Below are 72,089 nucleotides of genomic sequence, written 5' to 3'. Positions count from 1 at the left end.
GTTAGGTGTTTATTGTATCAGTGTGTGACTGGGAAGGCCAGGCTAGCTGCAGGTTATCACAGGCCCCTTGCAGTACTTCACTGGACCCCATGAGTCCTTTCCAGTGGATCATCTCCTGCCCATCTTCACTACTCCGGAGTGGTCTTGCCATCTTTACTGGGAGTCCCAGAACGTGTCTGTTCAGAGCGATGAGACCCAGGGCAGAAAGATTCCGGTTACCCTTTCCCGGTCTCCTCATCCTAACTCCTTGGATCTTATCACAGTAAATGATCAGAAGTGGAAATTCTCATGTTAGCTGAAATTCTCGTCATGTTTTTTTCTTGTGTTTAGACCCCGTTATCTTTAGGCATCCCTGTTACTGATGATAACCACTCTGAACTCAGTGATATGATTCCCTCGTTTGTAAGACGCTGCACCCCCTCCATATTTAAAAGTTATTTGTCATTGGAGGTATCATCAAAGACTTCTCTCCCTTTCTAAAATCTTGGTGTTAGCAGCTAGAAGAGAGACTGCCAGTCTTCCCCGCCAGCCCTACTTTATGACTTAATGAATGGCACCACTTGTGCAGCTGACGCCTGGTCGGGCCACACTTTCCATTATGAACACGCTCTTTCCTGACTTCCCTCACATTCATTGAAGTCCAGTCCCGGCTCAGTTGCTGGCCGCGGCTGCTTCTATTGTAGAAAGTGGAATGAATAGAAAAGAAGGGCTTCTGACACTGGGGTGAAACTTTGTCACTGAAGAGTTCTTTTCAATCCAAGAAGAGGAACCCAGCCAGCTTCGCCGAAGCTGGAAAAAGCTGCAACCTTCTTTTGCCCCTGTTGAGATATTGGAACCCCCACTGGTTGGCTTCCCTCTGCCCTACAGCTGCCCACCTGAGATTTCTCACCTGGGCGGAGCCACAGCACAGCACAGAGAAACTCAGTTTCCGGGGACTTTGGCAGGGATCTCAGTGCCGTGGGAGGATTCAAATCCCATCTCAGCTACTTGCTAGCTCTGTACATCTGGTCATATTACCCCACTTCTCTCAATCTGTTCTTGCATCTGTAAAATGGGGTAGTGTTACCACCTTGGTGGGCTTTTAATGAAGATTATATGAATTAAATGACCACTGTATTGCCAGCAAAGAATCCAGCATGGTGCTCAGTGAGGAATACTGTGCATGGCTACAGTTTAACTCCTGTGAAATAAATAGATAGATGCTGGAGGCAGGGAGGTGCTTCCTCCGCCCCCCCCGTGATGTTTCTGTGGTTTCACCTTCCCATGCTGGGCACTGCCCTCCCTAGACAAGACCTGTCTGTGGACTCTTTCCAGTACAGCTGTTTAGCCAGACGCTGGCCCCGTCTGCAGCCATCACAGGCCCTCTGTCTCTCTGCTGGTCATGTCATGCTCTCCTCAAGGTGCCGTCCTGCTGTTCATACTGTTTCATTCTTTCCCACCAGGAAGCATCTGGACGAACAGTCCTGCCACACTCTTTGAAGTTCCCGACACATGGTAACCAAGACCTGAGGGCAGCAAACCGCTGGTGCTGTCGCTGTGAGCAAGAGCCGGGTGGCACATTTGGAAGCCATACTGTATTTAACTTAATCAAATGTGGTATCGGAGGGGTTGGAAAGCAAGTTGTCTCCTGGGGGGAAAAAAGACAGGTTTTATTTTTGTGGCTGTGTTTTTTTCCCTTTTTAATCTAACTGCCTGTTGATGTTAACACTCATCAGGGTTGTAGGCTGTTAGGAATGTGTACGTGCTTAACCAGTGAATTCCATGTTGCTCGTGTGAGGCCTTTCCCGTCATGACCCAGGGTGCTTAAGAACCTGCCTGATGGGGAGTGTCGGCTGTGAAATCTGCAAAAAGAGCTGACGTTCCGGCTGCCGTGATCATGAATTTGGGGGTGTACTCTCCTGCCTGTGCATCTTCTCGCGCTGAGATTTTGAGGCGGTTGCAGCCCTCGGGTTAGTCTCCCAGTGGAGAAATCGGTTGTGCCTCCCTGCTTCCCACCATAGCTGCCTGAAAACATGACGCTCTCACGCTTGTCCTTCCATCAGGAAGGTGTCCACTCACGCCCACCCATGAGGGGGCTTGCCGTATGCCCTGGCCTTTGGGCATATTTATGTAGAGTTCCTTTCTCCTAAGACGTGAGTTTCTGATGGGGGATGTACAAATAAAAAGGTTAACTTCTGTTCTTATGCATGGCGCTGTGTTCACTTTCCAGAGTCTGTTTGGATGGCGGTCTTGGGGTACGGCAGCGTGTGTGCGTGCGTGTGTGCGTATGTGTGTTTGTGTGTGTGTGTGTGTGAAATCGTGCAAATCTACATGTCCCAGCCCATTCTCTGTTGAAACAGATCACAGCAACGACAAACGCTCATGGCGCCGCTTCACTCCACCCGCTTCAGATAGATCATTGTTAGATATTTCACATTTTTGTATGGTGGAAATAAAAATGAAAAATGTATTTCCAAAAGATGAAAATTAAAGACAGTTTCATAGGACTCTGGTTTTCTCCTCTCTTTTTTTTAATAAGTGAATGATGTTTTCACTCTCTAATAATACACAGATAAATTTCACACTGTTAAAAAATCTGCTAAGCCACTAAGGCTGATGTTCATGGATTTTTTTCTTTTTCTTTTTACCCCTAACTGCTGTACCTGCCACGATGGGTCAGCTCCTCAGTGCCGAGCTGAGCCCTGGTGGTAAGTGGCCTTGTAGGAGGGTGGGAGGAATGAGGACCCTTAGCACTCACGCTGGAATCCCAGGGCGTTATGCAGATTCTGATTTGTAAGACAATTTCCCCAATCAAGAGCCTCTGTCACACCTGTAAGCTGAGATGGGAGGATCACTTGAGCCCAGAAGTTCAAGACCAGCATGGACAACACAGTGAGACCCTGTCTCTTTAAAAAAAAAGAAAAAGAAAAAAAATTTCTTTTTTTTTTAAAGCATGTTAACTTCTCTTTAAGCATGTTAAAAAAAAAAAAAACTTCTCTTTTTTTAAGCATGTTAACTTCTGGAGTTTTGTAGCCACAAAGTTAGAAACCCAGGCTTGGCTGGAAGGACTGCCCACCCCTCCTAGAGTAGTCAGCACCCACGGCTCAGTGGAAAGTGTGAAGGTGGGATGGAGACAGACAGTAAAGGAGGGTGTATGCAGGAGTGTGTAGAGAGGGCTGCCGGACTGCCGAGTCAGCAGCACTCACAGGGAGAAATGAGGAGAGTCTGACCCTTCTTTTTGAAAGAAAAAGAGGGGGCCCAGCACAGTGTCTCAGGTCTATAATCCCAACACATTGGGAGGCCAAGACAGGAGGATCACATGAACCCAGGAGTTCGAGACCAGCCTGGGCAACATATGGAGGTCCCATGTCTACAAAAAATACAAAAATTAGCTGGGCATGGTGGTGCATGCCTGTGGTCCCAGCTACTCGGGACCACAGGAGAATCGCTTGAACCTGGGAGGTGGAGGTTGCAGTGAGCTGAGATTGTGCTGCTGCACTCCAGCCTGGGCGACAGAGCAAGAATCTGTCTCAAAAATAAAAGGAAAATAAACAACTTCACAGGGTAGTTGTGAGGATTTAATGAAATTACATACAATGCCCAGGACGCGCAAATACATAGTAAATTGTAGTTATATTTAAAAATCATGGTTTTGATCTGAAACCCTTACTGCATTTGCTTCTATCAGTGGGAGCAGACATAGTCACTGGAATGTGGCTTAGAATTAAACACCCAGAGGAGCTTTCATACATGCCCAGAACTTTATTTTCTCTGCTGCATCAAATGACTTAAAACAAGTGAGCTGTGGGTCACGCCTGCAATCCTGCCACTTTGGGAGGTGGAGGCAGATGGATCCCTTGAGCCAGGAGTTCAAGACCAGCCTGGGCAACATGACAAAACCCTGTCTCTACAGAAAATTTAAAAATTGGCCGGGTGTGGTGGTGTTCGTCTGTTGTCCCAGCTACTCAGGAGGCTGAAGCAGGAGGATTGCTTGAGCCTAGGAGGTTGAAGCTGCAGTGAGCTGTGATTGCACCACTGTGCTTCCAGCCTGGGTGTCAGAGCAAGACCCTGTCAAAAACAAAACAGGTGAGCTGGGCTAACCCACTTCCTCCTCCACACACACACACCGGGCTTTCTTGACATATCTTTTGGGCATAAAATCCTAGGATGGTACTTCTGGCCTTTTGATACCGAGGCCCAGGGGCATATTATGACAACAAGGCTATGGTCTGGGGGCTTCTTGAATATGGTAGCCAGATCTGGAGGCAGGCGTCAGAGTGGGAACTTCCGTGTTTCCCTGCAAATAGTTCTGTAGTCCTTTGATTTTGGAGCTGGGCTGGAGACCAAGCGCTGTGGCTCTGTCCATTTTCATAACTGTATTTCTCCAGTTTTCCCCTTGAGATTTTATTATGAAGATTTTCAAGCATACACCACCTAGATCATCATTACCATTTTGTTATACAGTCATGCCTTGCCGTCAACAATGGAGGTCCCATTAGATGATCTTAGAGCTGGGAAATTCCTATCAGCTCCAGTGTATCTGTGTTTTAAGCTAAGTGTTGTTACAAAGGGGTCAAATAGTTGAAAAAAATTTAGAAGTTTATTAAGTAAAGAAGTTACAGTAAGCTAAGGTCATTTTCTTCTTGAAAGGAAAATTTTTTCTAAATTCAGGGTAACCGTGAGTCCCAGGCCTTCACATTGACTCTCTATCACTCACCAGAACGCCTTCCAGCCCTGCAAGCTCCATTCATGGTAAGTGCTCTACACAAATGTATTATTTTTATTTTTTATACTGTATTTTTATTATAGTTTTTCTATGTTTAGATACACAAATACCATTGGGTTACAGTTGCCTACAGTATTCCATACAGTAACATGTTGTAAAGGTTTGTAGCCCAGGAGCAATAGGCTATACTATCTAGGTTTGGGTAAGGACACTATGATGTTCATACAATGGTAACATTGCAGGCTGGGCATGGTGGCTCACACCTGTGATCCCGGTGTTTTGGGAGGCCAATGCAGGAGGACTGAGTTCAAGTCTGCAGTGAGCTATGATCACACCACTGCACTCCAGCCTGGGGACAGAGCGAGATCCTGTCTCTAAAAGTAATAAAATAAAAATCCTTCTATCCACGTTTGGGAATATTAAATTTTTTTAAATCACCTAATGACACATTTCTCAGAAAGTACCCCCATCATTAAGTGACATGTGACTGTATTTGCTTTATTACATATCCTTCCATTCCTCAATTTATCTTTTCTTTCTTTTTTTTTTTTTTGTTTAGAGACAGTCTCACTCTGTTGCCCAGGCTGGAGTGCAGTGGCGTGACCATAGCTCACTGCAGCCTCGAACTCCTGGCCTTGAGCAGTCCTCCCACATCAGCCTCCCAAAGTGCTGGGATGACAGGTGTGAGCCACAGTGCCCAGCCTACATAACGTTTTTGAGATTCATCAATGTTTTGTAGGTATCAGTAGTTCCTTCCTCTCTATTTCTGAGTATGGCTCTACCGCTGCTTATTTATTCAACTGATGAACACCTAGGCTATTTCCAGTTTGGGGCCATTATGAATAAAGCTGCTGTGAACAGTCTTGTACAAGTCTTTGAGAACAAAATCTTTAATTTGGGGGAGTAAATGCCAAGGAGTGGAACTGTTGGGTCATGGGATAGGTGGTCTATTTAGAAACTGCCAGATCTTTTTCCAAAGTGATCATGTAATTTATACTGTCACCAACAATGTATGAGAGTTCTAGTATCTCCCTTCCTTAGCAACATTTGGTGGTGTCAGACTTTAACTGAGCCATTTTGATGGGCGTATAGTATATCTCTTTGCAGTTTTCATTGTCATTTATCTGATGACTCCTAATGATGTACTTACTGGCCACAGGTATATCTTCCTTTGTGAGTTAGCTGTTCAATTATCTTGCCCATATTTCATCAGATTGTTGGTTGCTTCATTAAGTTGTAGAAGTTGGCCAGGCATGGTGGGTCACGCCTGTAATCCCAGCACTTTGGGAGGCTGAGGTGGGAGGATCACTTGAGGTCAGGAGTTCGAGACTAGCCTGGGCAACACGATGAAAACCCGTTTCTACTAAAAATACAAAAATTAGCTAGGCATGGTGGCAGGCACCTGCGCCTGTAATCCCAGCTACTTGGGAGGCTGAGGCAGGAAAATCACTTGAACCTGGGAGGCGGAGGTTGCAGTGAGCTAAGATCACGCCACTGCACTCCAGCCAGAGCAAGACTCTGTCTCAAAATCAAACCAAAAAAAAAGTTGTAGCAGTAAGTTGATTACATATTTTGGACATCAGTCCTTTGTCAGATAGTTGTTTTGCAAATATTTAGTCCCAATGTATGGCTTGCTTATTTTCTTTTTTTGAGACGGAGTCTTACACTGTCGCCCTAAGGTGGAGTGCAGTGACGCGATCTCGGCTCACTGCAAGCTCTCCCTCCTGGGTTCACGCCATTCTTCTGCCTCAGCCTCATGAGTAGCTGGGACTACAGGCGCCCGCCATCACGCCTGGCTAATTTTTTGTATCTTTAGTAGAGACAGGGTTTCACCGTGTTAGCCAGGATGGTCTCGATCTCCTGACCTCATGATCCACCCACCTCGGCCTCTCAAAGTGCTGGGATTACAGGCTTGAGCCACTGTGCCCAGCTGGCTTGCTTATTTTCTTAACAGTATCTTTTACTGGGCAGAAGTTTTTAATTAGGATGAAGTCTGTTTTATAGACTTTTTCTATGTCCTGCCTAAGAAACCCCCAAGTTATATTCATCCATGTTTCCTTTGAGCTTTCTAGTTTTAGCATTTATGTTTAAATCTATGATCTATCTTGAATTAACTTTTTATGGATGGTACGACACTAGAGTTGAGATTCCTTCATTCCATATGGATGTCTAGATATTCCAGAACCATCTGTGGAGAAGACCTTTTTGTTTAATTGTTGTGCTGCTTTGGTCAAAATCCTGTTTACCTAATTATAAGCATGGACCTTGAGGGGGTGTGTGTGTTTCATTTTATTTATTTTCATTGACAAATAATAATTGTACATGCTCGTGGAGTACATAGTAATGTTTCTTTTCTTTTTTTTGGACAGAGTTTCACTCTGTCACCCAGGCTGGCGTGCAGCACCCCAATCTTAGCTCACTGCAACCTCTAGCTCCCGGGTTCAAGCAATTCTCCTGCCTCAGCCTCCTGAATAGCTGGGATTACAGGCATGCATGACCATGCCCAGCTAGTTTTTTGAATTTTTAGTAGAGACGGGGTTTCGCCATGTTAGCCAGGCTGGTCTCGAACTCCTGGGCTCAAGTGATCCTCCCACCTCAGCCTCCCAAAATGCTGGGATTGCAGGAGTGACCCACTGCCCTTAGCCAATAGTAATAGTGATTTTTTGTTTGTTTGTTTTTTGAGACAGGGTCTCACTTTGTTGCCCAGGCTGGAGTGCAGTGGTGTGATCTAAGTTCACTGCAGCCTTGACCTCCAAGGCTAAAGCAAACTTCCAACCTCAGCTTCCAGAGTAGCTGGGACCACAGGCATATGTCACCACACCTGGCTAGTTTCTTGTGTTTTGTTTTTGTAGAGGTGGGGTTTCACCATGTTGCTCAGGCTGGTCTCGAACTCCTGGGCTCAAGTGATCTGCCCACCTCAGCCTCCCTCCAGAAGTGCTGGGATTATAGGCGTGAGCCACCACGCCTGGCCTGGATCATATGATGTGCTATTTGTAGTGTTTTGAGGAGCCTCCATGCTGTTCTCCATAGCGGCTATACTAGTTTACACTCATGAATGTGAGTTTTTTATTTATTTATTTATTTATTTTGAGACAGAGTCATATTGTAATTACATATATAATGTAATGAGGTCATGGATATGCTAATTACCCTTATGTAATCATTATACATTATATGTATGGAAACATTATATCCATGGTTCACCCAGGCTGGAGTGTAGTGGCACAATCTCAGCTCACTGCAGCCTCTGCCTCCCAGGCTCAAGTGATCCTTCCACTTCATCCTCTCAAGTAGCTGGAGTTATAGTCCAGCTACTTGGACTATAACTCCAGTTATAGTCCTGGAGTTATAGTCATGTGCCACTACACCCAGCTAATTTTTGTTTTGTTTTGTTTTGTTTTTTGAGATGCAGTCTCGCTCTGTTCCCTAGGCTGGAGTGCAGTGGCATGATCTCAGCCCACTGCAACCTCCACTTCCCGAGTTCAAGCAATTCTCCTGCCTCAACCTCCCAAGGAGCCGGGATTACAGGTGTCCGCCACCATGCCCAGCTAATTTTTGTACTTTTTCGTAAAGACGGGGTTTTGCTGTGTTGGCCAGGCTGGTCTCGAACTCCTGACCTCAAGTGATCCACCCACCTTGGCCTCCCAAAGTGCTGGGATTACAGGCATGAACCACCGCGCCCAGCCCCTGAGTGTGTGTGTGTGGTTTTGTTTTGTTGTTTTTTGTTTGTTTGTTTGTTTTTGAGACAGAGTCTCGCTCTGTCACCCAGGCTGGAGTGCAGTGGCACAATCTCAGCTCACTGCAACCTCCACCTCCCAGGTTCAAGTGATCGCCTGCCTTAGACTCCCGAGTAGCTGGGATTACAGGCATGCGCCACCATGCCTGGCTAATTTTTGTATTTTCAGTAGAGACAGGGTTTCACCATATTGGCCAGGCTGGTCTCGAACTCCTGACCTCACGATCCACCAGCCTTGGCCTCCCAAAGTGCTGGGATTACAGGCGTGAGCCACCACGCCTGGCCGAGTGTGTGTGTTTTTAAAGCGTGCATCATTATTACTGAACAGCAGCACCGAGAGAGTCTCACGGTTCCTGTGTGTTCCCACTTGGACTATTTTGCAACACTCCTCTTGACGTTGAAAAGAAAATGCTATGACACTTGGTTACTGCTGAGGCGAGGCCAAGCCACCCTCTCCAGACCTGGGAAACCAGTGAGTATTAAAAATAGTTCAATCTTTTTCGCTACTTTTTTAAAAATCTCATGAGTTCAGCTGAAATCTTTTTCCCCAAAATGATTCATGGAGTAAATCAATGCATCTGATTTTTGCCAAGGAGGGGAAATAGGACACCTGAAGGCCAGTTCATGTTTCCCCTGGTTGTGAGCCATCCTCTCCTCCAAGTTGCCTGATCCCTACAAACAGCAGTTCTGTTTGTCCTCAGCTGCCTGCTTTTTCTAGTCGTGCTGTGAACTTGAACTTGAGAAAGCTTGATGCTGACTGGGCCTGGTGAAAACGCTACACGTTCAAGTTGAGGGTCTTTTTAAATGGAAATCTTTTAGACTGGCTCATGTCTGTAATCTCAGCACTTTGGGAGGCCGAGGCGGGCAGATCTCTTAAGGTCAGGAGTTCGAGACCATCCTGGCCAACATAGCAAATCCCCGTCTCTACTAAAAACACAAAAATTAGCCAGGCGTGGTGGCACATGCCTGTAATCCCAGCTACTTGGGAGGCTGAGGCAGGAGAATCACTTGAACCCGGGAGGCAGAGGTTGCAGTGAGCCAAGATCGTACCACTGCATTCCAGACTGGGTGACCAAAAAAAAAAAAAAAAAAAAAAAAAAAAATTTCCAAAAAAAAAAAAAGGTTTAGAAAGATGATTCTTGTCAAAAAAGGACAACAAAGAAGCACCTTTTTTTTTTCTGTTTTGGGGGTGAGGTGGGGAACTTAAGTATGTTTCATAAGAAAAGAGTGAACCCTCACGGTGATATTTTTTAAGCTTGAAAACATAGGAAAATGCTAAATCAGAAACTTGAAGCCAGGGAGCCTTGCCTGTGTGTGCAAGCGTGGACTCGAGCAAAGCGAAGCCTTAGGCACCTGTGCCAGGCCCCTGCAACTTTTCCGTGGACACGTCTTCCCATATTTCCAACAACAACCAGAGAACCAGTTACCCGCCTTTTGATGCCGTCCTCTTCCTGCAGGAGGAAGGGTGGGGGGTCAGGATTCTTCCACCCAAGTGCCCTTGCAGGTGTCTAAACCTGGGCGGTGGATTCTTGGTTCCTGGCAGGCCTTGGTGGGCAGGCAACAGCCAGAATGCCAAAAACACCCAGTTAGATTGAATGTGGTTCCCTAGTTGCGGCTGTCGGTAGGGAGGAAACTTAAGTCTCCTTACACATCTCCTCTCTGCGCGCTGTGGTCTAGTTTGCGCAGCCTCTTCTTATTCCTAATAACCCAAAATCTGAGAATTTAGAGTCCTTCTTGTTACTTAGGAAAGACTAATCTTCCCCGGCAGGTTGTCCTGCATTTGTTGAATGGGGTAAAAATTGCATAGCATCTCGAGTGCTGTGCCTACAAATTACCTTGATAAATGATTGTGACTCAGCAAAGCTTAGGCTTTTGCCCTAGTTTTGGAGGCTGGGGCTAACTAGGAAAAAATGGAGGGTCTGTCGGGTGTTTCTGCTGTTTTTACAAGGCTTCAGAATTCCCCATTGTCTGCGTGTGTGTGAATCAGCAAAGTGCTTCGCATCCTGATTGGGTGGTGTGATGGGAGCACCCACCTCGCAGAGCCTCAGAACCCTCATTGTCTCCCTTTTCCATTTGCTCATTCCTACTTTGGCTAGTGGCACCCTGAAAGAGTTTTCATCAGTAACAGTGTTGAGGAAACCACGCATTAGAGGCAGCGGGGCCACACTGATCAGCATCTGGGCTGGGTGATTGCTCAGATCTGAGCTCGGAGCTTGCTGTGCTGCTCACCAGCTGTGTGAGCCCGAGGATGCTGTCCCAGCTCCCAGCCTCGGTTTCCTCAGCTGTGGGACTAGATGGGACTAAACCAGGGGGAGAACAGAAAGCACCCACAGGTAGTAAGTGCTCACCGAGGCATTTTCCCGGATTCCTGCCATTGTTTACTGACACTGGGAAGCACCCACAGCCTCCTCCTGGAAAACACACACCCCCTGCTCTCAAGAACTTTCCATTTTAAAACAGACTTGCCCTCTGGTGTGTCATCCTTGCTTTCTGAAAGTGAGTTTTCTTCTCTACGCCACTGTATGTTTTTTTCTGATAGCAGTAGGGAACCGTGTATTGGAGCTCACTCTATGGGAAGCGTTTTGTACTCGACGTTTAGGCATGATTATCCCCATTTGAAGGTAAACTGAGGCTCAGGCGGGTTCAGTAACCTGCACTGGAGGTCAGGGTCAGTGGCAGAGCTGGAATTCAAGCCCCAGGATGTCTGACTGCAAAGCCCATGTGCCTAACCACGATTTGATACCGTCATCCAGATGAAGGACATCACAGGGTAGGGAGATAAAGATAGAAGGAGGTGGAGGTGCCCAGCAACTGAGGGTGGCTGGGATCCCTTCATAAACCCGGCTTATCTATGCAGAGCATGGATCCTTCTGGAGTCAGTGCACCTGGATGGGGCCAGAATCCCCCCTCTTCCCACTCTCTCTGTCTGTAGCTCTAGAAATAGAGTTACACACATACCTGCAACTTCCCCTTTCTGCATGCCACAGGCAGACATCACACTTTGTCCATCTCTTAGATTATTCTTAAGAGATAGCTTCCAGGAAGGGGGATTACAGCACCAGGAAGCAGAAACATTTCAAAGGCTCTTGATACATGTGGCCAAACTGTTTTCCAATTTACTCATCAGCCAGAGGACTACAGATCCTGCAATGCAGCATTTAAAACACCCACCTCCCAAGCCAGCCAATCATTTCTTTTTTCTTCTTTTTTTTGAGATGGATTCTCGCTCTTGTCACCCAGGCTGGAGTGCAATGGCGCAATCTTGGCTCACTGCAACCTCCGCCTCCCAGGCTCAAGCGATTCTCCTGCCTCAGCCTCCCTAGTAGCTGGGATTACAGTCGCATGCCACCACACCCAGTTAATTTTTGTATCTTTAGTAGAGACAGGATGTTGGCCAGGCTAGTCTCAAACTTGTGACCTCAGGTGATCCACCCGCCTCAGCCTCCTGAAGTACTGGGATTACAGGCGTGAGCCACTGTGCCCGGCCTTTTTTTTTTTTTTTTAAGAGATGAGATCTCGCTCTGTTACCCAGGCTGCAGTGTAGTGGCACAATCATAGCTCACTGCAGCCTCGAACTACCAGGCTCCAGCAATCCTCCCTTCTCAACCTCCCAAATATCTGGGACCACAGGTGCATGCCACCACGCCCAGCTAATTTTTTATTTTTTATTTTTATTTTTATTTTTTATTTTTGTTTTTTTTGAGACAGAGTCTCGCTCTGTCCCCCAGGCTGGAGGGCAGTGGCATGATCTTGGCTCATTGCAAGCTCCGCCTCCCAGATTCAAGCCATTCTCCTGCCTGAGCCTCCCGAGTGGCTAGGATTACAGGTGCCCACCACCACGCCTGCTAATTTTTTGTTATTTTTAGTAGAGACGGGGTTTCACCATCTTGGCCAGGCTAGTCTTGAACTCCTGACCTGTGATCCACCCGCCTCGGCCTCCCAAAGTGCTGGGATTACAGGTATGAGCCACCGCACCCGGCCTAATTTCTTAAATTTTCATAGAGACAGGGTCACGCCATATTGCCCAGGCTGGTCTTGAACTCCTGGCCCTGAGCGATCCTCCCACCTTGGCCTCCCAAAGTGTTGAGATTACAGGTGTGAGCCACTGTGCATGGTGAAATATGTTTTTATATATTGGGACAACTGAGAATATTAGAATGTGGGCAGGCTATTAGATGATACTGAAATTTGTTAGTTGTGCTTAGGAGTGACATGTCTAATGTCTAACTTATCTTTAACCTCACAGAGTGAGATGAAACAAATACAGAAAATAATAATTACCAAATCTAGGTAGTGGATAGATAGGTGGGCTTATGGTACACCTGGGATGACAGGTGTGAGTCACCGCGCACGGCCTTAAACATTTCAATTACAAGGGGGATATGGGGGCCCACAGCAACAAGGGGTTTCACCTCCAGGAAGAAACAGACATGGAACCTGCTGGCTGGGCTTTGAAACTACTTGTTCTCAGCATGTGGCCCCAGTGGAGCAGCATCAGCCTCACCTGAGACCTTGCTAGAAATGCACGTTCTTGGGCCCCACTTCAGTCCTACTGAGTCAGGAACTCCAGGGCCAGGGCCCGGCTGTCTGGAAACAAACCCTCCAGGTGATTCTAGTGCCTGTGCAAGTTTGGGAGCTGCTGGTCTGCAGAAAGCTAGGTCAACTGAAAGAGGAAATGTACCACACTTGTTTATAACCAAATGTGTGCCAGCTGGGAGCAAGTCCAAGGGAAATGTCACTTCCATCTCTCATTCACATGATGAGTTGGCACCTCTTAACTCAATAGTGTCTTTAGTTTGGATGATTTGACCACATGGAAAATGTCCCTCTGTCCGTCATGTTAAGGAGCCTAGCCCTCACAAACCGTTGTTCTTCATACCGAGGCCTATGATGGCCTAGGCACGTTATTATTAATATCCCTGTTGTTCCCTCGGGAGGGGAAATGAAGGCTTAGAGCAGTTTATTTATTTTTTTTAATTTTTTTTCCAAGACGGAGTCTTGCTCTGTTGCCCAGGCTGGAGTGCAGTGGTGCAATCTTGGCTCACTGCCATCTCTGCCTCCTGGGTTCAAGCAACTCTCCTGCCTCAGCCTCCCAAGTAGCTGGGATTACAGGTGCCCACCACCACCCCTGGCTAAATTTTGTATTTTTAGTAGAGACAGGGTTTCACAATGTTAGCCAGGCTGGTCTCAAACTCCTGACCTTGTGATCTGCCCACCTCAGCCTCCAAAAGTGCTGGGATTACAGGCGTGAGCCGCCACACCCAGCCCTCAGAGCAGTTTAGAAACAACCCAATGTCCCACAGCTATTAAGTGGCAGAACTGAAACTCAAACCCAGTCCATCTGCCAGAGACGGAGCTTTAACGGCCACACAAGCTGAGAGAGAGAAAGAGAGTTGAGACACTTACATAAAGTGGGAGCCCTGCAAATGATTGGGTGTGGTGGTGTTCTGGAATCTTCTGAAGCTCTGTATTGAGTGCTGTGAGGCATGGCTTTCCCCTGCCCCTTCTAAACTTGGACCCTGACACATCAAAGCCAGTCTTGGGCACATGTGGCTCTTGCCTGGTTGACAGTCCCCATCAAGCTGGTGAGGTGGTCTTGTCTTTTTTCCCCAACCTGTTGTAATTTGACTCTTAGGAATTGTGCCGTGAGCACTGAGACTTGTAGACATCCCATTGTAGGGGTCTTGGTTGTGTATCACTGTGCCCATGGCTCTTAGGGTGACACACACCCAACTCCCAAATCCTGTCCCGAATGACAGGTGGGGTCCAGAGGCACTTAAAAGCCCAGGGAGTCTGAGGGACAGGGATGCTGACAGTGGGCACTGGTTTGTCTGTTTCACTGTTTCAGGGGGATGAGCCCACCATGTGGAATTCAGACGGGCCTTCTGGCTACCCCAGGGGCCTCCGGCTCAGCTTCCTGGGCATGTCGGAGAGGCGTGCCAGGGGCCAGAGCTGAGGAATGAGGCTCGGCTTACTGCCCACCCAGGAGGAGTCCCTCTGGAGAGCCTCAGAAAGTACCTGCAATGGCAATACAACAGAAGAGCCTCTAAATATTTCCTTTTGGGGATACGGCAGGAAAGCCAAAGGAAATGTGAAGAGGTGTCTGAACGCCCAGAGGAAACCAGTGGGCCCTTCCAGAAGTTCTATTTGTGGTAAGAAACCTTGGCATGGGGCCCCCAGCTCTCCTGCAAAAATAGACCAATGTGCTGAGAAGCAGCTCAATTCTGGGAGCAATTCCCCTCCATGGGGAAGAGAGCTTGCACTGAGACTTAGAAGGATCTGCCCCCTCTCTTCTGCTTGCCCCTGGACTCCAGAACCAAAAACAGGGAGAAAAAAAGGTAAACATTTTTTTAGAAAGAAACTCTTGGCCAGGTGGAGTGGCTCACACCTGTAGTCCCAACACTTTGGGAGGCTGAGGCAGGAGGATCACTTGAGGCCAGGAGTTTGGGAGCAGCCTGGACAACATGGCAAGACCCTGTCTGTATCAAAAAAATACAAAAATTATCTGGGTGTGGTGGCACATGCCTGTAGTCTCAGCTACTTGGGAGGCTGAGGCAGGAGGATTGCTTGAGCCTGGGAGGTCGAGGCTGCAGTGAGCTATGATTGTGCCAGTGTACTCCAGCCTGAGTGACAGAGTGAGAACCCCATCTCTTAAGAAAACAAAAAAACAGAACTTATGAATGTATCCATGACTTAACTCAAAAATGGGCCAGTGGAAACACAGGGCAAAGGAAGGTTTCAAATAAGCACCTGGACACAAACAGACCCAGGGGTGACACATGGCATTGAGGACCCACTCCCCATCACTAGGTCCTTTGGCCCCAAATGAGTGAGATGACTAAGAAAATAGGGTACCATGTGCAGCAGAAGGGAGGGTGGCTAGACAGAAAATGATGGCCTTGACTGTGATGGTCATCACAGACAGGACCCAAGAAAGGTGGCCAAGGGGGTCTGGGGACCCATCTTTAGACTACCAGGCTGACAGCATAACAGGGGTTTGGGACACCACCATGAAAGAAGACAATGAAGCCAGGTGCAGTGGCTCACGCCTATAATCCCAGCACTTTGGGAAGCCAAGAGGGGAAGATTGCTTGAGCCCAGGAGTTTGAGACCAGCCTGAGTGATATAGCAAGACCCCCATCTCTACTAAAAATTTAAAAATTAGCCAAGCATGGCTGGGCACGGTGGCTCACACCTGTAATCCCAACACTTTGGGAAGCCGAGGCGTGTGGATTACGAGGTCAGGAATTTGAGACCAGCCTGACCAACACGGTGAAACCCCGTCTCTACTAAAAATACAAAAATTAGCCAGGTGTGGTGGCAGGCACCTGTAACCCCAGCTACTCAGTAGGCTGAGGCAGGAAAATCGCTTGAACCCAGGAGGTTCAGTAAGCCAAGGTCATGCCATTGCACTCCAGCCTGGGTGACAGAGTGAGATTCCGTCTCAAAAAAAAAAAAAAATTAGCCAAGCACAGTGGCATGTGCCTGTAGTACCAGCTACTTGGGAGGCTGAGTGAGGAGGGAGGATTGCTTGAAGGCAGGAGTTGGAGACCAGCCTGGGCAACGTAGCGAGACCTTGGCTTGGAAGTAAGGAAGGAAAGAAGGGAGGGAAGGAAGGATGAAGGTAGAAAGAAATGGGACAAGATGGACTCCTGAGGCCATCCTAATTCTGGAACACAATACAATGGCCTCTGTATGTTAGGAGGGCTCATTTGGCTTCTCTCTAAGCCAGCGGTCCACATCTTTTTGGCACCAAGGACCAGTTTTGTAGAAGACAATTTTCCATGGATGGGATGGTGGGGGTGGGTGTGGGAGGGGATGGGTTCAGGATGAAACTGTTCCACCTCAGATCATCAGGTGTTAGATTCTCATAAGAGGTGCCCAACCTACATCCGTCGCACCTGCAGTCCACAATAGGGTTTGTGCTCCTATGGGAATGTAATGCCACACTGATCTGACAGGAGGCGGGGCTCAGGTAGTAATGCTCACTCACCTGCCGCTCACCTCCTGCTATGGGGCCGGTTCCCAACAGGCCATGGAATGCATACTGGTCCACAGCCCTGGACTTGGGCACCCCCCTTCTAAGACACAAACTTCTACTGTCTTAGGAGCAGCACCCTGGCCTCCACAGCAGGGAGAGAGCAGGAATACCCAGCCACAGATATTGATCAAGATATTGATCAACTTCCTACCGTCATGGTGGAGCCAAGCCTGGAGGCCTCTGGATGGTCATCAGGTAACCCCAGCACATTTTCCTGTCCCAGACTCCTGGCCACGCTGAGGTTGCTGTGAACAGACACGATGTGCAGGGTCATGGATGTGAAGCTAGAACTCCTTGACAAGCAGGAGTTTTATTTTATGGCCCAAGCAGTTTGGAAACAAAATCATAAAGTGCTTACCCATCCAATGTCTCCCCAGCCTGCACTGGGAGGTGTCAAACTGACCAGATCCAACTGCCCCTTCCGCCCGCAGAAGATGGGTCTGCATTTCTCTGTCTTTCCCTCTTGGTGGCCAAGAACTGTCAACATCCAGCTGTGGCTCTGCACTCAGCCGCCACTCAGCCTGCTCAGGTTGAAAGGTCAAATGTTGTCTGGAATTGGCAGCCCAGCTTACTAGCAGCTCTTCTGTCTTCAGAGTGCAGTGAGGGGAGCTGTCAGAGGGCTGAGGCAAGGACCAGAGAGGCAACTCCTGCAACAGAGAAAGCTCACACCTGGGTATGTTCTGGAGGGAGAATAGCAGGGTCTGTCCCAGGAACTTTATTAGCTAGCGGTTAAGATCCTCATCCCCAGAAAAGCCGATAGGAATTAGCCGGGTGATGTGTGCCTATGGTCCCAGCTACTCAGGAGGGTGAGGAGGGAGAATTGCTTGAGCCCAGGAGGTTGAGGCTGCAGCTAGCTATGATTGTGTCACTGTGCTCCAGCCTGGGTGACAAAGCAAGATCCTGACTCAAAAAAAAAAAAAAAGGAAGAAAGAAGAAAGAGAGAACAAAGAAAGAAAGGAAAGAAGGAGAAAGAGAGAAGGAAGGAAGGAGAAAGGAAAGAAGGAAGGAAGGAAAGGAAGAAAGAATGACAAAAGGAAGGAAAGAAAGATGAAAAGAAAAGGAAAGGAAAAGAAAAGAAAAAAGAAAGGAAAAAAGAAAAGCAGATAGGAAAGTGAGGGGAGAGGGCCAGGAAGACAGAAGACAGGATGGGCAAGAAGGATGGGAAGGATTCCCACACCAGATTCAGGAGTGGCTCTGCATTGGGAAATCCTTCTACAACTGCTGGGGACTTGGTTTTGCAAACATGCACAGAGAAACCTTCATCCACCTCTGTGTAATGTTGGACTGAAGTAGAAATGAGCTGCTGTTTTCTGGAAGCACCCCATTTCTTTGAGCTGATCTTCTCTAATAATGAATTCTGGTGAAGCCTGCCATTCACAGCACCCCGCCCTCCCGTCTGTAGGAGGTGGGCACAGGACCCAGGCCAGTTGATCAGAGAGCTCCCTTGCCCTGGGATGAGCACGTGACCCAGATGGCTCAATCATGGGGAAGATCCTCTTGCCTGTTGTAGCCACTATGCTGGAAGAACAGGATTTGGGCTTGTTGGCCACCATCTTCCAGTCCACACTGGGAACCCATTTGCAGGAGGAGGGAAGGAGGGCAACCCAGTTTCAGGGAGCATATGGACAGCAGCTGTCGAAGGCTCCATATGTGCCCAATGCTAGATCCACCCCATCCCTTCCTGTTCCATAAATCCATACATCTTCTCCCACTTTTGCTTACCCTAGTTTGAGTTACATTTCTGACACCTGCCACCATAAAAGCCCAAATGATTACAGGGAATATTTGGCTACAGAAAAGACCCTGCAGTCTGTGAAAAAAGAGGCTGCTGGTGCATAGTCATCATAGACCAGTGCAAAGAGTGAAACAGAAACATCCAGCTTAATCTGCAAAAGCCTTTTTGGATCTTTGAGAGGCGTTCATTAACTTACAGCAAATTGATGAGCTGATATTCTTCTTTCATCCAGGTGAGTGCATTAACTAGGTTAATTTTCCTGTCTCAAGGGACTGCTGTAGGTTAGGGTGAATGAATGAAAGAAGCAAGTTTTTAAACAGGAAAAAAGCTGCAGAGAAGTTGAGGTGACAAGCATCGCTTCACCCCCAATGGAAGGTGAGCTTGTCTGTTAGGTCCCAGGGACTGAATTGGAGTTCCGTGGTTAGGGGATGACCCATCTCAACAAGAAACTTCCATCATCCTCCCGTGGGGATCTGATTAAGATCTTCTCCAGAAGGAGATGGCCTCATGAGTTGGGGCTTTTTAATCTCCCTGTCCCTCCTCTAGAAGGGCATTGCTACTGGCCTTGCCCTGCCAAGTCTTCAGTCTACAACAGCACCGCCCCGCTTCAGACACAGCCCAGATCCTTCCCAGACACGCTGTTATTTCGACTTTTTGCCCTTTCGGTCTAGCCTTCCCTATCACTTATGCTGAAATTGGGAACATTTCCCAAACCAACAATTTCCCAGTCCACAATGTTCCCTTGCTGAGTGTCCCCACAGGACAGGCAGGCAGCCTGAAAAATAAAACCAGTCATAAAACCTCCCTGCCTTAGCAAAGGGACTGCTTTGCCAGGCTGCTGTCACATAGCACTCCTGTCTCCCGTTTGACTTCACATAGTGAAAATTGTCTAAAAGATAAGGCAGGAGCTCTGGTTGACACCACCACCCCCAAAGATCTCTCTCTAGAAGCATTGGAAGAGGCTGTCTCAAAAAAGAAAAAAAAAATAGAAGCATTGCAGGAAAGACGTGGTTTGTAGTGAAACAAATTGGAAGTCAAGCTCAGCCTCAACCACTTACTTGCTTCTGACCTTGGGTAAGTCCTATGTACCTAGGAACCTCGGTTTTCTTTTCTTTCTTTTCTTTTCCTTTTTTTTTGAGATGGAGTCTTGCTCTGTCGCCCAGTCTGGAGTGCAATGGTGCAATCTCAGCTCATTGCAACCTCTGCCTCCTGGATTCAAGCAATTCTCGTGCCTCAGCCTCTAGAGTAGCTGGGACTACAGGCGTGTACCACCATGCCCAGCTAATTTTTGTATTTTTAGTAGAAACAGGGTTTTGCCATGTTGGTCAGGCTGGTCTCGAACTCCTGATCTCAAATGATCCACCCGCCTCAGCCTCTCAAAGTGCTAGGATTACAGGCACAAGCCACCGCACCTGGCTGGAACTTCGACTTTCTTCTGTACAATGGAGGGGGGACAGTAATACTGCAATGTTTACAATTAGGTTCAACTGAGAGTAACAGAGGTCTGAATACAGTAGCTGAAATGGGGTGGGCAGATCACTTGAGGCCACAAGTTCAAGACCAGCCTGGGCAACATAGTGGCATACTATCTACAAAAAAATAAAAATTATCCGGGCGTGGTGGCACAGACCTGTAATTCCAGCTACTTGGGAGGCTGAGGTGGGAGGAACACTTGAGCCCAGAAGGTTGAGGCTGCAGTGAGCTGTGATTGCACCACTACACTCCAGCCTCGGTGACAGAGTGAGACCCCGTCTCTAAAAAAATAAAAAAATAAAAACATTTGGCCATGCCTATCTGCAAGAACATCTGGGAAAGGTAGCTGTGGTAGGTAGCCTCAAAAATGCCTCCAATATCACTGGGTGCAGTGGCTCACACTTTGGGAGGCCAAGGCAGGAGGATTACTTGAGCCCAGGAGTTCCAGACAAGCCTGGGCAACATAGTGAGACCCTGTCACTACAAAAAATTTCAAAATTAGCTGAGCATGGTGGTGCATACCTGTAGTCCCAGATACTTGGGAGGCTGAGGTGGGAGGATCACTTGAGTCCAGGAGTTCAAGGCTACAGTAAGCTATGATCACGCCACCGCATGCCAGCCTGGGTGACAGAGTGAGATTCTGTCTCAAGGGGAAAATAAAGCCCCTTCTCCACTCCCCAAAAGTCCCCATTAATTCCTTTATTCCAGCATTTTCCCCCTTGTGAGGAAGAGGGGAAATTTGTATTTGTATTTGTATTCCCACTTGCTTTGAGTGTGGCTGGACCCAGTAACTTTCTTCTAACCAATAGACTATGGCTAGAAGAATAGAATTCAGTCACATAACCATGTCTAGCTGCACTAACATCTGCATTAGTCTATTTTCATGCGGCTGATAAAGACATACCCGAGACTGGGAAGAAAAAGGGATTTTATTGGACTTACAGTTCCATATGGCTGGAGAGGCCTCAGAATCACGGCGGGAGGCGAAAGGCGCTTCTTTCATGGTGGCCCCAAGAGAAAAATGAGGAAGAAGCAAAAGCAGAAACCCCTGATAAACCCATCAGATCTCATGAGACTTATTCACTATCACAAGAATAACATGGGAAAGACCGGCCCCCATGATTCAGTTACCTCCCCCCAGGTCCCTCCCACAACATGGGGGAATTCTGAGAGATATCATTCAAGTTGAGATTTGGGTGGGGACACAGCCAAACCGTATCAACATCTATGGTAAAAGTGATGGGATGTCCCTTCTGAGATTAGGTTTCAAAGAGATGGCAGTTCTGTCTTGGGCATCCTGTCTTGCTCTGAGGAAAACCAGCCACCAGGTAGTGAGGTGCTCTCTGGAAAGGCCCACATGGCAAGAAACTGATGCCTCTGCCAGGCAAAGTGACTCATGCCTGTAATCCCAGCACTTTGGGAGGCTGAGGTGGGTGGATCACTTGAGGTTAGGAGTTTGAGACCAGCCTGGCCAACATGATGAAACCCCGTCTCTACTAAAAATACAAAAATTAGCCAGTGTCGTGGTGTGACAGAGAAGGAATCTGTCTCAAAAAAAAAAAAAAAAAAAGAAAAAGAAAAAAAAGAGAAACTGATGCCTCTGGTCAACAGCTAGCAAGGATCTGAGGCCCTCAGTGCAACAGTCTTATCATGAGTGAGCTTGGGAAGAAGATCCTTCCCCAGATTAACCTTCAGATGATGGCAGCCCTTGCAGAAATCTCAGTGCAAGCTCACAAGAGACCTGAGCCAGAGGACTCACTGAAAACATGAGATGCCAAACTTTTTTGTTTTGATTTCAGGAGCTAAGTGTTGTGCTCATTTGTTACACAGCAATAGCTAACTAATACAATAGTTTTCCAGCTAGACACATTTCTAGGATTCTGTTACTAAGAAGGAAGGGAAGGCTGGAGATAGGGAAGAAGTGAATAGTCACTGTCACCAAAACTGAGGGGTTAATTTGATCAGGTCTGGCTGCCCCGCTTGCTTTGGTCACTTGCTTGTTTTGTTAATTTTTCTTTTTTCTCCTTTTTTCTTTATCTTCTTTCTCTTGCTTTCTCTCTTTCTCCTTCCTTCCTCCCTTCCTTCTCCTTCCTTCTTTCCTTCCTTCCTTCCTTCCCCCTTCCCTCCCTCCCTTCCCTCCCTCCTTCCTTCCTTGCCTGCTGTGTCAATTTTTTTTATTATAATAGAGACAAGGTCTCACTATGTTACCCAGGCTGGTCTTAAACTGGGCTAAAGCAATCCTCCCACCTTGGCCTCCCAAAAACCTGGGATTACAGGCACGAGCCACCATGCCTGTCCTTTTTCTTCTTTTCCTATGAAGCTGAAGACAGTCATAGCTGAAGGCTGTGGTAGCTGAATACCGTGGCGTTAAATGCTGAAATGTACCCTTCACTAGCTTCTTTAGAGGTCACATTCACAGGTCACTATGGTAATGTTTGCTTCCGTTGTTTTTCAGGAACTTAGGCCAGCTCCCATCCAGTTCAATCAGGTTGGGACCACCAATTCTTCAATGGGCCTGCCCAAATGCCCAAGAAGTGGACTTTTGATGTCAGAGGGCCAAAGATCCCACCCTCAGATCATGCTAATGCCACCACTTTCTGTACACATGTCCTATGAAATGCCACAAACCCTGGCTACTACGCTTGTGCGGAACAAACCTATCAATTAATTTTTCCCTACTGCCAATCACCTTTCCCCATGCCTTACACCACCATGTTTCCCTAACCCATAAATATCCCTAAGCCTTATCTTCAGGAAGCAGGAGTGAGAGCTGTTCTACCACCTTGCTTGGTGGCCTTGCAAATAAATCCTTCCTCTTTTGCAAAACCCACGTCATAGTCACAGTGACTGATTTACTGCACGCGGGCAGGACAGACCTGCACCCGGCCAATAACACCACTCATACCTACTCCAAAGGGCTGTTGTGAGGATGGAATGAGGTAAATCTGTAATGTACCCATATCCAATTTGCCAGCACCCAGGAAGTGACTAAGGAGACATGGTCTTTTAATTATTATTTTATTATTATTATTATTATTGTATTTTTAGTAGAGACGGGGTTTCCCCATGTTGGTCAGGCTGGTCTCGAACTCCCAACCCCAGGTGATTCGCCTGCCTCGGCCTCCCAAAGTGCTGGGATTACAGGCGTGAGCCACCACTCCTGGCCGGAGATGTGGTTTTTAGTGAAGGGCCACTATCTAGTGTCTGCTTCCCAAGCTTTTCGCCAAGCTCCTCTAGGAGACAAGGTGGGCTGTGTCTACCATTCAATTTTCCTGACTTCTCCCCTTTGACAGTTCAGATTCCCCATGCCCTCCAGGCAATTAGTACAATTACTACTTCTTTTTCTTCTTTTTTTCTTTTTCTTTTTTTTTTCTTTTGAGACGGAGTCTTGCTCTGTTGCCCAGGCAAGAATGCAGTGGCACGATCTCGGCTCACTACAACCGGATTCAAGTGATTCTTCTGCCTCAGCCTCCTGAGTAGCTGGGGTTACAGGTGCCTGCCACCATGCCTGGCTAATTTTCGTGTTTGTAGGAGAGACGGGGTTTCACCATGTTGGCCAGGCTGATCTCAAACTCCTGACCTCACGTGATCCGCCCACCTCGGCCCCCCAAAGTGCTGGGATTACAGGCGTGAGCCACCGCACCCGGCGTTACAGTTACTACTTCTTCAAAAATAAAGATCCCCAAGCCCAGCTGGAGGGTTCACAGAATGGTAAGATTTCAGAGGGAAAAGGGCTAGAGCCCTTCTAATTCAGTTCCCCCACTCACCATTGTGAAGCCAGACACTTGCACAAAGTCACAAAGCAACGAGCAGGGGTGGGACTTGGCCCCTCTGGAGAGATGACGTAGCTCTGTGTTCCACCCTCTCTCCAAACTGCTAATGCTCAGGCAGAGGCTGGTGTATGCAGAATTTTACAAAGTTTCCTATACAAGCACTTTGGGAGGCTGAGGCGGGTGGATCGCTTGAGGTTAGGAGTTCAAGACCAGCCTGGCCAACATGGTGAAACCCTGTCTACTGAAAATATAAAAAAATTAGCCGGGCATGGTGGCACGCACCTGTAATCCCAGCTACTCCCAGCTGAGGTGGGAGAATGGCTTGCACCTGGGAGGCAGAGGCTGCAGCGAGCTGAGATTGGGCCACTGCACTCCAGCCTGGACTGCAGAGAGAGACCCCGTCTCAAAAAAAAAAAAAAAAAAAAAAAAAGCTATAAAGTTTCCTATAGAAAAAAATAAATGTGCACTAGTTCAACCTAGTTTTTTCTCCCTGAGAGAAGTTGAAGTCAGGTTTATGGGACATGCGGTGCTTTTTGAGTGAATGAGCGTCATAAAGGGAAACCTTCTGGTTTCCCTTTAGGCTTTAGGGGGCCCCTGCTCTTGTGTCTTTGGCTTGGCAGGGAGCTGAAGTCCTTGCAGTCACGAGCCTGTCCCTCGTGGATATAACTGGGAGAAAAGTCTAGAAGGTGCTCCCTGGGGTCCCAGGATAATGTGTCCACCTACCTAAGGCAAGAATGCAATCTATATTATCGCCCTTCCCCAAGGGTGCAGGATTTATGTCACCCTGGAAGAATGCGAACTCCCGAATCAGTTCACATACAAAGAAACCCCAGTTTTTCAGAATAGATTGAGACCAAAGCCTTTCAGTGAAAATGAATGTTTTGGGCAGAAAAAAAATTAATGAAAGTCCTAAGATTTTTTTAAAGTATTAATCTAATAATGGGAGATATAATGTGCCAGTCTCCCTGCTGCTTATTTCCGCTAGTGAACTGGGCTATATGGGAACTTAATAAAATATTCACAGAAGGCGGCCGGGCACAGTGGTTCACTCCTGTCATCCCAACACTTTGAGAGGCCAAGGTGGGTGGATTGCCTGAGGTCGGGAGTTCAAGACCAGCCTGGCCAGCATGGTGAAACCCCATCTCTACTAAAACTACAAAAATTAGCCGGGCATGGTGGCAGGCTCCTGTAATCCCAGCTACTCAGGAAGCTGAGGCAGGAGAATCACTTGAACCCGGGAGGCGGAGGTTGCAGTGAGCTGAGATCATGCCATTGCACTTCAGCCTGGGCAACAGAGAGAGACTCTGTCTCAAAAAAAAAAAAAAAAAAAAGAAAAGAAAAGGAAAAGAAAAGAAAAGAAAACAAAACAAAAACATTCACAGAAGCCTCAACTGCAATATTTAAAATCTTTACCAGTGGCCGGGTGCAGTGGCTCACACCTGTAATCCCAGCACTTTGGGAGGCCAAGGCGGGTGGATCACCTGAGGTCAGAAGTTCGAGACCAGCCTGGCCAACGTGGAGAAACCCCGTCTCTACCAAACATTAGCCGGGTGTGGTGGTGCATGCCTGTAATCTCAGCTACTCGGGAGGCTGAGAGGGGAGGATGACTTGAACCCGGGAGATGGAGGTTACAGTAAACTGAGATGGTGCCACTGCACTCCAGCCTGGGCAACAGAGCAAGACGCTGTCTCAAAAAAAAAAAAAAAAAATTTTACCAGTCATGTGTATTTCATAAACAGCAGCAATTTCATTAAAATCAGTGCGTATGGGGAACAGGGATGCGTAGGTGCTGTCCTATCTTCTTGTTTAATGCTGTTAACATATTTTTGCACATTTAAAAAATTGACATTGATAAATTTTTAGCATGAAGTTGCAGAAGTTGACCTGGGTCCTAACTGTAAAATGCAGAGGAACTCTACCCATGAGGAAGCTTTGTGAAGTTGATTCACTGCTAATGTCCCTGTGAGTACCTAACTTAAAAAGTCCATTGTAGCCAGGCATGGTGGCACACACCTGTAATCCCAGTTGCTCGGGAGGCTGAGGCAGGAGGATCACTTGAGGCCAGTAGTTCGAGGCTGTAGAGCATGGTGATTGTGCTTGTGAATGGCCACTGTACTTCAACCCGGGCAACACAGGGAGATCCTGTCTCTATTTAAAAAAAAAAAAGTTCAGCAAGAACTGGAGGGCTGTGGAGGACTGAGCAGAGTTTAGAAAATTGTCACTACAGGGCGGGCATGGTCACTCATGCCTGTAATCCCAGCACTTTGGGAGGCTGAGGTGGGGTGATCGTTTGAGCCTAGGAGTTTGAGACCAGCCTGGGCGACATGGCAAGACCTCATCTCTACTAAAAATTTTAAAAATTAGCCAGGCACGTGGGCATGTGCCTGTAGTTCCAGCTACTTGGGAGGCCCAGGTGGGAAGATTAGTTGAGCCCAGGGGTTCGAGGTTGCAGTGATCTGAGATCACTCCACTGAATTCCAGCCTGGACCACAGAATGAGACCCTGCCTCCAAATAAAAAAATAAAAAGTAAAAGAAAGTTGTCACAGCAAAATGAGGCACACGGAGTTTGAACACCTCTCTTTTTGGGAGAACACACTGAGCAGACAACACCGTGTGTGTGCGTGTGTGCGTGAGTTCATCTGTGAGTGTGTGGGGGGTGCTTTGGATGTGGAAGAGTGTGAAGGAGGCCATGAATCTTTTTATTCGGATAAAGAGCAGGACCAGGCACGTGGCTAACACCTGTAATCCCAGCACTTTGGGAGGCCAAGGCAGGTGGATCATTTGAGGTCAGGAGTTTGAGACCAGCCTGGCCAATGTGGCAAAACCCTGTCTCTACTAAAATTACAAACAAAAAAAAATTAGCCAGGTGTGGTGGTGCACACCTGTAATCCCAGCTATTTGGGAGGTTGAGGCAGGAGAATTGCTTGAACCCAGGAGGCAGAGGTTGCGGTGAGCCGAGATCGTGCCACTGCACTCCAGCCTGGGCGACAGAGCATGACTCCGTCTCAAAAAAAAAAAAAAAAGCAGGAGTATTTTTGAAGCAGCCAGGAGCTGGATATGTGTCCAGCTTGCATCTTTGTGATAAGCATTTAATAACCATTGAGCTTAGCAGTAGAGTTACGGAACTGGTACTTAGATGTTTTTCTTTTTCTTTTTTTTTTTTTTGAGATAGTGTCCTGCTCTGTCACCCAGGATAGAGTGCCATGGTGCGATCATGGCTTACTGCAGCTTCAACCTTCTGGACTCAAGCTATCCTCCTGCCTCAGCCTCCCAAGTAGCTGGGACCACAGGTGCACACCATCACACCTAGCTAATTTTTAAATTTTTGTAGAGATGGGGGTCTTGCTATGTTGCCCAGGCTGGTCTCAAACTTCTGGCCTCAAGCGCTTCTCCCACCTCGGCCTCCCAAAGGGTGGGGATTACAGGTGTGAGCCACCGCACCTGGCCTGTGATTGCTTTTCTTAACATGGTACTCTGCCATTATATTCTCTATTAGGAATTTGATATGCTCAGAAGATATAGTGAGTTGCCTGTTTACTAACATCAAGGTCCTTTCAGGTAGTGTCCACCACAGGAAACATTACTATTTGGGTATTGTGACCCATGGAAAAGACCCAGCACTCACCTTTCCAGACCTCATCTGGTGGCCTTGTAACCCTGGAGCTGAAGCTGCATGCGCACAAGCAATCAGTCGCAGTGTATCCACACAGGGTCCCAACCCACTCCAGGATTCATTTCGGGATGGCTTCCCCTCCCTCAGCCGGGTCTCCAGCCCCATTGCTCTCCAGGCATGCCCATCTCCGTCTCCACGGCGATCATGTGTTTGCAGGGAGACATCAATATCCTCTTCTCTTGCGCTTTCTGAACGGGAGAGTCAATCTCAACCGGAAGCTAGCAGGGACTTGGGTGGACAGGTGTCTCACGCTGGATGGGGGAATCCAGGTGGGAGGGGAGGGTGGGCTTGCTCTCATTTGTGGGTGGGTAATGGGATTTGCTATGAAGCTGGAGGGAAAATATGGACCCCTAAAAAGGGGTCCCTTCCCTTCTTAAGGGAAGGCCTCAGCTTCGAGACTGCAGGAGGAGCTGGGTAGCCATTGGATATGGCTAAAGCACATGAATCATGACCGTGGTGCACTGTTTGGACAGCAAGTCAGTGGCCCAAGGAGAGGGAGGTTAGTGATGGGAAGCATCCTGGGACTCACCGATGCATCTTTATATTTTTGTCTTTAAACATTAGGAGGAGGCCAGGTGACGTGGCTCACACCTGTAGTGCCAGTGCTTTGGAAGGCTAAGATGGGCAGACTGCTTGAACTCAGGAGTTTGAGACCAGCCTGGGCAACATGTCGAGACCTCATCTCTACAAGACATTTTAAAATTAGCCAGGCATAGTGGTAGGTGTCTGTGGTTCCAGCTACTCAGGAGGCTGAAGCAGGAGGATTGCTTGAGCCTGAAAAGTTGAGGCTACAGGGAGCTGTGATCTTACCACTGCACTCCAGCCTGGGCAACAGAGTGAGACCCTGTCTCAATCAATCAATCAATCAAAAAATATTAGGAGAATAATTTGTTGATGTCTCTTTTCTGTCATAAGCTCGGCTCTCCAAGAGCCTTTTCTTCCAGGAGGACATGCTGGTGTTTCATGAATCTAGGACCTCTTGCCTGAAGCTTGTAAAGTGCTAGATGGAATGAAAACAGCAGCAGTAAGAGCAGGCTCTTATGCAACCTTGCTACACACAAGGCATTGCTCTAAGTGCTTTGCAGGGGTTAAGAGATGCACTTGAATAGCTGAGGACAGTCTAGGGGTGGGGTTTCCAGAGGCTGTCAGGGGAGTGGCCCCCAGCCTTCCTGGTGGAATCCCTGAGCATTAATCACACACATAAGTTTCACTCCACAAACATGGGTTGTGAAAACATTACAATCCAGCCAGGCGCAGTGGCTCATGCCTATAATACCAGTACTTTGGAAGGCCAAGGCAGGAGGGTTGCTTGAGGAGCCCCTGACCAGCCTGGGCAACACAGAAAGACCCCATCTCTACCAAAAAAAAAAAAAATGGCAGGGTGTGTTGGTGTGCACATATAGTCCCAGCTACTTGGGAGGCTGAGGCAGGAAGATTGCTTGAGCCTAGAAGTTCAAGGCTGTGGTGAGCTATGATTACACTACTGCACTCCAGCCTGAGCAACAGAACAAGACTCTGTTTTTTTTTTAAAGCCATAATCCATTATTTTTTTCTAAATTAAATGGAATGTGTTGTGAACCACAATCATTTATTTTATTTACTTATTTATTTATTTTTGAGACGGAGTCTTGTTCTGGCTTCCAGGCTGGAGTGCAGTGGCGTGATCTCGGCTCACTGCAACCTCTGCCTCCTGGGTTCAAGCAATTCTCCTATCTCAGCCTCCCGAGTAGCTGGGATTACAGCTGTGCACCACCACACCTAATTTTTGTATTTTTAGTAGAGATGGAGTTTCATCACGTTGTCCAGGCTGGTCTTGAACTCCTGGCCTCAAGCGATCCACCTGCCTCAGCCTCCCAAAGTGCTAGGATTACAGGCATGAGCCACCATGCTTGGACCTAGCCACAATTATTTAATACCAGGGCTCCCTGCCGTCGCTCCCCAGAGCTGGGAGAAGGTCTCAGGAGCATATTGGGTCAGGTATGTGTGGAAAGCCCTCCAGGCTCAAATTCACACTGGGCCTGCTCTGTGCCCTGACTCCAAGCTCCAGGAGCCCTCAAAGGTGGCAGCTCCATTGCTCATGAGCCAAGCTTAGGGACCGGGGCCCTTCCTAGCAGCCAGAAAGAGCCTTATTCTTAGCATTTTTTTTTTTTTATAGAGACAGAGTCTGGCTGTGTTGCTCAGGCCAGAGTGCAGTGGTTCAATCTCATAGCTCACTGCAACCTCAAACTCGTGGGCACAAGCAATCCTCCCACCTCAGCCTCCTGAGTAGCTGGGACTACAAGCGTGCACCATCACACCTGGCTAATTTTTAAATTTTTAAATTTTTAATTTTCTGTAAAGACAGGGTCTTGCTATGTTGCCCAGGCTGGTCTCAAACTCCTGGCCTCAAGCGATTCTTCTGCCTCAGCCTCCCAAAGTGCTGGGATTACAGGCATGAGCCACCTTGCCTGGCTCTGTTCTTAGTACCAAGGGCCCTCACACCCCCTGTCTTTTCTTGGGACTCTGCCAAGTCCCAGGCTCCTTCTCAGGCTTGGGGACGGTACCCAAATCAGCACATCCACTTCCATCTCCCCACCTCACCCCAAACCCTTCTCTCCGACATCTAGAGCCATGCCGAAGTTTCTCTTCTTGAGTCTAGCCCTCCTGGGTATGCTTGTGGACTGAAATGCTCAAATTGGCCTCACCTCTTGATACTGTAATTGTTCCTTATCTCCTATTAAACAGGAACCCTGCTTTGTGTAGTTCAGTGCCTGCTGCCAAGTCAGAGCTGTGACCTCAATGAAAGTGGCCCATCCACACCAAACCTCAGTTTCTGTAACAGTCCTGGGATCCAATGTGGTTTTCACATTCCATATCACTTCACTCTGTTATCTCCGATGGAAAACCAACTTAAACTGGCTTAAGCAAAAAGGGTACTCACTGGGCCATGTAACCAAAAAGTGTAAGCATAGGTGTGGCTTCAGGAACGGCTGGATCAAGGCACCCACATGTGGCATCGGGAGTCCCTCTCCTGGCTGTTGGTTTCAGTTTTCTCTGCAGGGGTTACATTCGAGCATTGGTTCCCTCCTCATAGTGGCAAGGTGGCTGCCCAGGACAAGAGGCATATAGCCAAGGGCTCAGCTACTTAAGGATAAGTTCCATCAGAAGCCCAAGTTGAGGCTGGCCTTGGTGGCTCACACTTGTAATCCTAGCAGTTTGGGTGGCTGAGGTGGGTGGATCACTTGAGGTCAGGAGTTCGAGACCAGCCTGGCCAACACAGTGAAACCCTGTCTCTACTAAAAAAAAAAAAAAAAAGAAAACCATGAAAATTAGCTGGGCATGGTGGCACATGCCTGTAATCCCAGCTACTTGCAAGGCTGAGGCAGAAGAATCACTGAACCTGGCAGGCAGAAGTTGCAGTGAGCCGAGATCAAACCACTGCACTCCTGCCTGGGCAACAGAATGAGACTCCGTTGGCAATGACTGGGTCATCTGTCCAGTCCTGAACTGGTCACTGTGTCAGGTAGAAGCATTGTTTGATTGGCCAGGCCTGGGACACACGGCCATCTCCAGACCTAGGAATGGCATCATCTCTACCCAAACCCTGTGAACCAGGAGGTGGGGAGGAGCAAAGCTTCAGAAGAAACTCCGGGCCCTGCCATCAAGCAGAGGAGGAAAGGAAGCCACACAGACTGAGCCATCAAGTACCCACTGTGCCCTCACCACCAGCTCCTGCCCTGGTCAGTGCACTCCTGGACCATTTCTCCTCCCCGTCTTGTTCACAGTCACCCTCTCACCCCAGCAGAGATCAGGCCAGGGGACTGGTGGCAAGTGAGTGAAGGGTTTCAGCAATGAAGTGAAGGGTTTCACCCTACCTTCCAGGCACAGTGTAAGCGGACCCCCCCCACACGGGGGCTCTCCTGGGTTGCACAGTGTCCTCCCAGAATTCACATCCACCTGGAACCTGCAAATATGACCTTATTTGGAAATGGAGTCTTTGCAGATGTTGTCAAGATAAGATGAAGTCATACTGTTTTAGGATGGGCCCCATATGTGGTACGACTGGGGTTCTTACACGAAGAGGGACCCTGGCACACGGATGCATACAGGGAGAGCGCTGTGTGATGAGAAAGGCAGAGATTGCAGTGATGCTGCCACCAGCCAAGGAGCCACCATCAACCAGGAGACGGGCATGGATCCGATTCTCCCCGCGAACCTCCAGAAGGAGCCAACCCTGCCAACACCTTGGTTTTGGACTTCTGTTCCCCACAACTGTGAGACAATACATTCTGTGGTTTTAAGCTTTATGATAATTTGTTACTGTAGCCCTGGGAAAGGAATACAAGGGTAGACAGACACTGATCAAGTAAGCAAACAAATGTGAAATTGCCCTGTGACAAGGGAGGTGCAGGGTACCTGTGTTGGGGAAGAATTCTCTGAGACTTGAAGTCAGAGAAAGAGTTAGCTACTGGGGCCGACAGGGGTCTGCACATGCAGCTCACGGCCCAGATCTCGTTGGCCGAGTGGTTTTGCAGGGATTAGGAACTAAGAATGGTTTTGCAAGAAGAACATCCCAGGCCGAAGGGACGGCATGAGCAAAGGCCATGAAGAGGGAGGCGCCCTCTGTGAAACCAACAAGCTTTCAGCCACGTGGGTCTCTCTGATGCGTTGTCTCCGCCACAGAGGGCTTTAAAAAGCCCCGAAACTGGACAGGTGTCACTGCCTGTGGCAGTAGCGGCCATTTGGCGCCTGTGGTTTCAACTCCACCCGTTTCACATGTCTATGTTACCAGACTGGCCCCTGAAGGGGATCTGCGTGCCAGGCCCTGACCTGCCGGGCTTTGGAAACATCCTCGCCAGTGTCCCCTGACCTGCGCTCCGCCCTGTGGAGTGAGGCCTGGTTGCCCAAGCTGGCTGGGCCGGGCTGTTTGCTGCTTCCAACAAACATAGGAGAGAACGTATTGCTGCTTTTTATTGCCAGTGAGAGCTCCGCGAGGCCTGGCCCGAGATGTGGCTGGCGTGAGGGGTCCCGGACCTGCTGTGCTGGGGACGCACCCAGTTCTGTGGCGCTTGGTCCAGCGAGGACTCGAGCCCACTGGGGACGGGGCCTCGGGCTGCAGGGGCGGGGCCCCAGCCGCCTGGGGGTGGGGCCTCAGGTTGTTTGGGGGCGGGGCCTCAAGCTGTCTGGGGACGGGGCCTCGGGCCGGCTGGGGGCGGGGCCTCATGCTTCAGGGGCGGGGCCTCGGACTGCCTGGGGGTGGGGTCTCCAGCTTCAGGGTCGGGGAGCCTCGAGCCGCCTGGGGACCGGGGGATCTGTTGGGGAGGAGGTTCTCGAACTGCTGAGGAGGATCACAGTGCTTTTGCTTCCTCTAGGAGACCAGCTGCACAGGCTGGAACATGCCATCTCTATGCCTGTTTTCCCGTCGATAAATGCAGAGACATTACTCTCATCATTTCTTCCTCTGTAACACAATATTCATATATGTAACCCCTTGGTAAAGCAGTTGTAAGAATTAAACAAGAGGAATTGCGCTTTCATTCAGCAAATATTTTTTGAGCAGCTACTAGATGCCAGGCACTGTTTTAGACGCAAGTGATACTTCAGGAAACATAATCAGACAGACAGGCAGACATGCCCTCCTGGAACTGGCATTGTAGAACAAGGGTCTGCATCCTGTGGCTCACAGGCCAGATCTGGTTGACCGTCTATTTTTGCATGGACGTTAAACTAACAATGATTTTTGCATTTTTATTTTTATTTTATGGAAAAAAAAATTGGGGGTTGGGCGCGGTGGCTCACGCCTGTAATCCCAGCACTTTGGGAGGCCAAGGTGGGTGGATCACCTGACGTCAGGAGTTCAAAACCGCCCTGGCCAACATGGGGAAACCCTGTCTCTACTAAAAATACAAAAATTAGCCGTCATGGTTGTGGGCATCTGTAATCCCAGCTACTTGGGAGGCTGAGGCAGGAGAATCGCTTGAACCCGGGAGGTGGAGGTTGCAGTAAGCCGAGATCGCGCCACTGCACTCCAGCCTGGGCAACAAGAGTGAAACTCTGTCTCAAAAATAATAAAATTAAAATAAAATAAAAAAGAGTGGTCTCTGGACCAATAGCTCAGTATCACCTGGACATTTGTTAGAAATCCAGACCTACTGAACCAGAATCTGTATTTTAGCAAGACCCCCAGGTGATCTGTGTGTACATTAAAGTGTGAGATGTTTTTGTAGCAACATGCACGGAACTGGAGGTCATTATCTTAAGTGAAATAAGCCAGATACAGAAAGACAAATATTGCATGTTCTCACTCCCAAGTGGGTGCTAAAAAATGCATACACATGGCTCCACAGAGAGTGGAATAATAAACAATGGAGATTCAGGAGAGTGAATGTAAATTCTGGCGGTTCATCCACCACTGTGAACCATGAGAAATAGTTTAATGGCTGCCAGGTGAGGTGGCTCACACCTGTAATCTTAGCACTTTGGGAGGCCAAAGCAGGAGGATCACTTGAGCCTAGGAGTTCAAGACCAGCCTGGGCAACATGGCAAGACCCCATCTCTACAAAAAATGCAAAATATTAGCTGGGCATGGTGGCACGCACCTGTATCCCTGCTACTCAGGAAGCTGAGATGGGAGGATCGTTTGAGCCTGGGAGATAGAGACTGCAGTGAGCCATGATTGCACCACTGTACTTCATCCTAGATGACAAAATGAGAACCTGTTTAAAAAAACAAAAATAGGCTGGGCATGGTGGCCCAGGCCTGTAATCCCAGCACTTCGGGAGGCTAAGGCAGGTGGATCACCTGAGGTCAGGAGTTCGAGACCAGCCTGGCCAACATGGCAAAACCCCGTCTCTACTAAAAGTACAAAAATTAGCCCGGCGTGGTGGCGGGCACCTGTAATCCCAACTACGCAGGAGGCTGAGGCAGGAGAATAGCTTGAACCCGGGAGGTGGAGGTTGCAGTCAGCCGAGATTGAGCCTGCACTCCAGCCTGGTGACAGAGCGAGACTCTGTCTCAAAAAAACACAGCAGCAACAACTAAAAGAAATCACTGAATGGGTACAATGTATGTTATTGGGATGATGGAGATCCTAAAAGCCCTGACCTGACTATTACACAATCTATGCATGTAATGAAATTGTATTTGTACCCCATAAATTTATGTAAATAAAACATTTTAAAAAGTGTGAGATGTGCAGGTGTAAAATGATGCAGAATGCTCAGCACAGGGCCTGACACTTAGCAAGAGCTCCATGAATATTAGCTAATGTGGTGGATGGACTCGTGGTCCCCCAAAGAGGTCCACATCCTAATCCCCAGAACCTGTGAAAGTGCTAATTTACATTGTAAAAGGGGCTTTGCAGGTGTGATCAAATTAAGTCTCCTGAGATGAAGGAATTCACCTGGATTATCCCCGAGGGGCCCAATGATGCAATCACAAGGGTTTTTTTTTTTTTTTTTGAGATAGCATCTCACTCTGTTGCCCAGACTGGAGTGCAGGCTCGATCTCGGCTCACTGCAACCTCTGCCTCCTGGGTTCAAGCGATTCTCCTGCCTCAGCCTCCTGAGTAGCTGGAATTACAGGTGTGCACCACCATGCCCAGCTACTTTTTGTATTTTTAGTAGAGATGGGGGTTTCACCATGTTGCCCAGGCTGGTCTCGAACTTCTGACCTCAGGTGGCCTTGGCCTCTCAAAGTGCTGGGATTACAGGCATGAGTCACCACACCTGGCCCACAATGGTCCTTATAAGAGATGGTGGGCGGGGCAAGAAGAAATGTGAGATGTGAGGCTGGAAGCAGAGGGTGGAATGCATGCTTTGAAGGTGGAGGCAGCTGCTTTGCAGCGGGCCTGTAGAATCGGGAAAAGACAAGGACTCAGATTCTCCCTCAGAACGCCCTGGAGGAACCAAGCTCTGCTGACACCTTGATTTTAGACGTCGGACCTCCAGAACGGTAAGAGAATAAATGTATCTTATTTTAAGTCACTAAGTTCGTGGAAGCTTGTTGGAGCAGCAATACAGAATGAATATAGCTGCCATTCTTATTGTTATCCTGTTTGTCGTAGGCTGGCTCTGCCATCTTCCCATTCAGTTGTTTCAGGCAAGTTATTGAGTCTCTCTGAACTTGAGTTTTCTGCTCTGTAAAAATGGAGACAAGAAGTTTTCCTATTTCTGGTCAAATGAGATAATACATGTAAAGTGACTCCAGCTGTCATGATTGTTGTTGCTCTTGTTTAAGTAGAGGCAGTGGCCATGGCTGGTTCTGTGTAACCTTGGGCAAGTTATGAGACTTCTCTGAACTTTAGTTTCCCCACCTACAAAGTGGGGGTCATGACAGCATCTACCTCCTGAGACTGTCGTGAAGCTGGAAGGAGACCCTAAGCATAATTTCTGGGCCCATGCCTCGCTTGAGGAGGACGTAGGTGTAATTCTGGCCGAATTGGAGAACGTGATCTCTAAACTGGGTGGGCCCCTCTAAGCTGTCCTGACTCCGGTCGTCTGTGCTGGATCACAGCCTCAGCCTGGCTGGCAGGGGAGTAGATCATTCCTATTCCCTTTGCTTCCCCAGCTCTTCCCAAGTGGACACCCCAACCCCATTGCTTTTTTTAGAGACAGAGTCTCCCTCTCTCACCCAGGCTGGAGTGCAGTGGTGTGATCTCGGTTCACTGCAACCTCTGCCTCCCGGGTCCAGGTGATTCTCCTGCCTCTGAGTAGCTGGGATTACAGGTGCATGACACCACTGCCGGCTAATTTTTGTACTTTTAGTAGAGATGGGGTTTCACCATGTTGGCTAGGCTGGTCTCAAACTCCTGACCTCAAGTGATATGCCCACCTCAACCTCTAAGTGCTGGGATTACAGGCGTGAACCACCGCGCCTGGCCCCCATTACCTTTTGTTGTGACTGCAGCAGACTCACTGGGGGGCTTCTGTCCCCAGAGGGCGGGGAGCTCTAGTTCATTGAGGAGGGGCGGGGCCACAGGGCTGGGGCGGGGCCTGGACATCCCAACACGAGGGTCCTTCCTGTGCTGAGGTTCCGGACTGAGGCGGGAGTCAGTCTGAGGCCTGGCCGTGGGGCTTGGCGTCTATCCAGGCTGGAATTTGCAGGATTTGTGCTGTGGTGCTGGAATCGGCTCCCTCGGAGTGTGTGTCTCACTGGATTGGATCTGTCTGTGTCTTGGGGGTGTTCTTTAAAGGGAAGAACCTGACAGACTTCACACTGCAGTGCCCCGTGCAGGGCCTGGCACACAGAAAATATCTATTGGACCAGTGAATGGATCATCCAAGGGACTGAACGTCCCCATTGCAAACAGGAAGGGAGTTTGTGTCAGTGGGGAGTCTCCCAGGCCCCAGTAAGACTGGTTGACCAGGTCCTCCCTAAGTTCTGGGTGTTGCTGAAGTGGCCTTGCTGCTCTGAAAACAACTGTGTGCATCTCAGCCTCGCCTCTCCCGGAGGAGGGCCTCTCACCTCCTATGAGACCAGGACTGCAGCCTCAGAGAGGTTTGAGGGTGCGCCCAGGGCTACACACTTAGAGTGAGTTTGGGGCGTGAGGCAAGGATTGGTGGGGTGGCTGCCCAGCTAAGCACCTGGACACTGTTCTGTAGGAAAAGAGAGCCGTTAAATAATTTGTTTCTACCTCTTTTCCTTCTTGGTTTTGTTACTTTCCCCCAACATTTTATTATGAAAATTTTGAAACAGCAACATCAACTCACTAACATTTTACTAAATTCGAGTGATCGCACATCCATCCCTCTATCCTTCCATCCGTCAAAATTTTGGGTGCATTGTCTCTTTACTTTTACTTTTTCTTTTCTTTTCTTTCTTTTCTTTTTTTTTTTTTTTTGAGACAGAGTCTCACTCTGTCACCCAGGCTGGAGTGCAGTGGCACGGTCTCAGCTCACTGCAACCTCCACCTCCCGGGTTCAAGCGATCCTCCCACCTTGGCCTCCCCAGTAGCTGAGACTACAGGTGCCCACCACCATGCCTGGCTAATTTTTGTATCTTTTAGTAGAGATGGGGTTTTGCCATGTTGGCCAGGCTGGTCTCAAACTCCTGACCTCAGGTGATCCGCCCACCTCGGCCTCCCAAAGTGCTGGGATTACAGGCGTGAGCCACCACGCCTGGCCCACCCCAGTTATTTCTTTATCCAAGCACCCTGTTCTTATCCTTCATAGGATGATTACAATTAGATACACACTATTTATTTCCTTTTGGGTGGGGCTAGGTCTGTCTTGTTCCCTCCTGTGTTCCCCAGTCTGTCGCAGGTTGCATGTTCTGTGTGTATCTGCTGAATGAACAGATGAATGAGGGAGATGTTACTGGTCTTTGCTCCTCCAATGCTGCCCCCCACCCCCCATGTCATGTCTCGACATGTCTGATTTCCTGAGAGTGGCTTACGTGCCTGGCATGGTACTGAGCCTTCTTTGAAGCAGCCCTCTGAGCGAGGGACCCCTAGATCGTACATTCACAGATGCGGCAGCTGAGGCTCAGAGAAGTGAAGTGACAGGCCCTGGGTCACACAGCATCGAGGGGGCAAGTCAGGATGTGATTGCAGTTGCTCCGACCCCAGGCCCATGCCCTGAGTCTCTGCACAGCCAGACTCAGAGATCCCGAAGTGGGTCCCCATCATGTCCTGGCTCTCCCCACTTCAGAAGCAGGACCTCAAAAATTTCAAGGGGCCCCAGATACCCCACCTGGACGGCATCCTGGCTCAGGGCAGACCTGCTTCCCAGGCTCTACCTTATGTTCTGCTCCTTCTCATTGCCTCCCAAATTAGTTCCATGTTCAGCCTGGGGCCTGTGGATTCCACTTGTTTTCTGTAACTGGAGTTCCCCCAGTGCTTGGCACCAAGCTCGGTGACTCGGCGTCGGCTCATGTTCCTGATTTCCTTGGACAATTTCAGATGATTTCACTGGCAGAGAAAGGCCCAGCCAGGGGTCAGTGAGCAGATCACTCCCCTTTCCTGTAATCAGGTAGAAAAGGATCACAGATGATGAGCAGTGCCTCCCAAGACACACATGCTGTAGGAACAGGCCTCCTTTTCTACTTTCACCCTGGAAACCACCTTGCAGGATGGGCCTTGTGATCCCCACTTCACAGATGGGGAAGCCAGGGCTCAGAGAGGTTGGGTGCTTTGCTGAGAGTTGCACAGCAAATGAGTGGCAGGGCAGAATCTGTTCCCTAGTCTGCTGGCCCCAACACACAACCTCTTCCTCCCAGATTCCCTTCTGGCTCCAGGCTGCAGCAGGAACCTGGCCCTGGGGACTCAGAGTGGCGAAAACCCAGACCTTGCCCACAAAGACCTCAAAGTCAAGCAGAAAAAGACTAGATTGAGTGCAAACAGTGATCAAAGCAGCACCCGCCAACATGAGACAATATGTATTTTTAGACAGTGAGTCAGTCCTGATGATTCACAGGCCTGGCTAGGCTTGCAGGGCAGCCCCAGGACACCAAGGGCAGGGTAGGAGATGAGCTACCCGGGGGGGGGCCAGGAGACCAGAAGGGGGTCCAGGGCTGCGCCTCCTTATTCTCCATTGTGTTGTCAAGGGCTGGAGGTGGGGCTGGACGCCTTCCTACTTGATCGGAAGATGCATTTTCCAATAAGTACTTAACTAGCTCATGGTCACAGAATTAGAATGTGACACAAGCAGCCTCCCATCACTTTATAAGCATCTGCTCTGGACTGGGCACTGTGACGGGTGCTCAGGAGATGGCAGACCATGAAACTGACAAAGTTCTAACCTCATGCAACTGACCTTCCAGAACAGGTGTGGGCACACTTTCTCCATAAAGGGCCACATAGTAAATATTTTAAGCCTCGTGGGCCATGACAACTCTTAAGGCTGCAGTTGTAGCTGGAAGGCAACCATATGCAATACGTAAATGAGGGGGTATGGCTGTGTGCCAATAAAACTTTATTTACAAAATCAGGCCAGCCGCGGTGGCTCACGCCTGTAATCCCAGCACTTTGGGAGGCCGAGGTGGGTGGATCAGGAGATCAGGAAATCAAGACCATCCTGGCTAACACAGTGAAACCCCACCTCTACTAAAAATACAAAAAATTAGCCAGGCATGGTGGTGGGTGCCTGTAGTCCCAGCTACTTGGGAGGCTGAGGCAGGAGAATGGCATGAACCCAGGAGGCGGAGCTTGCAGTGAGTGGAGATTGCGCCACTGCATTCCAGCCTGGGTGACAGAGGGAGACTCTGTCTCAAAAAGAAAAAAAATCAAGGAGCAGCTAGATTTGGCCTGTGGGCTATAATTTGCTGACCCCTCTTCTAGAAGATGCCTTCCTCCACACCCGGGTTCCCCTCATTTGCCCTCTACTGTGTGACTTTGGGACCCCTGATGGCCCTTTGGACTGTGGCCTCCAAGGCAATGTGCTGGTTCTGCAGGTGAAACAGCAACAGTGCTCTGTGTTCCTTGAAGATGTGTTCGCATTTGGCCTCACAAGCCCCCACATATGGCTCTTTCTGAGTCATGTTGTACTGTGACCTTTTGGGCACCAGCATCCGTGTGTCACTTGGTTCAACCTAGTGCTTGGTCCATAGCGAGTGATGGATGAATGTTTGTAGAATCTGCAGAATGAACAGACCCAAGGCTGTGCCTAGTCCTGTGTATCTTCACTTTAGTGAGAAACTGGCAATAGGGGGGGGTTGTGACAGAGACCAGGGCCCCCTCTGGTCTTCCTCCTTGTCCTCCAGGGGTCTGGGTACTGCACTGTCTCACCCCCACCCTGTGCTCACATGACAGTCCAGGAGGAAGGTGCAGGGCAGTGGTGAGGGCCTGGCTCATTGTGGGCACCAGTGCTGAGCCCCGGCTTCCTGATCTGTGAAATGGACGGGGGCGATGAGGCTCACGTCTCTCACAGAGGTTGCTCATGGGCTCAGGTAAATCCCTGTGCCTGCTCAACCACCAAAATTCAAGATGAACTGTCTCAGGTGTGCCTCTGAGCTCTTCTAAGAGGTGGAGTTAGGCTGGGCGCGGTGGCTCACGCCTGTAATCCCAGCACTTTGGGAGGCCAAGGCGGGTGGATCACGAGGTCAAGAGATCAAGACCATCCTGGCCAACATGGTGAAACCCTGTCACTACTAAAAATACAAAAATTAGCTGGGCATGGTGGCGGGCACCTGTAATCCCAGCTACTCGGGAGGCTGAGGCAGGAGAATCACTTGAATCCCGGAAGCAGAGGTTGCAGTGAGCCAAGATTGCGCCACTGCACTCCACCCTGGGCGACAGAGTGAGACTCCATCTCAAAAAAAAAAAAAAAAAAAAGAGTTGGAGTTAGCACCAGTCTCACAGATAAGTTAACAGAGACTGGGGCATCCAGGGACTTGCTTGAGGTCACAGCTTGCAGGTGCAGGGTAGGGTTCAGACCCAGCCTCTCTGTGCCTCCCTTGACCATGGGTCACCCTCTGTAATCAGCAACAGGGTGGCCGGAAACCTGCTGGGCTCTTTTCTGCCCCTGTATCTCTAGCAGATGGTCTTGGATAAGGTGGTTTTATCTCATGGCTGCCTGCCCCTCTACCCATGTCCCTGCCTTCTGCCTGCACCTGTTCAGTGGCCAGGTCAGGGGACGGACGAGGCTCCTTACAGCTGCGCGGGTGTCTGGAGAGTGGGGCAGGCAGCCGGGCAGAGCTGTTAAGCAGCAACCCCATCACCAGTGCTTCCGGATGCCTGGACTCTGGGGCAGGAGCTGTGGAACTATCATTCTCAGTTTCGGGCTCAAGTCCTGTGTCAGAGGACAGCTAGCCCTGTGACCTTGGAAAGCCATGGAAGTCTTCCAAGCCTGTTTCTCACCTGAGTAATGGGAATGGTAGATGACATGCATTACACATAGTGGATGCTTATTAGTGGTAAACTCCCTGCAAACACTGAATTAGCAGATCTGGAGCCATTGCTTCTAGGGAGAAATACAGGTTAAGTTCTTACAAGCCTCTGGTCACATTTTCATCAACCAATCAATACCTAACCCGGTTTTATGTGTTTCTCTGTAGACACTTTATTTAATATATAAGTGATTCATTAACATCGAACATGTTGGCTGGGTGCAGTGGCTCATGCCTGTAATCCTAGTATTTTGGGAGGCTGAGGTGGGCAGATGGCTTGAGCTCAGGAGTTTGAGACCAGCCTGGCCAACACAGTGAAACCTCATCTCTACTAAAAATACAAAAATTAGCTGGGAGTGGTGGCACGTGCCTGTAATCCCAGCTACTTGGGAGGCTGAGGCATGATAATCGCTTGAACCCGGGAGGCAGAGGTTGCAGTGAGCCGAGATTGTGCTGCTGCATTCCAGCCTGGTGACAGAGTGAGACTCTGTCATAAAGAAAAATAGGCAAGGCGCGGTGGCTCACGCCTGTAATCCCAGCACTTTGGGAGGCCAAGGCGGGCAGATCACAAGGTCAGGAGATCGAGACCATCCTGACTAACACAGTGAAACCCCGTCTCTACTAAAAATACAAAAAATTAGCCGGGCATGGTGGCAGGTGCCTGTTGTCCCAGCTACTCAGGGAGGCTGAGGCAGGAGAATGGTGTGAACCCGGGAAGTGGAGCTTGCAGTGAGCCGAGATCGCGCCACTGCACTCCAGCCTGGGCAACAGAGCGAGACTCTGTCTTGAAAAAAAAAAAAAAAGAAAAGAAAAATAATTAAACACATACATGTCCATAGGCAACAGCACTAACGCATGCCTGAACAAATCCTCTCTAACACGTGTGTTTTCTCTGTAACGTAGTCACTCCTGCCTTCCTCTCACTGCACATGGGGGTCATTCTAAACATTGACGCGACCGCAGAAAGCACAAAAATGGGAAAAATTTGGCACTAAGCAGACCATGAAAAGGATACTTGTTTACGATGTGAGAGCTGAGATCGGAAGGCAGTGTGAGATCTTCTGGAACCTCAGCTGGGAACATGCCCCTCAGACCCTGGAAATTTTTTGCCACTTGCACATGTCTGTGAATGACCTTGAAAGCACCTCGAGTGTTGATTTTTTGAGGTTACAAATACATTCTAATAAGTAGGTGAACTTGCAAATACAGAATCCACAAATAATGGGGATTGAGTCTGTGTCTGTAAAAATTTGTGCCCAGTCATTAGCTGAAAGCAGGCTGTGGAAAGGTGATTTGGATTTTTTCTACATATAAGAAAAATCTTTTTTTTTTTTTTTTGAGATGGAGTTTTGTTCTTGTCATCCAGGCTAGAGTGCAATGGTGCAGTCCTGGCTCACTGCAACCTCTGAATCCCAGATTCAAGCGATTCTCTTGCCTCAGCCTCCCAAGTAGCTGGGATGACAGGTGCCTACCACCACGCTCAGCTAATTTTTGTATTTTTGACAGAGATGGGGTTTCACCATGTCAGCCGGGCTGGTCTTGAATGGCTGACCTCAGATGATCTGCTTGCCACGGCCTCCTGAAGTGCTGGGATTATAGGTGTGAGCCACCGCACCTGGCTCCCAGCTAGTTTTTAAATTGTTTTGTAGAAATGGGGTCTTGCTATGTTTCCCAGGCTGGTCTTAAACTCCTGGCCTCAAGCCATCATCCCGAGACTACAGGCATGAGCCACTGCACCCAGCACATACATTTATTAGTGTACATGGTAGACACTCCATAAAGAGTAGTTTTAGCCTGGCCAACCAGCTGTAGGATGTTGGAGCTCAAAGAGACTTCAGATTTCATCTGTCAGCCCAAAAGAGAAGGGGACTTCTTTATTTTTCTGAGACACAGTTTTACTCTGTTGCCCAGGCTGGAGTGCGGTGGCACAATCTCAGCTCGCTGCAACCCCCACCTCTCAGTTTCAAGTGATTCTTGTGCCTCAGCCTCTTGAGTAGCTGGGATTACAGGCGCCCGCCACCATGCCCAGCTAATTTTTGTATTTTTAGTAGAGGTGGGGTTTCACCATGTTGGCCAGGCTGGTTTCCAACTCCTGACCTCAAGTGATCTACCCACCTTGGCCTCCCAAAGTTCTGGGATTACAGGTGTGAGCCACTGCACCTGGCCAAGAAGGAGACTTCTTTAGATCATTCACTTGTTCATTTATTCAGTTAATCTGTGATCTGAGTACCTTCTGTGTGCCAGATCCAGGACTAGGGACATGGGGGAGAATGTACAAGCAGGTCCTGCCCTCAAGGGGCTCCTAGTCCATGGGAGACAAACACCGAACAACCACAGGTCCACATAAAGACCAGATTGCAGCTGTGATGAGTGCTACCAAGAAGGGAGGAAGCACATGTGCCCAGCTCCAGGGGCCATGTCATGAGGGTTCTGGTCCCATCGCAGCAATCCCTTTCCCTTTCCTGGACATTAGTATCTCAGCTTCCCTTGTAGTTAGAAGTGGTTGGCCTGGTGCGGTGGCTCACACCTGTAATCCCAGCACTTTGGGAGGCCGAGGCAGGTGGATCACGAGGTCAGGAGTTCGAGACCATCCTGACTAACACAGTGAAACCCCGTCTCCACTAAAAATACAAAAAATTAGCCAGGCGTGGTGGCAGGCACCTGTAGTCCCAGCTACTCGGAAGGCTGAGGCAGGAGAATGGCATGAACCTCGGAGGCGGAGCTTGCAGTGAGCCGAGATCGCACCACTGCACTCCAGCCTGGGCACCAGAGCAAGAGTCCATCTCAAAAAAAAAAAAAAAAAAAAGAAGTGTCCATGTGGGCTGGGCATCGTGGCTCACGCCTGTAATTCCAATGCTTTGGGAGGCCAAGGTGGGCAGAGCATTTGAGGTCAGGAGTTTCAGACCAGCCTGAGCAACATGGTGAAACCCTGTCTCTACCAAAAAAAAAAAAAAAAAAAATTAGCCGGGTTTGGTGGCACATGCCTGTAATCTCAACTAGTCAGGAGGCTGAGGCAGGAGAATTGCTTGAACTCGGGAGGCAGAGGTTGGAGTGAGCTGAGATCGTGCCATGTACTCCAGCCTGGGTGACAGAGGGAGACCCTGTCTCAAAAGAGAAGTGGCCGTGTGATCTAGCTCTGGCCAATGCAAGGGATAGACACTTCTTCCGTCTCTTTTTGCCTTGAACTAGGATGTGACAGCACACAGGCTGGAGATGGAAAGCAAACACACAAGGGTGGCAGACTGAGAAGACAGGAGGAACCTGGATGCTTTTTAAAAAAATTTATTTTTGTGGAGACAGGATGTTGCTATGTTGCCCAGGGTGGTCTTGAACTCCTGGGCTTACGAGAGCCTCTCACCTTGGCTTCCCAAGGTGTTGGGATTACAGGTGTGAGCCACTGCACAGCCAGAACTTGGATCCTTGATGCCAAAGAGCCGCAGTGCTAACCTCCAACCTTCGTGTCAAATATGGCCACTGTCTGCAGCTTTAAGTCACTGCCAGGTGGATTTCCTGTGACTTGTGGCCGAAGGCACTCCTGACTCAGCCACCCTGAGGGCCAGCTGTTGAGGTTGGGGCCTGTACCATGGGGAATTCGCCGGGGCCCAGAATGGGATCCCACAGCCTCTGACTCCTCATTCAGAATTTGCTCTGCTCTGCCCACTGGTTCCCGAAGCTTGGGCCTTGGTTAAGCTGGGTTCTGCTTCCGTACGTGAGCACTGCTGCCTTGCCCCTCAGGTACGGGGATTCCAAACCGCAGTCCCTCCCCGGCCTCCTGCTCCACCATGTCCTCACCGCAGGTGCTGCGTGCTCTCCTTTCAGCTGACTCCCCGGCCCCATTCCTCTTACAGTAAACTTGTTTACAAAGGAGGCTTTCCATCACCATCAGTGACAAGCCAGTATCACTTGCCATGAAACGAGGCCGTTGTTCCATTTTCCCCTTCCCCTCTCTGAAATGGGGGTTATAATATTTTGCTGTGTTTGGTGTATGAAAATGCTTAGAACAATGTATAGCTTATAGTAAATGCTCAATAAAGGTTTGTTGTCACTGTCACCCCTGAATAAGAAGGTCATTGTAAATACAAACAAATACACACATATAAACAAATACGGTGGACCATGTGAAATCATCATCTGCCGTTTTCAAGCTATAATCACAGCAATTGTATTTGGTTTAACTATGTATATGTACATATAAAGTATAATAACTGAGTTCAGTGGCTCACGCCTGTAATCCCAGCACTTTGGGAGGCCAAGGCAGGAGGATTGCTTGAGTCCAAGGAGTTCAAGACCAGCCTGGGCAACATAGTGAGACATGATCTCTATAAAAATTTTTTTTTTTAAAAATTAGCCAGGGATGGTGGTGTGCACCTATAGTCCCAGCTACTTGGGAGGCTGAAGTGGGAGAATTGCTGGAGCCTGGGAGCTCAAGGCTGTAGTGAGCTATGATTGCACCGCGCTGTACTCCAGCCTGGGCAACAGAGCAAGACCCTGTCTCAAGAAACTAAATAACAAAGGCTGAGCATGGTGGCTCACGCCTGTAGTCTCAACACTTTGGGAGGCCGAGGCGGATGGATCACCTGAGGTCAGGAGTCCAAGACCAGCCTGGCTAAAATGGTGAAACCCCATGTCTACTAAAAATACAAAAAGTAGCCAGGTGTGGTCATGAGCACCTGTAAGCCCACCTACTTGGGAGGCCGAGGCAGGGGAATCGCTTGAACCCGGGAGGTGGAGGTTGCAGTGAGCCGAGATCGCACCACTGCACTCCAGCCTGGGCAAAAAGAGCGAGACTCCATCTCAAAAATAAATAAATAAATAAGTAAAGTGCAAGTCCTGGTGTGTGTCTGTCTGTCTCTCCCTCCCCCTGCCTCCTTTTTCTCTTTCCCCCACCTTCTCTTTCTCTCTCTCCCCAACACAGTATAATATATGTATATATCTAAATATATAATACATAGATATTCTAAATGAAAAAGCCCTTGTCTGTGAACCACAGAAAATGGTCTCGCTCCCACTTTGGTTGCACTCTGCCCTGTGGGGACCCCTGACTGAAGGAGGGCAGCTGAGAGTTGGTTAAAGGCTTCAGAGTCACATGGAATAGGGTTGGAATTATGGCTATGTCACATTCTGGTAATCGGACAGGGGACAGCCTCTCAGGTACTCTGTATGTCAATATCTCCCTGCCCAGGTGGTATGTGTGTTAAATGATGTCATGAATGTAAGTGCTTAACCCAGGCTGGGCACAGTGGCTCATGCCTGTAATCCCAGCACTTTAGGAAGCCGAGGTGGGTGGATCACCTGAGGTCAGGAGTTTGAGACTAGCCTGGCCAACATGATGAAACTCCATCTCTACTAAAAATACAAAGATTACCCAGGTGAGGTGGCGGGCGCCTGTAATCCCAGCTACTCGGGAGGCTGAGGCTGGAGAACCACTTGAACCTGGGAGGCGGAGGTTGCAGTGAGCCAAAATCGCACCGTTGCCCTCCAGCCTGGGTGACAAGAGTGAAACTCCATCTCAAAAATAAATAAATAAATAAATAAAAGCGCCTAACCCAGAGCCCAGCAAGTGATGAGCATGCAATCAATGGCATTTTTGTTTCTGCTTTTCCTTCTTTCCATTATTAGAACATTTAGTTGTTAATATCATGTACTAGTCAATTAAAAGCACCTGCCAAGGAGTACAGACAGACAGAGTTCCAGGAGGGCTTGCTCTGCACAAGTGGTGGGGAGGGGAGAGCCCCCTCTCCTGCCTCCCAACCTCATAGCACTTGTTGCTCCCCCTCCCCGCTTCCCAGTCTCCCCGACGCAGTGTCTCAGTGTCCTACCAAGCCAGCCTTCCCTCAGTTCCACTCTTGTGGACTGGCCCCTTGGTAAGCACTGTCTTTCCTGTTGCCTTCCTGCCCTTCATTGAGTCATTCATTTATTTAAGAACGCTTTCTTGATCGCCTGGGCCATGCCAGGCCACCTGCCAGCCCCTGAGGTCACAAAATGAGCCAGGAGGGCCATGGCTTCCCAGAGAGCACAGTCCAGAGATGGAGACAGTCTCAGAACCAAACCCACAGGGCCTCCCCAAGTTTGAGGCTCTGGCTCAAGAAAAACAAGTTGGTCCTCTCTTTAGAAAAAGCCTGAAGCAGCTGGGTGCAGTGGCTCACACCTGTAGTCCTAACACTTTGGGAGGCTGAGGCAGGTGGATCACCTGAGGTCAGGAGTTCGAGACCAGCCCGGCCAACATGATGAAACCCCGTCTCTACTAACAACACAAAAATGACCCAGGCATGGTGGTAGGCACCTGTAATCCCAGCTACTCAGGAGGCTGAGGCAGAAGAATCACTTGAACCTGGGAGGCGGAGGTTGCAGTGAGCTGAGATTGTGCCATTGCACGCCAGGCTGGGCGACAAGAGCGAAACTGCATCTCAAAAGAAAAAAAGAAAAAAAAAAAAAAGGGAAAAAAAAGCCTGAAGCTCTGCGCATTTCTGGTCATTGGCTTCCGTGGCCCATCTCCCTACCTCCTGCCTTTGCACGCCCCTTGGTCCAGCCAGAATAAGACATTTACAATCTTCCAAAGGCAGGAGCAGGAACTAAGAATGTAGGCTCTGTGCCTGTGTCCCCATCTCAGCCCTGTGACCTTGGGTGAGTGACAAACACCTCTGGTCAGTAAAAATAGATGCCATAACCAGACATGGTGGCTCACATCAATAATCCCAGCACTTTGGGAGGCCAAGGTGGGAGGATTGCTTGAGGCCAGGAGTTTGAGACCAGCCTGGGCAACATAGTAAGACCCCATCTGTAAAAATAAAAAACAAAATAAGCCAGTTATGATGGCATGTGCCTATAGTCCCAGCTACTCAGGAAGCTGAGGTAGAGGCTCACTTGAGCTCGGGCTGGAGGCTGTGGTGAGCTATGATTGCACCACTGTACTCCAGTCTGGGCCACAGAGCAAGACCCTGTCTCAAAAGGATGCTACAGCACCTACCTGGAGCAGTCGGTGCCTCAATTGAATGAATGATGGTGTTACCAGGCAGATGCAGGGGCCAGCATCAGCTCTTTCCTTTCTCCTCCCCTTGGCCAGCACCTCCTGGGGTCTAGGAGCCATATCAGGAATGATTCTGTCTCTACTAAAAATACAAAAATCAGCCGGGCATAGTGGCATATGCCTGTAATCCCAGCTACTCGGGAGGCTGAGGCATGAGAATCACTCGAACCCAGGAGGCAGAGGGTGCAGTGAGCCAAGATCATGCCACTGAACTCCAGCCTGGGTGACACAGCGAGACTCTGTCTCAAAATATATATATATATATAAAATATAAATATATATATAAAATATAAATATCTATATATTATATATATATAGATATATAATTTTTTTAGGCCGGGGCAGTAGCTTACACCTGTAATTTTAACACTTTGGGAGGCAGAGGTGGGAGGATCATTTTACCTAGGAGTTTGAGACCAGCCTGGGCAACATAGTGAGATCTTGTCTCTATAAAAAAAGTTTTAAATTATTCAGGTGTGGTGGTGCATACCTGTAGCCCCAGCTACTTAGGAGGCTGCGGCAGGAGAATCCTGCTGCTGCATTTTGTGCTACTGCCCTCCAGCCTGGGCAACAGAGTGAGACCCTGTCTCAAAAAAGAAGAAGAAGAAATGCATATATATATTTTTTAAGATCCATTTTAGAGTTGCAGTAAAATTAAAAGAAAGGTACAAAAAGGTCCCATATAGCTCCTGCTCCCACACATGTATAGCCTCCTCCATTATCCACACCCCTGGACAGAGTGGAATATTTGTTACAATTGATGAACCCACATTGACACATCATCGTCACTTGAGGTCCGTAGTTTGCATTAGGGTTCATTCTGGGTGTTTTATAGTCTACAGGTTCAGACAAATGTATAATGACATGCATCCACCAACATAGTATCATACAGAGAGTTTCCACTGGACAAAACCTATTTTGATTGAGTTGTCCTACAATAAACGAATTAAGCATCATAGCAGCACAGTGTAGTGTGGAAAGCAGAGACTGGAGTCAAGCAAGCCAGGATTCGTGCTCTGCCTCTAGTACCTACATTGGTGTGGTTAAGGCAGGTTACTCTCTGAGATTCTGTTTTCTCCTCTGTAACACTAGAATGATTATACTTACATGATTCAAGTAAGAATAAAATGAGAAAAAATAACGAAAGGTAACACACTTGGTACAATGTCATAATAAATAGCAACTAGCTACTCCCATCCTTGATGTCTATCCAACCATAACTGCAATCCCATCATTAACAGGTTCTGACATTTTGACTTGCCTTCATTTTCTTATTTATAAGTGGCAAACAATGTCAATAACCAGCTCAGTTACCCACAATAGTTGCAATATTTAAGCAGCAAACACCAAAATAATATATCAAATTATAAAGACAAATATCTCACACAAAATGGGAGAAAGAAACACTGGAAAGAAATGAGAGGTAAATTTACAACTTCCACTGTGCATTCTCTGAGAGAAAGAAGTTTTGCTGTGATTTAAATCTTAATAGGTAATGAAATATAGATGTATAGAATTATAAAAGTGCATTTCATTGAGTTATAGAATTTCAGGATTGTTAAGTCCAAATCGTTAATGGATAACTGAATATCATTAAAAATGCTTTTTTCTTTAATTTATGCTTTAGAGCACTTTTTTAAAAGGCTATTTGAGGAATCCCTGAGTAAGCAAAATGGTCACAACCCAAGAATAAGAGGTTAGAAGTGATAAACGGAGGTTTTCTTCAGAGAATCCTCTCCATTTATAGGTACTAATCTGTGAATGGATACATAACCCTATAATAAACCTTCAAAAGAGATGCGTTGGAAGAAAGGTACAAATCTAAATCTAGTAGTTGTTCACTCGTGGGCCAAGGCAATTGGGGAGAGATGCTGTAATAAAAGATAAAATTCAATCAGCAACTTAGTCCAGAATTTTTCAAAGTATAATCCACAGCCCAACTGTGTCTAAATCCTCTAGGGACAATGAGTTATGGTGGTAGACACTGAAAATGCAACCAATTTTTTTTTTTTTTTTTTTTGAGACGGAGTCTTGCTCTATCACCCAGGGCGGAGAACACAGGGAGGGGAACAACACACACTGGGGCCTGCTGGGGCAGGGAGTGCGTGGGGAGGGAGAGCATCAGGGAAATAGCTAATGCATGCTGGGCTGAATACCTAGGTGATGAGTTGATAGGTGCAGCAAACCACCATGACACACATTTACCTTTGTAACAAACCTGCACATCCTGTACATGTACCCTGGAACTTAAAGTGTAGATTTCAATAAACAGAGATGATCAAAAAAGGATACTACAAAAAGAGAGAACAGGAATAGAAACATGAAGGTCAGAAATGATGAACATAATTAGAGAAAGGCGTCTGTCTCCACTTTCCCTCTACATGTTTTATCATTCCCCTGATCTTAATCTACTTGACTCTTTCAATGCTTCTCCAAACTTTGCTTTATATTCGATTCTCTTTATTATTATTCTAATTAATACTTTCAATACCTATCTCCACCTAGACTGTTGTGACCATCTTCAAAATGGCCTCTTCCATTCATTTTTTTCATCTTTGGATTAATCTGCTGCCTCATTTTACAGCTTAAAAAACAGGATTGGATTTCTCAGTGCCCACTGAATAAGGCCATAAATCTTTAATATATAATGTCCCAATATGTCATTCTAGGTTTTGGTTTTATAATTTCCCTTAATGCAGATACATGGAGGTCATGAAATAAGCAAAGAAATCAAGTAACAAAAAGACTGAGATCCAATTAAAAAGCCATGGATGGTTAAAGCATGGTTCATGAGGATTTTCCAGTGGTCTGAGTGCTCATGATATTGAAAAAGAATGAAAACTACAGATTTTGTGAAGCTCAATTTTGTAAATATATGCACATATGCAGAGAAAATGTCCAACTGGAGGTAAACTAGATGTTATAAATAATTATTTTTAGAAAACAGGACAGAGTCTCCCTCTGTCGCCCAGGCTGGAGTGCAGTGGCACGATCTCGGCTCACTGCAAGCTCCGCCTCCCGGGTTCACGCCTTTCTCCTGCCTCAGGCCCCCCAGTAGCTGGGACTACCGGCGCCCACCACCACGCCCGGCTAATTTTTTTGTATTTTTAGTAGAGGCAGGGTTTCACCGTGTTAGCCAGGATGGTCTCCATCTCCTGACTTCGTGATCCACCCGCCTCGTCCTCCCACAAAGCGCTGGGATTACAGGCATGAGCCACCGCGCCCGGCCAAAAAACATCTTTTTTTTCTTTTTTGAGATGGAATCTGGCTCTGTCGCCCAGGCTGCAGTGCAGTGGCACAATCTCTGCTCACTGCAAGCTCCGCCTCCCGGGTTCACGCCATTCTCCTGCTTCAGCCTCCCGAGTAGCTGGGACTACAGGTGCCCGGCACCATGCCTGGCTAATTTTTTGTGTTTTTGGTAGAGACGGGGTTTCACCGTGTTAGCCAGAATGGTCTCTATCTCCTGACCTCGTGATCCACCCTCCTTGGCCTCCCAAAGTGCTGGGATTACAGGAGTGAGCCACTGCCTCCAGCCAAAAAAACATTCTTAAATGGCATGATTCAAATGAATGCATGGTGGGGGGTGATGCCTCACATCTGACAACAGCTCTTTATTTTTGAAAGACCTTTCACGTGCATTTTTAAATTTGATCCTTAATATAACACTGTACTGTATTAGCACAATTTTACAGGACAGGAAATAAATTTCAGACAAGGTGAGTGACTTCTCCAAGATTAAGTAATAAAGTGCTACTGTGTTTTTCCTTTCTGTTGGAGCACAGGAACATTCAATAGAATTTTCACTGAAGAGGAGCTGTGAGTATATTAGTGGGAGTGGGAAGTGGAAGTGTCATCTGTTTTTTAAAAGGTGGCAAATCTACAATATTTAGCGAGAAACGGGGAGAAGGAAAAGCCAAAACAAATGAACTCATTTATTTAAAAACATTATCAGCATTACCCTGAAAATTATCAAAATCTTATTTGCTATATCAATATATTTTTGGAAGCATTTTATGGAAGTATTCTTGATAGAGTTTTAATGCATTTAATGCATGCTCTTTTTTTCAGGTGTCCAAAGAGAAGTGTGCTTTTTGCAATAGATCGATATTTCTCTAAGCCTGCTTCCCACACCAACTAATATCAGATTCACTAGCATTTTTTAAGAATGGACTTCTAGCTCTTACTCCCAACAAAATTAATCATAGTTTTTGGGAACTAACCCAGGTATCTTCATTTTCAACCAGCATCTAAGATTTGGCTAGTAAGTTGTGAGAATCAACAGATTTTACTTTTTTATTTTTATTTTTATTTTTATTCTTTTTTTTTTGAGACGGAGTCTCTGTCGCCCAGGGTGGAGTGCAGTGGCACCATCTCGGCTCACTGCAAGCTCCGTCTCCCGGGTTCACGCCATTCTCTCGCCTCAGCCTCCCGAGTAGCTGGGATTACAGGCCTGCGCCACCACGCCCGGCTAATGTTTTGTATTTTTAGTAGAGACCGGGTTTCACCGTGTTAGCCAGGATGGTCTCCATCTCCTGACCTCGTGATCTGCCGACCTCGGCCTCCCAAAATGCCTGGATTACAGGCGTGAACTGCTGGGCCCGGCCCTACTTTTTTTGATATGATATAGATGCAGACAGAAATATCTAAATAGGGTTATAATCACCCCAAATCTTTTTTTCAACTATCATAAATTACCACAAAAATTTTGTTCCATGTGAAAAGTTTACCTAATGAATGAATAAGTAACTTGGAACTTTAAAGAAAATGGACAGACACTCATTCACACACGTACGTAGAGGAGGTGCATTGCAGTAGAAGAATTTCTTTTCTACATTAATGGTTGTAAATGTCCCCAATCAAATATTAGTTAATAAGGCAACATTGTCCTTTGAAAAATAATTTGAGAAATGACAATAAGTTTGTTTCTGCTACTAATTTTTACCTCTGATTGCTAAGTGATCTAACCACTACCCATTGTTCTCCCTGTGTTTGTTTTCTAGTGTAAATTTGGTAGACTTAATTATGGGTGATAATAGTAGCATTTTTGAGGGATGACAACCTTGTGCATTTCAATGCATAATTATGAAAGCACTCTTGACAAATGAATTGATCACCTGCACAAAATAGGCATGGGTGTAAATGCAGGTCAATCAAATGGAAGATCAATCATGTTAAGCAATATTTTCCAACAGTTCTTTTGAGAGATATTCAGAGAGACAACAAGGAAAGCAAGTTTTAAATAATCTTGGAGATGCTATATTTTAAAACATACTAAGTACATTTTTTGTTTGTTTTTAACTGCAATATTTCTTAATGCAATGAACAGACCAATATGCAGTGAATTTCTTGGAGGCAACTGTATAGTTCACTGTTGAATGTATTTGGCAATGAGACATTTTTGCAGTTATCTTGTGGGACTAGGATAATGTGGGATGGACTCAGAAAATCTGAATTTAAGAGTATACAGCGCTGATGAACCGCATTATCTATAACTTCTAGCTGGTTTAAGATCTGTCTTTCTACGGAAAAAAAATGAATTTTAGATGATTTGTACACTGCATGTAGTGTGGCCCATTGTAAAAGTTTAGAAACCTTCCCTTATCCACTTTTTCCCAAAAGCATATCTAATTCTTTTGCCTTGAGAATGAATAATGGTTTTTCATCACTTCAAACATGATTGAATAACCTACGAAGACCCAAGTACAGTGGAAAAGACAGAAGAGAGTCCCAATTCATTGGTTATTGATTATAGCTCTGCTGATTCTGTGCCATCCCGTCTTGGTCATTTTTATGGGTTCTAACATATTCCATCTGTTGAGCACCTATCTCTCTGCGTCTTTGAACTGACACTGAACACGTGGACTCTAATTAGTTCCTTTACAATTTCCTGGTAAGAGTATGCTCTTACCTGTTTATCTGAAATCTCATGGCCTCTTGACAGCTCTTTACTATCTACGTTGTTATATATAATTCAAAGACAGAGAAAACACAGTGAACATTTAGATCAACTAACTCATACTGCAAAAGAGGAAATATAACATATTACTTCTTTTCTACTCCTGCCTATGAGACTTTGCAATGTAATAATGATTCTTTGAAACCTCGCTGATTTCTACAGAGTCTCCAGACCTAAATTCTCCAAAGTGATACCTTCAAACTACTGCTTAGGACACGGCCTGTCCCTGGAGGAGAGTGAGGTACCCCCCGATCCCCACCACTCACATAGAAACGTTTATGGGAATAGGACTAAGCTAAAAATTTCATGAGGCAATAAACTATTTCTGAGCCATGCTAGCATTGTTTCACATCTCTGTATTCCAAGACTTAGCTTTGCAGCTGTTGCCTAACACAGAGAAAGCCCTCAGTATCTTTGTGTTAGAGGAATAATCAGAAATATAGATAAATAAATTGAAAGCAACTGCTAGAGTAAATTATATAATCAGAGCTAATTGTCAACAATATAAACTGTGTACCTTGAAGGACATGGTCTAAAATTCATTTTTTTAAGGTAGAAAAAAGATTATCTTCTTTACTATATTTCCAAAAAGCATGAAACCCTCATCAATTTCTGTACCTGTGAATTGCTTTGGTGTTATACTTACACAGCATCAGATATTTTATACTCTGGATAATTAGTGGACAGTTTTGCACCTTTGATTTGATATTATACCATCAGTATTCAACAGTTACTTTAACTGCTACTGAAATATTTTAAATCCACTGCCATTTAATCATAGTAATTATCCTGTCTGCAGAAGTTTCCAGTGACAGAGAACTACCCTGTGACTGACAACCAATGATGAATAGTCTTTTTTTGGCACTTAAGTTTGGCTAACAAGTAAATGAGGATTCTTCACATTTTCTTTGCTTTGCCTTGCCAAGTGTAAAAACTGTAAGTCCTCTGGCTGACATTTGACTTGGTGAAACTATAATTGTCTCATTGGTTGTGGCTCTGTTAGAGAAAAATTATATATATAATCAACTATCAGCTCAGATGAATTTCTCAGCTATATTGCTTACTTTTGTTTGTCACAGAATTAACGGAAAATTTATTTTTCTCTTTAATCTCCCTTAGAATGTAATAATTGAATTCATTTCCCACCATAAAACTCTCATCTCCTGCTTTTTTTTTTTTTATAAAGAGAAACTTTAGCACAAAATACATATGGCCCAAAGACATGTTGAAACATATACTGAATATATCTACAAAATTTTAAATATATATGTGAAAAATTCTCATGAATATGTGACATAAAAGGTAAAATGAAAATTTACTTTTGGAAATATTAATCAGTTAAGAAATGGATATTAGGAAATAGTTCATTCTTTTTTTGATGCATATGCTAATGAGCCTTTAGGGAAGGTTATGGTGTGAAATCTAAGATTCAGGGATTCAGATTTTCTCAGGGAATTATGTGCAATTAAAAAACAACATTTAATGGGTGTGGTATAAAATTATCTTAAGTGATTCTATTCCAAGGGGAGGAAATCATATTTTTCTAACATTGAAACTGAGAGAAGTTTGGAGAGAATTCAGAAAACAGGAAAACAATTTAGTTTCTGAGAATTAACTGCTGTAATACCAGAATACTAAACCTGGAGTTGCAAGTGTGTTATATAAGATGACCAGGCCCTAAGATGTCATTTTTCTTACCTTTGGTAGGATAGAAAATGACTGTGATGGCTTGTTTATTATGTTCTAGAATTCTTATTAGATAATTATGTAAGTTGTATTATTTAATGCTTCCTACAAGTCAAAGAGATATTACTTTATCTCTTATTTTACAGATTAGGGCACAATATTTGAATATTAGGTAATAATACCTAATGTTATAGTGCCAGGGAATGGTTGAACTTAAAATCCAATCTGCATGCAAAGACTGTTCTTTCTATAAACTCTTCAATTATGTAGTCTGTATAAGAGAACTCTTTCTTTTCACTGAATGAATTAATCAATTTAGTTACTAGTGTAAAACTGGTATAATTTAATTTCTTGAAGACCTTGGCTTAGCACGGGAACATAATAAATTAAAATAGAGTAAAAATCTTTTGAAATAACTATGATAAAAAAGGGAGGAAAACTTCAAGGTCCAATAGTAGATGGATAATTAAACAAATTATGCTATGCCCATACACAGGGTATATATATTTAAATCATTACTTTAGTTGTACAATATAAACTTTTCAATATGTCACCAGATATTATAGTAAAACATTAAGGGAAAATAATTAATGAAGGGAAATCTTAACCTAATATTTAATACTTTATCACTTAATAGGATTTTGAGGAACACCTTTCTTATTTCTTTGTTCCTTTTAATTTTAATTTAGAATCACAGAGATTTTGTATAGCAAAAAAAAAAAAAAAAACCCAGGAGATATATATATCTTTTTTTTTTTTTTTTTTGAGACGGAGTCTCGCTCCATTTCCCAGGCTGGAGTGCAGTGGCGCGATCTCGGTTCACTGCAAGCTCCGCCTCCCGGGTTCACACCATTCTCCTGCCTCAGCCTCCCGAGTTGCTGGGACTACAGGCGCCCCCCACCCCACCACGCCTGGCTAATTTTTTGTATTTTTGGTAGAGACGGAGTTTCACCGTGTTAGCCAGGATGGTCTCGATCTCCTGACCTCGTGATCCACCCGCCTCAGCCTCTCAAAGTGCTGGGATTACAGGCGTGAGCCACCGTGCCCAGCCGAACCCAGTAAATATTTTACATGTTCTAAAAGTTCTCACATTCTCAACAGTATTTAGAAAACGAATGGAAAACATTGACATAGCAGTAACTGGTGTCTGCCTTCATTAAATTTCAAAATCTTTTTTTTTTTTTTTTTTTTGAGACAGAGTTTCACTCTTTTTGCCCAGGCTGGAGTGCAATGGTGCAATCTCGGCTCACTGCAACCTCCGCCTCCCAGGTTCAAGCGATTATCCTGCCTCAGCCTCCCAAGTAGCTGGGATTACAGGCACCTGCCACCATGCCCTGCTATTTTCTTGTTGTTGTATTTTTAGTAGAGATGGTGTTTCACCATGTTGGCCAGGGTGGGCTTGATCTCTCAACCTTGTGATCCGCCTGCCTCAGCCTCCCAAAGGGCTGGGGTTACAGGCCTGAGCCAACGCGCCCGGCCAAATTTCAAAATCTTTAAAACTGTCACAACTTCCTTAAAGGTAAAATGACCTGTTTTACAATTTAAAAAATAGTCTCTGTGCTAATTGAATCTAGAACTAAGACTTGAATCTTTGAGTGTCTTGACCCTTAATATAATTTTGTTTCTGAATACCAATTAGAATTTGACCTAAAGACATCTGATATATGAAGGCTATTTAATTTTTATAACTTGCATGAAATAGTAATCACACTAATTCTAGTTTGCTAACAGAGAAAACAGATAAGTGTTACTTATCTGTGAGATGTTTCTCTAATTTTGATAGTTTCATATATATTCTTAAACAGATGTTTTAGGTTTGTGTTCATTTGAATTTTTTCTCAATTATGTTATATAATGATAAACAATCTGTTAACAGCACCTTAACAGAAATAATTCTTTAGAGACAATGGAAGAACCTATAAGCTCCATTGGTGGTGTAATTTTTTAACAGATGTAAAGTGTGTTAGTACAACATTCAGTTGCTATCCACTTTATTTAATTTTATAACCACTACTATCCTAATAGCATGAACATAAAGCAATCTTAGAGTATTTTTGAGAGATCACTTCTTGTGGAAATTACATTAATAGGTCATCGATTTCTCTGTTACAAATGACATTGAACAAAATGCTGCCGTGGGCAAAACAAAGTCATTATAACTATTCACTACGCTGTGGACTGTGTTAAATAATCATAATCCAAAGAAGAAGCTCCAAAATGTTGGTCTCTGGTATGAATCTGTAACTTAAAAGCAGTCACACATTGGTAACATCTTCTTTCCTGAATTATGTTACTACATCACAGCAAAGGTCTAACTACACACAGAGACACTTCAACACTCAGAACATTTTCTCAGCATGCACACAACGTGGAGCTGCAGTGTGAATGAGTCAGGCCCACGCGCTGAAACAGGTTGCTGAGTCTAGTGAAATAAAATATACCAGACGGACTGTGAATAAAGTGGTGGGTAGTACCTGAAAGCTTTGCCTTAGGCTGAATTGGAAAGATGTAAACTTTCATTGAAGCAAATATTTATGAATGCGTTACCTAAGATGAAATTAACTAGCACAGATTCAGACTAACACTTGCAGAAGTCCAGATTGTCGACATAAAACTGTCTTTGTTTTTAAGTTGATTAAATCTTCTTGTTCTATTTCTTAGAACTGTTAAGTTGTGCCCCACTATATTTACATGCCTGTTTTTTAAAACACATAATTTGTTTTTTTGCTTTGAAAGTATGGAATAAGGGAACACCGCTAGGAAAATGAAAAAGCAGGAAAACTTAAACTATGGTTTATTAGAAAAATATTTATGAAGTACTTTAGCATACTAGTTGCTTTAGTGAAGTGGTTAGAACATGTGTTACTGCTCATGGTTTCCAAATAGGGAAACAAGGACTCAGAGAGCTTAAATAACTTCCCAAATGTAAATCTTGTAGTGGAATCTACAGTAATGTCCAGTTTGTCGTCTTCTAATTCCAATCCAGCATTTTTCTAGTACATATTCATTTTTGTTTGGTATATTCTCCAGTATTCCGCAGTTTCCTGTGTTGTTTGAGTTCTTACTCAATACTTACTTCCCTCTCTCAGCATTTTTATCCTACTCACCAGCAGACAAAGAGGGTAGCTTTCTCGATTTCTGTTCATCTTTGTCACCAATCACAAAACTGTAGGAGTAACATAAACCTCAATGGCAGAAATGAAGACAACATTTGAAAAATCAGAAAGCTCTCGCTTTTTCTACCTTCTGACCCAGTTTGCAAGCGTATATTGGTAAAAATATCTTGACATCTTTGGAATGCTGTCAAGAAACACAGAGCCCAAATGAAGTCTGTCTCTCTCTCTCTCTCTCTCTCTCTCTCTCTCTCTCTATATATATATATATATATATATACATTTTTTTTTTGAAACAGTCTTGGTCTGTCGTCCAGTCTGGAGTGCAGTGGCGTGATCGCCGCTCACTGCAAGCTCCGCCTCCTGGGTTCACGCCATTCTCCTGCCTCGGCCTCCCGAGTAGCTGGGACTACAGGCGCCCACCACAACGCCCGGCTAATTTTTTGTATTTTTAGTGGAGACGGGGTTTCACCGTGTTAGCCAGGATGGTCTCAATCTCCTGACCTTGTGATCCGCCCACCTCGGCCTCCCAAAGTGCTGGGATTACAGGCGTGAGCCACCGCTCCCGGCCATGAAGTCTATATTCATTGTCTCTCACATACATTTTGCCTCTTGAAAATACATTTTGTGCAGTTTAAGCCCAAAGTGTCACAGAAGTACTACATTTCTGTGACTTGTAATTCCAAAGTGAGACATTTGAATCTTCTTTAAACTGGAAATTATTCTTATACTTGTCACCTCTTGTAGTTTATACAGGTCTCTTTTGATCCTTTGGCAGTTACTTGCTGAATATTGAAAAGGGCTTTTTTGACAAATATAAAACAGGGTTTATGTGTGCATATTTATGTTTATAATTTTTATTTGTTGCTGGGTCCAAGAAGCCTTTTTCTCCCCTTGGCATTACTTTGATGCACCTGTTATGATCCTGCTGAAAGCTCTCTTGCTTCTTTGGAGCTCTGAGAGGAGTTTTGTACTTTTGACATTTTCACTAGCTTTTGACTAGCTGCCAAGATTTCGGCTGCTGTGGTGCAGTACAGAGGCAGCCATGTATTGGGCTGCCAAGTCTCAAACTCTTGTTTAGCACGACAGCGAGAACCTCCAGACCTCACTAAAGAGAATCTGCAGAACAGAACTGTATTCTTTCACAAGGTGGTTGGTGCCAAGGCCGGGTTGGTCTTTGACAGAGCAGAAGCCAGGATGATCAATATCAGAAGCATCCTCACGCATGGTTTTTAGGTCAGGAGTTGGGGTTAGGGATGAATTTTGCCAAATATTGGATATAATGGGGGATATTTAGAAAAGGTGCCAGACATTGAACAGATTCAAATTTCTCCCAGTATCTACTCTTTTTTTTTTTTTTTTTTTTTTTTTTTTTTTTTTTGAGACGGAGTCTCGCTCTGTCGCCCAGGCTGGAGTGCAGCGGCGCGATCTCGGTTCACTGCAAGCTCCGCCTCCCGGGTTCATGCCATTCTCCTGCCTCAGCCTCTGGAGTAGCTGGGACCACAGGCGCCCGCCAAAACGCCTGGCTAAATTTTTTTTTTTTTTTTTTGTATTTTTAGTAGAGACCCCCGGCCTCCCAGTATCTACTCTTTTTGTAAAAGCAAGAAATTGTGAATTGAAAATAACCTAATTAGTTTAGAAAACCAAATAAGAAAATAAGGACAGCATTTTTTGGCGGGGCGCGGTGGCTCACGTCTGTAATCCCAGCACTTTGGGAGGCTGAGGCGGGCGGATCACGAGGTCAGGAGATCGAGACCATCCTGGCTAACACAATGAAACCCCGTCTCTACTAAAAAATACAAAAAAAAAAAAAAAAAAAAAAATTACCCGGGCGCGGTGGTGGGCGCCTGTAGTCCTAGCTACTCCAGAGGCTGAGGCAGGAGAATGGCGTGAACCTGGGAGGCAGAGGTTGCAGTGAGCCGAGATCGTGCCACTGCACTCCAGCCTGGGCGACAGAGCGAGAGACTCGCATCTCAAAAAAAAAAAAAAAAAATAGAAGATTTTTTTTTTAAATCTTCAAGTAGGCTGTAGCATTCAATGAATTATGTCATAAATTGAATGGAAAGAGAATCTGAGCATGTCTTGCAGAATAAGGAGTGAGAAAGAGACCTGCAACATCAGGCATGCTAGATAAAGAAAATTATCTTAGGCAGCAAAGAGAGCTTTGGGGCTCGAGGTAGAAAATTGAATGGTTACGTTTAAGTGAGTGCTTCAGTAGCATTTTACATAAAAAATTCATCTGTTTTTCAAAGTAATATGCTGTGCTAAATGCTGTTTATATCTTCTTAGTTCTGTTGCCCCACTTAATGATTACAGATAGAAATCCTTTGTAGGGACATGGATGAAGCTGGAAACCATCATTCTCAGCAAACTATCACAAGGACAAAAAACCAAACACCGCATGTTCTCACTCATAGGTGGGAATTGAACAATGAGAACACTTGGAAACAGGAAGGTGAACATCACACAGCAGGGCCTGTTGTGGGGTGGGGGAGGGGGGAAGGATAGCATTAGGAGATATACCTAATGTAAATGACGAGTTAATGGGTGCAGCACACCAACATGACACATGTATATATGTAACAAACCTGCACGTTGTGCACATGTACCCTAGAACTTAAAGTATAATAGAAAATATATATATAAATTAAATTAAGAAAAAAAGAAATTCAATCATTGTAGAAGTAGTCAGCTTTCACAAGGTGGCCACTGAATAACACGAATGGTATTTGCTCTTTGCAAATAAATAAGAAGGCATTGGATTTATATTGGTAATTTAGAGTAGCTTAGAAAGCCAACGGAAAAAAGGAAGAGAGGAAAAATGAAGGAAATAAGAACAGAAGAAAGGATGGGAGGAAGGAGGGAAAGAAAGCGTGTGGGCTATCTCAATAGAACAAACACGAGTACAACTGACAAACTATTTCAGTGAGTCTTGGAACATATGGGCAGTTTGAGGTTCTATTTAATGTGTCAAGAACTACTGTGTTTTCGAAATATTTTAGTCAACTGGACTTAGTCATGATTCATACTCTCCACAGCATCATCAAAGTTTCAGTTTGTGCCAGGGAAGGTAAACTATTTTGAAGTAAGTTTGAATTTCAATTCTACCTTTTCACCATGTCTGCATAGACACGACCTTATTATAGTACAGGAATTTTGACACTTTCTTTGATTTTTGTCCATGCCATGCAACTCTTGAGTCTTACAGAATGAAACCATGTTCTGCTATTCAAGAAGGGTTTCTTTTCTCGTTTATAAATATTTGGGTTTAGAGCAAAGGAATGGGAACATATATTTAGAAACAAGGCAGTTAATTTGACATTTATCTGATTGATGGCATAAAAAATAAAGGAGAGGTAAGGAGTGAAAGAATGAAACGTTTTACTTCAAAAGGTTATCATTAAAAATATGTTGTCCTTAAATGCTTAAAAATTCTATAATTTGAATGATGCTTCTCCAATATTGAACACTATATTTTTAAGGAAACTCATAGGGCAAACTTGATGCTCAAGAAGTATATTTAATTTATATTCTCGGTAACTGCCTACATTTTAGTTTTATGCATGTTGCTTAAGATTTTCAGAACATCTGATCTGAGGCTAATATTGAAAATGAGATATGCTCTTTAAAGTTGAATTATCTTTCAGGATACATTTTAATTTATTTTATTATCCAGATAATTGGAATCCTCTTAATACCCTAAAATGAAAATAGTTTTTACAATATGAATTGTCTTTTTTGTTACTAGCCATGTGATTTTAATTGGCAATATTTCAATTTTACTTTTAGCATCTAATTATCTCTTTTTTCTATTTTTAAGGGGTTATTTGAATAATCTGCCATAGTCATGATTGTTGACTATGTAACAAGTCATAATTTTAGAATTGCATTCCAAACTTTTCCTGAGCAACTATTTTGTGCAAAGCTCTGTGCTACACACCAGAAGAAGCATAAAACTTGATTAACGATTCTCATGTTTCTAAATATTTATAGTCACTGCTCTAAGAAAGACAAATATACACACAAAATTACAAATAAGCCAAAATATTAAACTTTCATAATGGAGATATAAGCATGTATTACAGATTCATGAGGGAAGGAGAATATGTTGGATGAAATACCACATGAAAAGTGAGTCACTGGAACTTAGCCACAAAAGGAGCTGATTTTTTTCTATTCCCTAAGATGTTAACTATTTTATGTTGCCTGGAAATGTGAATAAATGTATTAAATAGCAATCTCATTGTATATACCAATTGATGGTAATTAAATTGAAGCATCTCTGTTACTATTCGTAAAAGATACTCATTTGAATTTTTTTTTTTTTTTGAAGAGTCTCACTCTGTCGCCCAGGCTGGAGTGCAGTGGCGCTATCTCGGCTCACTGCAGCTCCACCTCCCGGGTTCACGCCATTCTCCTGCCTCAGCCTCCCGAGTACCTGGGACTACAGGCGCCCGCCACCACGCCTAATTTTTTTGTATTTTTAGTAGAGATGGGGTTTCACCGTGTTAGCCAGGATGGTCTCGATCTCTTGACCTCGTGATCCACCCGCCTCGGCCTCCCAAAGTGCTGGGATTACAAGCGTGAGCCACTGCGCCCGGCCTTATTTAAATTTTTTAATCCTGTTTTCAAACTTTATAGTCTAAATTTTGGAAAATGTCACGGTAAAATTTGATAAAGACAATAGCTAATAGATGTTCTGTACAGGTCAGTTTTAACATGCTTCTCTAACTAGCTCCTACTAACCATGGAATGAAACCAAAGAACAGGTACAACTTCAAATTTCATTGGCTTTTCAGCTCTTAAGAGAATAGTCATATCTAAGCAATGAAATTTTGTTTAATCTACCTTAAAATATCTGTAAAATGTCTACTTTCCCACTAGCCATTACAACCATGGCAATCTACATTCAAACATGCATATAAAATTAGTCATCTTTTCCTGACGTTACAGAGTTGTGGAAAATTAGTCCTCATGCCTATTTTATATGAAGCATTGTACTTTCCTACTATGAAAAAACAGTGAAGTTCTAAATGGAAATGTGAATGAGAAGCAAAATTGGCAATATTCTCTAATAATATGAAATTAACATGTAGAATCAAATCCTTGATTACTACAACCAAACAAGTTACTGTCAGGACGTGAGAAATAGAAAGCAGGATGATTTTTCATGATATAGGTGTCAAATTTCATGGCATTTCAAAATGCCTTAACTCTGATGACATCAATTCCGCTACTTCTAGATCTCTGATGCCGGCATGACCTATACCTTAAACGTTATGATTTTCTTGGTCATTCAGTCTAGTACTGAGTTTTCAATTTTAGTTTTTTTATGTATTATGTATTGAGGGAAATTTTATATAAATGCATAGATTTTAGATATATAATTCAATGACAAATATATATAAATTCATGTAGCCAAAACCTAAATCAGGATATACAATATTTCTACTTGCTAGAAAGTTCCCTTTGTCCACTTTCAGTCATTTCCCAGCTCCAATAGGCAACGTGCTTTCTGAAGTCTATATCCATGTATTACTTTTGTCTGTTCTTGGACTTTGTATATTTTGTGTCTCATTATTATTGTTTAATATATATTCTTGAGATCCTTTCATGCTGTGTGTATTGGTATCTCATTATTTTCATTAAGTTCCATTGTGTAGTTCATTGTTTTCATTGCTAAGTAGTATTCCATTGTGTAGATATACACATTTTTTAAAAATCTGCGATTTTTTGGATGAATATTTGATATTTTTCAAAGTTTCGACTACTTTCAGTAATACTGCTATAAACAGGTATGTAAAAGCCTTTTTGTGGCCATTCAATTGATCTTGTGTAAAGCCCTAGGAGTGTAATTGATAAATGATGAGATATTTTTATGTTTAACTTTGTAAGAAACTAGATTAGTTTTCAAAAGTGTGTATTTTATTGTAGTCTTCCATCAGCAAATTATGAGAGGTTGAGTTGTTCACCATATGTTCATCAACATTTAGTGTTGTCATTTTTGTGCATTCCAGAGTTAGTAACTCTTTGTGGTTTTAATTTGTATTTACACACAATTAAAGATGTTAGGTGTATTTTCATGTGCATCTTGGCCATTTGTATATCTATTTTTTGAAGCACCTGTTCAAGTTAGACGTTAGGATATCGTTTTCTTATTGATGTGTAGGATTTCTTTATGTAGTCAAGCTCTTTTTCAGGTATATATTTTTGAATATCTTATTCTAGTCTGTAGCTTGCCCTTTTATTTTCTTAATATTTATAATTATTTGTTTTTCATTTGTAAAGAAATCTTGTTAATATAAATTTTTGTTCTCTATGTCCTAAGAAATATTTTTTTCTTGAAGATGGGGCAGATTTTCTCCTATGCTTTGTATCAGCATCTTTAGAGCTTTAGACTATACACCTAAATCTATTATATACCTGAAATTAATTTATGCGTTATGATGTAGGGCTTAAGGTTTTTTTTTTTTGACTTATGAAGTGGTTCCATCATTTATTAGAAAGATTTTTCTTTCCAGTTTGAATTGCCTTGGTGCCTTTGTTTAAATTGAATGATCAAATATGTATTTGTACATTTCTATTCTTCTCTATTAGTGTATTCATTTTCCCTTACACCAATGTTGCTTTGTCTTGTTCAGGATAGCTTTTGACAAGTATTTAACCAGGAATAATAATTTCTCCCAATTCATGCTTCATTATGACTTTTATCTTTCTATTATAAGTCTTGTGCATTTCTATATAAATTTTTAAAAACAACCTATCAGTTTTTTCCAAATAGCAGATGGGATTTTGATTGAAATTTAATCTAATAACCAAATTGAAAATTGGCATCTTAACATGATTGAGTCTTCTAATTTATGAACATGGGTTTAGGTCATATATAACTTTTTTCAGAAATGCTTAGTAGTTTTCAGGGTAGTATTGTGTACATTTTATTATGTTTTAATGTTAGCAAGTATAATTTTAAAAGAAATATAATTTATTTTCACATATTCGTCTTATGTCTTGTTTTATAAGTTTCTTATGATTTTATACATAAGTGATTGTGTTGTCTGTGCATAAAGATTTCTATGGCTGTTTTTTTTCTTCCAAATTTTGTATTTCATTCTTTTTTGTTGCTTTTTATTACTGGCTCAAACCTCAGTACAACGTTAAATAAAAGTTACAGGGGCATACATACTTGCCTTGTTCCCAATGTTAGGAAGAACACATTCAATATATAGTCATTAAGTATGGCATTTGATGTATGATTATGTAGATGCTCCTCTGTAACATAAAAAAAGGTTTGCCTCTATTCTTAGTCTACTCTGAGGTTTTATCAAGAATGCTTATATAATTTTGTCAGTAGAATTTTCTACATCTATTCAGATCACTATATGGAACTGTCTTTTTAATGCTATTAATCAGTTCAAATACATTGCTTAATTTTTGGATGTTAAAATAACTTTTATTATCACAGTAAACCCCAGTTAATCATTATATATTTCTTATATATTACTAGAATTGATTTGCTCATATATATTTTTAAATTTTGCATCTGTGTTTATAAGTTATGGTGGCTTATTATTGTTTTTGGTAATGTCTTTACTAATTTTTGCAAACAAGGATAATTTGATTACTTTAGTTCCAATTTGCGTGTCCCCTTATTTCTTTCTTTTGACTGATTGCTCTAACTAGGACTTGCTTAGGACTTCTAGTACTATGTTGAATAGCAGTGATGAAAGTGGGCATCCTTTTCTTGTTCCAGGTCTCAGAGGAAAAGCTTTCAGTTTCCCCCCATTTAGTATGAAACTAACTGAGGGTGTGTTCTATATGCTTTCATTATGTTGAGGTGTGTTCCTTCTATACAGTTTTCTGAAGGCTTTGATCATGTAGGGGTGTTGAATTTTATCAAATGCTTTTTTAGCATCAATCGAAATTATCATACAGTTTTTGTTCTTCATTCTATTGATATGATGTGATTTGATGTGAGATGATGATAATGATTTGCATATGTTTAACCATCCTTGCATCCCTGGGATAAATCCCACTTGGTCATGATGAATGATCTTTTTAATGTGTTGTTGAATGCAGTTTGCTAGCATGTTGCTGAACATTTTTGCATCAATGTTCACCAGGGATATTGGCCTGTTGTTTTTTATTTATGTGTCTTTGGTTTTGGTGTCAGAGTAATACTGGTCCTCGTAGAATGAGTTTGGAAATATTCCCTCCTCCTCTATTTTTCATAGTAGTTTGAGTAAGATTGGTATTAGTTCTTTTAAAAATATTTGGTAAAATTCAAGAGTAAAGCCGTCGGGTCTTGGGCTTTTCTTTCCCGTGAAACTTTTTTTTTTTTATTTTTTGAGAGGGGGTCTTGCTCTGTCGCCCAGGCTGTAGTGCAGTGGTGTGATCTCGGCTCACTGCAAGCTCCACCTCCCGGGTTCACGCCATTCTCCTGCCTCAGCCTCCTGAGTAGCTGGGACTAGAGGCGCCCGCCACGACGCCCGGCTAATTTTTTTGTTTTGTTTTGTTTTGTTTTTGTATTTTTTAGTAGAGACGGAGTTTGACCATGTTAGCCAGGATGGTCTCCATCTCCTGACCTCGTGATCCGCCCGCCTCGGCCTCCCAAAGTGCTGGGATTACAGGCGTGAGCCACCGCGCCCGGCCTTTCCTGGGAAAGTTTTTGTTTCCATCTCAGTACTTATTGGTCTTTTCAGGTTTTGGATTTCTTCATGGTTCATTCTTGCTAGGTTGTATGTGCCTAGGAAAGTATCCATTTATTCTAAATTTTCTAATTTATTGGCCTATAGTTGCTCATACTAGCCTCTAATGATCCTTAGAATTTCTACAGTATCAATGATAATATCCGTATTTTCATCTCTGATTTTATTTAGGGTTTTTTTTGTATTTTTTTTTCGTGTGGCTAAACGTTAGTGGTTTGGTTTATCTTTTTTAAAAAACGAACTTTTCATTTTGTTCATATTGTGTATTTTTTCATTTCAATTTCATTAATTTCTGCTCTTATCTTTATTCTTTCCTTTCTTCTGTACTTATTTTGGGTCTGGTTTACTCTTGCTTTTCTAGTTCTTTAAGATGTATCGGCGCCTCGGGCCCCGCAAAGCCAGGGCGGCTCCTGCCGGTAGCCTGCGTGCGGGCCGGGCCAGCCGCGCCGCCAGTCCATCTCGCCGTTCACTGCCCTGAGGCCGGCGCGGCCATGGGGCGCGGGGCCGGAGTTGCTCCGGGGCATTGGAGCTGCGCGCTGCTGGAGAAGCCGCGCGCCGCTGGAGGAGCTGCTGCCGGGGCGGGGGTCTGGGCGGCTCGCGGGGCGGCGCGGGCCTCGCGCGGCTCCTGGGGCTGTGGGCTCGGGCCCCTGGCTGCTGCCGGTGCGGGGCTCTTGCCTGGCTGGCCGGGCGCTCCTCGGCTCCCGCGCACCGGGTTGCCAGGGCGGTCCTACCGCCACTGCCTGGGCAGGGACGAGGCCTGGCGGCGCGGGCCGGCGGCGCCTCCGGGAACGACGGGCGGCTACGACCCACGGCGCTGGGACTCTCGGAAGCCCGGAAGCTCCTAGGGCTGGTGTACCCTGAGCGCCGGAGGCTGGCAGCTGCGGTTGGATTTCTCGCGATGTCCACTGTTATCTCCATGTCTGCCCCTTTCTTCCTGGGGAAGATCATCGATGCCATCTATACCAACCCCACTGTGGACTACAGCGACAACCTGACCCGCCTCTGCCTTGGCCTCAGTGGCGTGTTTCTGTGTGGTGCTGCCGCCAATGCCATTCGTGTCTACCTCATGCAAACTTCAGGTCAGCGCGTTGTGAAGAGGCTGAGAACTTCATTATTTACCTCCATTCTGGGGCAGGAGGTTGCTTTCTTTGACAAGACTGGCACAGGGGAATTGATTAACCGCCTCTCATCAGACACTGCACTCCTGGGGCGCTCAGTGACTGAAAACCTCTCAGATGGGCTCAGGGCCGGGGCCCGGGCTTCTGTAGGCATCAGGATGATGTTTTTTTGTCTCACCTAATCTGGCCACCTTTGTTTTGAGCGTGGTGCCTCCAGTGTCAATCACTGATGTAATTTATGGATGATATCTGCTGAAACTGACCAAAGTCACCCAGGGTTCCCTGGCACAAGCCACTCAGCTAGCTGAGGAACGTATTGGAAATGTAAAAACTGTTCAAGCTTTTGGGAAAGAAATGACTGAAAGAAATATGCCAGCAAAGTGTACCATTTAATGCAGTTAGCAAAGAAAGAGGCATTCGCTCGGGCTGGCTTCTTTGGAGCGACTAGGCTGTCCAGAAACCTGATTGTGCTTTCTGTCCTGTACAAAGGGGGGCTGCTGATGGGCAGTGCCCACATGACCATGGGTGAACTCTCTTCCTTCCTATGTATGCTTTCTGGGTTGGAATAAGCATTGGAGTTCTGAGGTCTTTCTACTTGGAGCTGATAAAAGGACTGGGTGCCGGGGGGGTGCCTCTGGGAGACCCTGGAGAGAGAGCCCAAGCTGCCTTTTAACGGGGGGGGGGGGGGGGGGGCGGGGTAGGGTTATCTTAAATGAGAAAAGCTTCCAGGGTGCTTTGAAGTTTAAGAACGGGCATTTTGGCGATCCTGCTCGCCCAGAGGCGCCCATATTTCAGGATTTCAGCCTTTCCGTTCCGTCAGGATCTATCACCGCACTGGTTGGCCCAAGTGGTTCTGGCAAATCAACAGTGCTTTCGCTCCTCCTGAGGTTGTAGGACCGTGCTTCTGGAACTGTCAGTCTTGATGGAACTATCAGTCTTGATGGCCATGACATCCGTCAGCTAAACCCAGTGTGGCTGAGATCCAAGATTGGGACAGTGAGTCGGGAACCCATCTGGTAAACAACATGAGAGACTTTAGTACAAAACAGTGTTGCAGAAAAAAAAAAAAAAACCTCAGAGACTGCATGAAATATGTAAACCATATATAAGTTATTTGAAAAATAGCTATTTTTTCCAAAGCGTGTAAAATATTGCTTTGAAATGTACCTGTTCTCAAGATCTTTTTATTCAGAGTTTTAACCATTGTAACTTTTTAAATGTCTATAGCACTGAAGTTATTTTCAGGTTTTGTATTTTCTTTCATTGTGGAATATTTTAATTAATATGGCATGGCACCTCATTTTCTTTTGCCTGCTGTTAAAGATGGAAGCTGTTGTCAAATGACAACTTTAAAAAGGGAAGTATAAATAAAAAGCCTGATTATTTTAGGCCAGTTTGTCCAATCGCTGTGTAATTCTTCTGGTAGTATTCTACCTACTTTAAGTCTAATTTTACTAGATAAGAGTAATGGAAAATGAAAATTTAACCCTTTATTCCGATAATCTCATGAAGCAAACCTAACTAACATCAGCTGGAAAGAAGAGAACATTTATATTGCCCGTCTCCTGTGTCTTCAAAGGTGTGAGAGTTGAAGAATGTGTGTTCCTATGGGAACTGTGTTTGAATATGTGCAGTTTTCAACATTTTGGCACATGAAAGCCTGACAAGTTTTTAAAAAGGCAGAAGCTTATTTTTTGAACAGGAAAACCTATTTTTTAAATTCATATATTTGTATGTGTACTTTTGGGAAGCAAGGGATGAACTGCTAGGTATTATTAAGAATGAATGATTTTTGCATTTAAGTTGTTTGAAGGCATGTATTTTGAAAAAATATCTGTTACAAATTTATAATTTCAAGACAAATGGAATCTTACGATACTTTTGGAATTTCATTAATAAGGCTAAAATCTGAGGAATGTAACTAACTTTCAGCCTTAAGACATTTAAGTTTAGAAGTCCTTGCTATTCAACAGAATAACAAGAAACCTTCAGAATGTATCACTCTCCTGAAAAGAATGTATTAATAAGCCCTTTTATTTATGGTTATAGTTTTATTTATAGTCTCAAAATTCCTAAAGCAATGCTGACAACCATTGAATTTGCCATATTTTGTATTCAGTGCTGTTAATGTGCTGTTGCCTCAGGAAAAACTGCTTTTTCTCCATTGATGAGGCTAGCCCCTAAGAAGTAATTAAGTCAATGTAAATCAAATGGAAGTTTTGCCATGAACTAAGCATTTATTAGTTCCCTGATTAGACTGGAAGAAGAAACCGCTACTTCATGACAAGCATGGAATATTATATTTTATTCTTCATAATTAATGAAGAAAATTGATATGAATGAATGAAATGTAGTATTTTTTTGAATTAGTAAACAGTACATCTGTGACAATCATTTTAACAAGCTCTACTTGTGTTCTTTATAAAGTGTGATTTTCAGAAAGCAAACAAAACACAATTACAAGGTTGAATCTGAGGAAAATAATCCTTGTGCCATAGAAGTATTTACAAAATTGCATTTCATTGTTATATTTTCTGATACAAGATGTTCAATTATATCTTTAGGTAATATTTTATATCATAGATTAAAATTTATAGTGACCTTAAAAAAAGATGTATCATCAGGTTATTTATTTGAGGTTTTACACTTCGTGAATTTACTGTTTACTTTTAATTTCATTTATTTCTTTCATTACCTCTGTTTTATTTTTTCAAATTATGTTTTAATTTATTTGTTTCTTATTTTTCATTGACTTTTAAACCTATGTATTTTTCCAATACAAGAATTTAAAGTAATAAACTACCCTCTCAATTTAACTCTACACCACAAATATGTAGCTGTTATCATAATTTTATTTTATTTTTTTAATTGGCACATAATAATTGTGCATATTTCTGGGTACATAGTGATGTTTCAATACACATAGTGTATATATTTAATTACCCTGATGAGGTGATGGTAATTAGCATATCCATCATTGCAAACATTTATCATTTCTTTGTTTTGGGAACGTTCAATATCCTTTGCTAACTATTCGAAACTATATATTATTGTTAACTATTGTCATACCACAGTGGTATAGGGCATTAGAACTTATTCTTCTTATCTAACTTTAATTTTGAATCTTTTAACAAATCTCTTACTATCCCTCCCTTCCTCTTATACTTTCCATACTCTAGCATCCTCTGTTTTAACTTCTGTAAGATCAAAATATTCTAGCTTCCACATATGAGTGAGAAGCTGTAATGTTTAACTTTCTTTTCTTGGCTCATTTAATTCACATAATACCCTCCATTTCTATGCATGTTGCTGTGAAGGACAGGATTTCCTTCTCTTTTATGGCCGAATAGTACTTCATTGTGTATATATTCCTTTTTCTCTCTCCTCCCCTCCTCTCCCCTCCCCTTCCTTTCCCTTTTTGAGATGGAGTCTTGCTCTGGAGTGCAATGGTGTGATCTTGGCTGGCTGTCACCTCTGCCTCCCGGATTCAAGTGATTCTTCCAACTCAGCCTTCTGAGTAGCTGGGGACGTGCCACCATGCCCA

General features: G+C 45.2%; 1 pseudogene; it reads left to right on the top strand.

Annotated features, from left to right (window-relative positions):
- Positions 1-27,584: 27,584 nt before the first annotated feature.
- On the top strand, positions 27,585-70,727 carry LOC101143076 (ATP-binding cassette sub-family B member 10, mitochondrial-like; annotated as a pseudogene).
- Positions 70,728-72,089: the final 1,362 nt, after the last annotated feature.

This window comes from Gorilla gorilla, chromosome 16 (assembly GCF_029281585.2).
Source record: "Gorilla gorilla gorilla isolate KB3781 chromosome 16, NHGRI_mGorGor1-v2.1_pri, whole genome shotgun sequence".
Lineage (NCBI taxonomy): Eukaryota > Metazoa > Chordata > Mammalia > Primates > Hominidae > Gorilla > Gorilla gorilla.
Note: the sequence above shows the minus strand (reverse complement) of the source record. Positions and strands in the feature narration are given on the sequence as shown.